A 72,089-nucleotide genomic window follows, 5' to 3' on the forward strand; every position below is an offset into this window, starting at 1 on the left:
TCGGTTTAACCGAAATCTTGCTCACCCCTACGCCCAAATTCCATAAAAAAATGTGCAAACTGGTACATTGTCTCCCATTTTCATAGAAGCTCTTAATATCTTGTACAACATAAATCAAACACGAGTAAATATCGAATTATGTTTTTTTTCCGGATGCCCTAACTCCCAATGAAACTATGGTTCTCCTTGATCATTTCAATAGAGAAACATGCGGCGACCACTCCTGCTGATATTTTCGACAGCAACCGAGTTTGATGATTTCTTTGCATTTTTATAATATCTAATGTTTTGTTGGTTGTTCTAATAAATTAGCAAGTGCGTTTTAGCGATGACTTTGTTTTTGAACTTTTTGTGGGAACATGAATTAAATCTTCCAGATGGAATATTTTATTATTTCACATTGACTTATGTCCTATAAGATTTTACTGCTTGATGTTGATATACTATTTCTATTCACTAGGAAGACACTGAAGTCAGGGACGGATCCATGAATATGAGTTGGGGATGGCTTGAACTCAATATGATAAGTTATATATTATTAATTTTTTTTTTTACATACTACACTAATCTAACTTTTAATTGAAAATTTTAGGAGAAAACTCAACTTTTATTTATCATCATAAATAATAAAATAACCATAATAATTTCAAGTTCTACATAATAATTCAAAATACTCTTTTATCTCTAAGACTGAGAATTGTCGCTTGATCTTTAAAACTTTGCGCGAGAAGAATTTAATGGGCAAATTTAGTAGTTTACTTAATGAATAACGAGTGTTATAAAGAAATGAATGATAAATAACAAGAATTATTAGGAAAAACAAGCAATTATATTAATATATTTATGTGTCGAATCTTAGGAAGAACAATTCTTTACGTTGTGTTGGAAAACTCTCAATTTGGTCTCACCCATGGAAATGGGCTGGGCTGGACTAGGACATTGGTCGGTGGGCTGAAATTTTAACTTAAGTATAAAAAAAAAATTGGGCTGAGCTACAGCTCTATGAGGTGATCCAGATTTAGAAACAAAAAGTTTCTTTGACCAAGAAATACAATGCCCTTCTCGCTTGCCAATAAATTCCAACACCTTTACTATTCGATGATGAAAATAGATTTATCAATACCAGAAAATGTCAGGATAAAGGAGGAAAAATAATTAGAAAAAAAAAGTTTTAGGATTGTAATACTTGGCATGTATATAGTAGTACACTACATTTCAAGATAAATTTTTAGCATTGTAATAGTTGTGATCAGTATCTCTTCTCAAAATTTGCATCATGTTTGAATACTGCATGCATATGCCAAGAATGACAAAATCGGAAAGGAAATCAAAGCCTTTTTTCCCCTTGACTTTTTGGCCATTTCCTTAATCATTTCTTGAACAGCATATCCGTCCTGATTCCTGAAACCCTGCATCACTCTGATTCATTTCCATGTGACGTGTTCTTGATAAAGTTGTTAGCTCTGCTGCAAAATATATGGTCCAATCCTGGAAATACAAATAATCAAATTATATATATATATATATATATATATATATATATATATATATATATATATATATATATATATATAGTGTATATTGTATAAATACTAGAAAAATAATTATATTAATAAAATTTTGTATTGACTGATAAATATTGTACTTATTACATCACAAAAACTTCACCCGTAAATTAATAAATAAAATTAAAAGCACAAAAAAATCATTTTTATCACCCCTTTACTCGGGGAAGGGTCTCTCTTCTCTGTATTTATTTTCTCCCGTGCGTTTCCTTATGCTCTCCTACTTCCACTCGGGATGTCCACTGATCTCCTTGGGGCGTTTGGTCCGGGTCGTCGAGATATCCAGGGTGGTGACCTGGGCTTACCTCGGGGAGAGTAAGATTCTGGTTCAGAACGTCTCCCGACTTCTTTTCTCAGGGTTCGACATTCATTAGTATTATGAGAGCATTCTTTGTGAAGGGTACAAAACCCTTTCTTTTCTGGTCGAGATGGCCGGGTTGTCAAATTAGGAGACGGGACTACGTCCGAGCTGCATTCTTGAATCTCTCGATCCCGAGCATTTCTTAAGGGGACGTGAGAAAGATGCCCGAGACCATTCCTCTTGCTACTTCTTTCTTCAGGCCTGACAACCCGGTCTCCTCTTGCTCTTTTTAAAGCCTCTCTCTTCTGATGCCGGGCTTCTTCCATGTTGATGTACTTTTCTGCTCGGGACAAAAGATCTTCGAAATCCCCGGGCAGTTTCTTTGTGAGGGAACGGAAGAAATCCCCTTCCAACAATCCTTGCGTGAAAGCGGTAGTCTTGGTTTCGGGCGCACAAGCAGGCACATCTAAGGCCACCCGGTTGAATCTTTTGATATAAGCTCTGAGGGTTTCGTCCTGACGTTGCTTTACTTCAAATAAACCGAAAGCAGTCTTTTTGTATTTCTTGCTACTACTGAATTGGTGCAAGAATACTTTCTGAAAATTTTCGAAAGAATGAATACTCTGAGGAGCTAACCCCTCGAACCATCTTTGAGCTGAATCGACCAGAGTGGTCAGGAACACTTTGCACTTGATCCGATCTTCATAGCAGTGTAACATAGCCATGTTTTCAAATCTAGCAAGATGTTCTTCAGGATCGGAGCTACCATCATACTCCTTGACTTTGGCCGATTTCAAATATCCAGGTAATGGTTCTCGGACAATGGCATCATCAAAGGGACAGCCTTTAACAACTCGAGAACTGCTCTTGGAACCAACATGCCTTTCCAACACCTTGACTTTCTTTCTCAACTCTTCCAACTCCTCTGCAACAGTGGGAGATTTAGAACCAGCACAAGACTCCCTCTCTTCTTCTCTCCTCTCCTCCTCTTGGTTTCCTTGTCCCTGTCCTTGTTCATGCTCTGGTTGGGCGGAATGATGGGGATGATCTTTCTTTGCCAAGGCCTCTTCTACTGCCTTGGTCACGATTTTGGCCAGTTCCTCGCTTGTCAAATTAAAAGTAGGTGGAGGGCCATTGGGTGGCGGACCACCTGCACCCGACACATGTGTATTATTTTCTCCCTGGATCCGGGAGGTGTCTTGATTTGCTCTTCTGTTGGGGGCCATATCAACGTCTTAAAACTCAATTTCCCACAGACGGCGCCAATGATGCGATCCGGGAAAAATGGATGAGCTGGGTCCAGTGCTCCACCGGATCTGCTATCAATATAATGAAGGAAATAAGAGCATGGGAGAGTATATCTGTGATGAAGATATATCTCTGTAATATGGCTTCAGCTGTAACCTGCACACAAGGAAATGAACTCGTGAATGGGCGTCGGAGGGGTGTCCGGCGTGGCCACTCCGATGCTTAAATCAGCAGGGAACTCAAGTAAAAAAACCAATGTAATCAAGTGATGATTGTGAGATTGATGTGTAGAGTGATGAGTAATAAATGAGAGTATTTAATGTGTGAATTAATATCTGAATGAATAATTAATCCAAGTAAAGAATCTGGTATTTATAATAGAGGATGCAATGATGACCTCGTTTCTTGTGCTATGCATTAATTACGGTAGGGTGGCTGATTATATCTTATTATTCTGACATGTCAAATCTTATACTAGTCACATCCAGCCCACCTGATTTTAACAACCATTTATGTTATTGTCAGAAATAGGGCGGCCATGCACACTCTATTAAATCGGCGGTTAATGCGACACTTATATCGATACGACCTGAGTGAATGTTTCCCGAGAAGGTGCCTTATCTCATACCCCGGGAAAAAGATGTCCCGGGTGTTCATTGGCTCGGTCTGTGACGAGCCCTCTTTTCCCTGATCCTCCCTGACAAGCTATCCCTCCGGTGCCCCGGGTCGTCCAGGACTCGGGCTTCCTTCGCCGACCCGCCCTATTACCTCGGATCGTCCCTGACACGGGAATGCAATCTGTGTTCCTGACCCGGGCACTATCTATGACCCGGGTCATCCTGGGGCATCATCATTAATATTGTTTTTGGGACGGATTCGGGGATGATAAAGATATCCACATACTTGTTCCGAACTATTTCGATGATTTTTTAAAATCTTTGAACCCGAAAAAATCGAAGATCTCCGCCCTCGTTTCGAGTTTTTCCAACTCGTGTGAAAAATTGTCATCCATGTAAATGACTCAATCGGTACATGAACATATTAACCGGTACATGTACAAATTAGTTAAAATTTTAATCGATTCCAAAAGTTGATTCCAATGATGCAATTGATGTCGTATATATATGATTGTATAAAATCTTACTTATATATAATATATATTTATTGGAAACAACAAATTATAATATAATTTTAATAAAAACATGGTAGAAAATGGTCAAATACACGTTAAATATTTGTGTGGTCAATCTTTAACTCTATGTTTTACGGTCTAACAAAGTAGCACATTTACATAATATAATATACTAATAATATTATTCAAAATTAAATATTTCATTATTTCAGCATGTAAATTAAATTTCCGATTGCGTCTTAACTGATTAATGTAAAAAAAATATTATTTCTCATGAGCATGTCTCATTATTCAGCAATTATTGCAATATTCATTGATTGTTCCTGAAGAAAATTTTCACGAATAGAATATAATTTAATATTCTGTTTCAGCTCAAAGAAAACAAAAGCACTTGTTTCGGGGAAAAAAAAATTAAATACCACGGTTCTTGAGTAGAAAACTGTGGACAAATTTATTTTATTTTAATTAATTTCCCTTCAGATTGGAGCACCGCAAAGTTCAAGGTTGGTGGGACTGGTGGAGGACTGAAGGTGGTTGGGTAGGTAGTACTCCATTTCTGATTCTATGCATCCCCCATTTCGGTAGCGTAATTCCAAAGAGTGTCGCCCATTTTCAGTCACTATTTTTAATTTTTGGTCTGAAGTAAGGTATCTTTCTCCTGGGAAAAAGCCGTTCTCGGGACCTTAATTAATATATAATCACCATTAATTACTATATAATCACCAACCCATTTCATATTTTCTCTGGTTTTTGCTGCTATATATATGCGTTAGGATTTACGTTTCTTGAATGAAGATTATATTCATTGGGTGAATTTTTTACCTGTCTGAAAAATCTAGGTATTCTAATTGTTTGGGGCCATGGATTTCCTGGCAACATCAGAAGGCCAATTATTTGTTGGTGTCGCTGTTGGTCTAGTTGCTGTTGGGGTTGCATATTTCTTGTTATCCCCCAAGAAGCCAAAAGGTTAGGTGATTTAAATGGCGATAGAACATATGTGTATATTTTTGTGTTTTATTTATGAGGTGTCTGGGTTTTTTTAAGTCCGGTAACTTGCTTGGGGATTAAAAGTATTCCTTTTGATTTGTTTGATCTTCTTTGAGCCTAAAGATTCAATTTTTCCAAGTTATGGACACGTTCCTCGTTAAAATATAACATATCTCCCATCATCTGAAACTTTTTTGGTGCTAGCGGTTTTTTGTATCCCTGTACTCGTAGTTGAAATCGAACCTTACATGATATGGTGCTCATTTCTGGAGCACCACGTTTAGATCTTGGATGTTTGTTTAATTGTATAATTTGATTGGTGTCTCCAACATTTAGATATTTGGGACTATTGGCTTCTAAAACTCTGCAAATTCAACGTCTTCTCTATTATTTGGGGTAATGGGGTGTTCTATTATTGATACTTTATATCTACCAATTCAAATATGGTAAAATTTCTTTAGGATGATCGGGGACATATTTGAATGCATATTTGTCTTTATTTTGACTTGGTATCTTTGTGCGTGACAGTGTGCTTGGATCCTGATAATTTCAAGGAGTTTAAGCTTGTCAAGAAAACACAAATCAGCCATAATGTGGCGACATTCAAATTTGCCCTTCCTTCGCCCTCGTCTGTCATGGGCCTTCCCATTGGAAAACACATCAGCTGCAGGTATCTTGTGGCAGAATCTAAATAAATGATCATTTTATTATATTGTTATGTATTTGTGGCGCGTAAGTCCCATCTTTTTTTAGTTAGAACAAGAAGCAAAATTTGATTTGGTTATTTCACGCATTCAAATTTATGTCCTATTTTTGTTTTAGGGGTAAGGATAGTCAAGGTGAAGAGGTCATCAAACCACACACTCCGACTACTTTGGATTCTGATGTTGGATATTTTGAGTTAGTTATAAAGGTGGATTCCCTATTTTTTGCCTGCCCTTCTTTTATTTTCCATTGATGAAGAAATGATAATCTATCGTTGTATTTCTGCTGGCTCACTAGTTTTTTTTTTTATTTGTAAGGATGTATCCTCAAGGAAGAATGTCACACCATTTCCGAGAAATGCGTGAAGGTGATTATCTCTCTGTGAAAGGACCAAAGGTACATTCTTTATCAATATGCTTTCTTTAACCCTAAGAGGTAACATTAAATCTTTGAAGAATGAAATGAAAAATTAAAGAAAAAAGTTTGTTGGTCTCATATCACGCCTGAAAGTCTAAGTTGTTGCAGTAAAGGGATTGCGCAAGGCCTAAGAAATTTCACATCCTTTTCTCCCTCTATTTTTGGTACACATGGTTTTACATTTGTCTTTGACTCATATTTCTCTAGGTTGAATGTTTGACATGCGCGAGATACTGAATTTAGATTCACGACAGCCATTCTAAACAGTCAATAATCAATAAATCATTGATGAATCCGTAGCTAACTTCGAATTGTGGTATTCGACTGGCTTAGTTTTTGTATTCACATGTTTCTTTCTTTCTTTTTTTCTTTTGAATGTGGTATCACATTGTCTTGGTTACTTTTTTTTATACATGCAATTGGTTCCACATATACATGCTTCAAACCTCCTAGTTGAATTGAGAAGCTCTTTTTTATACGGTCGATTCAATTATAAACCAGGCCAGGTGAGAGCGTTTGGAATGCTTGCTGGAGGCTCTGGACTTACACCAATGTTCCAGGTAAACTCCTCAGTATTAAGAATCTTCTTTTTATTTCTTTCTTTAGATATAATGATAAGATGAAATTTTACATTTTTCTTTTCATTTTTTTGGTTTAGGTTACTCGAGCAATTCTTGAAAACCCCACCGACAGAACGAAAGTGCATCTAATTTATGCTAATGTTACCTTAGAGGACATTTTGCTGAAGGTAATTTCTGAATCTCAATGTACTGTCCATTTGAATTCTGCATGCAAGTGAAGTTTGTAAATTTACCGACCCTTTCCAGCAAGGGTGTAAAAGCAATGCTAATTAAACCTTCATGGCATTTTTATTGTAATGCTGACCAAACCTTTAAGGTGTAATTGTAATCCTCAAACCTGATGGTTTGTGTTTGTATCTAGACAAAAACTTGTAGGGAGTTTGTTTGTGTTATAAGTGTTGGAATAAGTATAAGAATTTCAATTTGTGTTTGATAAGGTATTTTTGTGCTTCTTGGTCGCAGGATAAGTTGGATAGCCTTGCTAAAAATTACCCCGACAGTTTCAAAGTTTACTAAATCCTTAATCAGGTAAATAAATTGAATGTTTCTATATGCTATTTATTGAGGAATTTCGAATATTTACTTTCTACTTGGATTTGATTTGCGATTCTCAATGTGACTTCTTTCGTCTTCTTTGTGATTGTAATCGCTAACAAACTAAGCCATTTGTTAACAACTCCACGTTTGGCTGTAGAAAGTTGCAAGAGCTAACTGAATAAAGTGTTGTCAGCACTTTGTTCTTTCATATATAATCCGTTGCAATCCATATTGCGATGATTTCTCCGCTGGAAGCTATTCCTCCAATAGGATTTAAAAGGTTTGCTCGATTGAGTGGTCAAACTGGACAATTCCTCGATCTGTTTTAGCTTCTTGGTTTTTGCTGTTTTTCTGGAAAGTAATTAAAAGAAGCTTCGGATTTGGGAATTTTTGTTACTAACATCACTAACCCCAAATGAAATTCGATTTCTTAAAATTTTGATTTTGTCCTCTAAAACATGAATTGCTATGCTGCTTTTTTACCTACCTAAATAGCTATATTTCTTGGTTGGTGATGCGATCCTGGTGAAATGGGTGAGCCGGGTCGGGAGCTCCACCGGATCTGCTATCAATATAATGATGTGAATAAGAGCAATGAGATATATCTCCGTAATATGGCTTCAGCTGTAACCTGCACACAATGAAAGGAACTCGTGAATGGGCGCCGGAGGGGTGTCCGGCGTGACCACTCCGATGCCTAAGTCAGCAGGGTACTCAAGCAAGAAAACCAATGTAGCCAAGTGATGGCTGTGATATTGGTGTAAATGAATGAATCTAAATGTAAAGAGAGAACCTGATATTTATAGTAGAAAAAGTAATGATGACCTCGTTCTCCGTGCTACCTAGCTACTAATTATAGTAGGACGGCTGAGCACACCCTATATTCTGACATGTCAACTCATCGGCACGGTGTCAGAGATGGGACAGTCGCCCACATCCTATTCTGCTAGTATACTCGAGTGCGGTGCTCATATCGAGGTGGCCGGGTAGAATGCCTCCCTGGAGATTTATACAAGAGCCCGGGCCTATGACTGCCCGGAGAGTCGAGCATGGGCTTGCACCTGCCCGGCTCCAGAAGAATCCACCTGCAGCAAATCGAGGTCATTATTACTTCTCCTACTATAAATACCAGGTTCTCTCTTTACATTTAGATTCATTCATTTACACCAATATCACAGCCATCACTTGGCTACATTGGTTTTCTTGCTTGAGTACCCTGCTGACTTAGGCATCGGAGTGGTCACGCCGGACACCCCTCCGGCGCCCATTCACGAGTTCCTTTCATTGTGTGCAGGTTACAGCTGAAGCCATATTACGGAGATATATCTCATTGCTCTTATTCCCATCATTATATTGATAGCAGATCCGGTGGAGCTCCCGACCCGGCTCACCCATTTCACCAGGATCGCATCATTGGCGCCGTCTGTGGGAAACTTGAGCTCAAGACGTAGATATGGTTTCCATTCGAAGCAAGTCCGACCTTGCTCGGCACCACAGTAAGCCCAACTCTCCTTGGCAAACATAGAAGTCCGACCAGCTCGGCATTCAGATCTTATATGTGGATTTTATATGAGCTCGAAGCTCAGCAGCTATTCTGGATTGGCGTGGAAGAGCATTTGCAATGCACTCAGTAGCATACAGCTGTGAGAAGCAGATTATCTTAAGTCCGGGAGATACGAGGCCCCGGCACATTCTCTTAAGTCCGGGAGATACGAGGCCCCGGCATATTCTCTTAAGTCTCGGAGGTACGAAGGCCAGGGCTCCGCACCCTGGTTATCTATTAAGTCCAGGGATCCGTACCCTGGCTCGGGGCTCCGTACCCCGACCATTCATGAAGGCCCAGGCTCCGCGCCTTGGTTATTTATAAGCCCAGGGTTCTCAAACCTGGCTCGGGGCTTCGTACCTCGACCATTGATGAAGGCCAGGGCTCCGCACCCTGGTTATCTATTAAATCCAGGGATCCATACCCTGGCTCGGGGCTCCGTACCCCGACCATTCATGAAGGCCCAGGCTCCGCGCCTTGGTTATTTATAAGCCCAGGGTTCTCAAACCTGGCTCGGGGCTTCGTACCTCGACCATTGATGAAGGCCAGGGCTCCGCACCCTGGTTATCTATTAAGTCCAGGGATCCGTACCCTGGCTCGGGGCTCCGTACCCCGACCATTCATGAAGGCCCAGGCTCCGCGCCTTGGTTATTTATAAGCCCAGGGTTCTTAAACCTGGCTCGGGGCTTCGTACCTCGACCATTGATGAAGGCCAGGGCTCCGCACCCTGGTTATCTATTAAGTCCAGGGATCCGTACCCTGGCTCGGGGCTCCGTACCTCGACCATTCATGAAGGCCCAGGCTCCGCGCCTTGGTTATTTATAAGCCCAGGGTTCTTAAACCTGGCTCGGGGCTTCGTACCTCGACCATTGATGAAGGCCAGGGCTCCGCACCCTGGTTATCTATTAAGTCCAGGGATCCGTACCCTGGCTCGGGGCTCCGTACCCCGACCATTCATGAAGGCCCAGGCTCCGCGCCTTGGTTATTTATAAGCACAGGGTTCTCAAACCTGGCTCGGGGCTTCGTACCTCGACCATTGATGAAGGCCAGGGCTCCGCACCCTGGTTATCTATTAAGTCCAGGGATCCGTACCCTGGCTCGGGGCTCCGTACCCCGACCATTCATGAAGGCCCAGGCTCCGCGCCTTGGTTATTTATAAGCCCAGGGTTCTCAAACCTGGCTCGGGGCTTCGTACCTCGACCATTGATGAAGGCCAGGGCTCCGCACCCTGGTTATCTATTAAGTCCAGGGATCCGTACCCTGGCTCGGGGCTCCGTACCCCGACCATTCATGAAGGCCCAGGCTCCGCGCCTTGGTTATTTATAAGCCCAGGGTTCTCAAACCTGGCTCGGGGCTTCGTACCTCGACCATTGATGAAGGCCAGGGCACCACACCCTGGTTATCTATTAAGTCCAGGGATCCGTACCCTGGCTCGGGGCTCCGTACCCCGACCATTAATGAAGGCCCAGGCTCCGCGCCTTGGTTATTTATAAGCCCAGGGTTCTCAAACCTGGCTCGGGGCTCCGTACCTCGACCATTTATGAAGGCCAGGGCACCACACCCTGGTTATCTATTAAGCCCAGGGCACTACACCCTGGCTCGGGGCTCCGCACCTCGACCATTCCAAGTCCCGGGACCTGCTCCCCGGCCCAAGGCTCCGCACCTTGGTTATTGATAAGCCCAGGGCACTACACCCTGGCTCGGGGCTCCGCACCTCGACCATTCCAAGTCCCGGGACCTGCTCCCCGGCCCAAGGCTCCGCACCTTGGTTATTGATAAGCCCAGGGCAGCTCGGGGCTCCGCACCTCGACCATTCCAAGTCCCGGGACCTGCTCCCCGGCCCAAGGCTCCGCACCTTGGTTATTGATAAGCCCAGGGCACTACACCCTGGCTCGGGGCTCCGCACCTCGACCATTCCAAGTCCCGGGACCTGCTCCCCGGCCCAAGGCTCCGCACCTTGGTTATTGATAAGCCCAGGGCACTACACCCTGGCTCGGGGCTCTGCACCTCGACCATTCCAAGTCCCGAGACCTGCTCCCCGGCCCAAGGCTCCGCACCTCGACCATTCCAAGTCCCGGGACCTGCTCCCCGGCCCAAGGCTCCGCACCTTGGTTATTCAGTAAGTCCGAGAGACAAAAGGCCCCGGCATCTTATCTCAAGTCCATGAGACACGAGACTCCGGCATTTCATCTCATTTCTGGGAGACATGAAGCCCCCGATGCTTTTATAGAACAAAATCGATTGTCTCTTTGGGAATCCAAGCATGACTGATCGGGACAGCGAGTATGACTCTAGCCCGACTATTTAAGGGATGTGTGATGATACCCTTGTAAGAGCCCGGGTCATGGATGACCCGGAATATCAAATGGATTCCCAAATCCGAGTAAGTCTGCAGGTGGATTCTTCTGGAGCCGGGCAGGTGCAAGCCCATGCTCGACTCTCCGGGCAGTCATAGGCCCGAGCTCTTGTATAAATCTCCAGGGAAGCATTCTACCCGAGCACCTCGATTACAGTGTCGCATTCAAGTGGTTCAGAAGATAAGATCTTGTCTCGAGAAGCGCACCCGACATAATCATATTGATGTGATACGATGGGAAAATAGGACAGCTTGACAGGAAGTCAACATCAAATGCTATGAGTGGTAGGTGTACACGCAAATCGAGGTCATTATTACTTCTCCTACTATAAATACCAGGTTCTCTCTTTACATTTAGATTCATTCATTTACACCAATATCACAGCCATCACTTGGCTACATTGGTTTTCTTGCTTGAGTACCCTGCTGACTTAGGCATCGGAGTGGTCACGCCGGACACCCCTCCGGCGCCCATTCACGAGTTCCTTTCATTGTGTGCAGGTTACAGCTGAAGCCATATTACGGAGATATATCTCATTGCTCTTATTCCCATCATTATATTGATAGCAGATCCGGTGGAGCTCCCGACCCGGCTCACCCATTTCACCAGGATCGCATCAGTTGGTATTGAACTTATGTAGCCTCCAGAAGAATGGAATGGTGGCCTGGGGTTCGTCTCGAAGGAAATGATTCAAGCTCACTGCCCTGCACCAGCCTCTGATATTCAGGTTTGGAATTCAGCCATCTTATATAAATCACCAAACGTGATGGAAGAAAATTCAAGAACTAAGTTTAACGTTCTGATTCTGCAGATTCTTAGATGTGGTCCTCCACCGATGAACAAAGCCATGGCTGGCCATCTCGAAGCTCTTGGATACACCTCCGAGATGCTATTCCAATTCTAACTTCTCCTGACATCTCGCCTTTATTTAGACGTGTTATAGTCTAATTTTTTGGGGGGAGATATACTAAATTTGCACGTTGTGCCGTTGGGATTTTGTCAACTTTTTGGACAAAAATAATTTGCGGATCAAGTAAACTTATTTATGACAATCAGAATGGTTGAATTTTCGGGGGTTATAATGTTATTGTTGAGATTGATTTGTCAACAAAAAATATCTTTACACGTGAAGGCTTCATGTATTCTGAGTTCTCGATAGATACATCTTGGGTTGTTCTCTGAAGCTATTGCTTGTCTGTCGTGTTTGGCTTCTGTCCTCCGTGTGTGTGTAATTGGATACTAACCTTATCACATTTACTTATATCAAGATTATACCTAAACAAGTTTCTTGACTTAGAAATCACACAAAATTATTAGTTTTAACAGTAGCTTAAACAGTTAATTATACCTAAACAAGTTTCTTGACTTAGAAATCACACAAAATTATTAGTTTTAACAGTAGCTTAAACAGTTAATTATTAGTTAATGAAGAAGTTAAGTGTTTGTTAGTTAGTTAGTTAGTTATAGTTAGTGGCTTTATATACATGTACGTACTGTTGTTCATTCATTGATTCAGTGAGAAATACAAGGAAATTTCCCATCTTCTCTCTTTTCTAATTCTCGTTCAATATGGTATCAGAGCAAACCGCTCAATTCTTAATCAAAGATCTCTGATCTAATCGGAGTGATTGCTGCTCGCATACTCCGACGATCTAATTGATTTCATCTCGATTCAGAATCAGAGTTGGATCAATCTGATCGTTCTTTTGCTTGAGTTTCTTCTGCAATGGCACAAGCGATCACTCATTCTGATGATTCACTGAATCCATACTACATACATCATTCCGATAGTCCAGGGCTCGTCCTCGTCTCGCAACTACTGACCGGAGATAACTTTGCCTCCTGGTATCGAGCTATGGTTATAGCTCTTTCTGTGAAGAATAAATTGGGATTTGTGGATGGGTCAGTCCTCAAGCCCGATAATTCTGATCCAAGCTTATTGATTTCATGGAAAAGAAACAACAATATGGTGATCTCGTGGATACTCAATTCTGTTTCAAAGGAAATATCAGCAAGCATTATTTTTGCAGAATTAGCCCTGGAAATTTGGCAAGACCTCAAGGATCGATTCCAGCAAAGCAACGGTCCGAGAATTTTTCAACTAAGGTGTGAGTTAATCAATCATCGCCAGGGTCAATCATTTGTAAGTATATACTTCACAAAACTTAAAACCATTTGGGAAGAACTCAACAATTTCAGGCCCCAATGTGTCTGTGGGAGTTGCTGTGAAGGGATTAGGAAACTAGAATCACATCATCAGATGGATTATGTGCTAGCATTTTTGATGGGACTCAATGAGTCTTTTTCCCAAGTAAGAAGTCAGATCCTATTGATTGATCCCCTGCCTCAGATCAACAAAGTCTTCTCTATGATCATCCAAGAAGAGAGACAACGTCAAATTGGTTCACAAATTACATCCACATATTCGACTGATGGAATGGCATTTGCAATTAAGGGAGAACCATCAAAATTCTCAAGTGCAGAACCAACAAGATTCTCAGCTGATAGCATAGGGTCTGCAGCAAAGGGTAAACCCCGATTTAATTTCAGAAGCTATCCAAAGGAACGCCCTTTCTGCACATCGTGTAACATGCATGGCCACACTCTCGATACTTGTTACAAGATACATGGTTATCCACCGGGGTTTAAGTCAAAGCCTCGACCTCAATTTCCATCCCAAACTCATCAGGTTCATCAAGTTTCAGGCACCTCAGTCTCTGAGGCAGAAACCAATGTCACTAGCCATAACAATGGACAGTTCTTCCAAAGCCTGAACAAGGATCAATATGGTCAACTCATGACCATGTTTGCCAATCACTTGTCCTCTGCCATGACAGGGCCACACGACTCGTCTAATACTTCACACTCTTCAGGTACATGTCTTTCCATTTCTGTACCACATTCTCTAATGTCATCATCCAGCTGGATAATGGATTCGGGAGCCTCAAGACATATCTGCTCAAATCCTAAAGCTTTTATCTCTATGAGACCTATACAGATTCTGTGGTTACTTTACCAAACCATACACAAGTTAGTGTTGCGTCTTGTGGCGATGTCAAGATCAATGATACTCTGATTATTCGAGATGTGTTATTCGTTCCAGAATTCAAATTCAATTTGTTTTCTGTGGGCTCATTCATTGCACATAATGAGGTAATTATAAGTTTCTTCCATGACCAGTTTGTGATCCAGGATCTCAGCCTCAAGAAGATGATTGGCAAGGGTAGAAGAGTGGAGAATCTATATGTCTTAGAAGCAGCCAAGGTCTCTGAGTTTCTCACAAACACGGTCTCAGTTCAAGATTGGCACAATCGGCTAGGACATCCTTCCAACAAGATTTTGCAGTGCTTACAAAGTCGACTTAACTGTTCAAAGGTTACTTTTGACAATATTAAACCATGCTATATCTGTCCTTTAGCTAAACAAAGAAGGTTATCTTTTGTTTCAAACCATCGCATGGCTTCTTCTCCTTTTGATTTGATACATTGTGATATCTGGGGACCTTTTAATGCATCAACCATACATAATCAACGATATTTTCTGACTCTTGTGGATGATTGCACACGATTTACTTGGGTGTTTCTCATGCAAACCAAATCTGATGCATCAATAATTTTCCCACGGTTTTACACTATGGTGGAAACTCAATTTGACAGAAAGATTAAGACCATTAGGACTGACAATGCTAAGGAGTTGGCGTTCACGGATTTAGTTCACACAAAAGGCATGATACACCAATTCTCTTGTGTGCAAAGACCAGAACAGAACTCGGTAGTTGAAAGAAAACATCAACACCTATTGAATGTGGCGAGGTCTTTGTATTTTCAATCAAAAGTTCCCATCAGACTTTGGGGAGAATGTGTTCTCACTGCAACTTTCTTGATTAATCGAACTCCTTCTCCATGGTTACAACACAAGACTCCCTATGAGCTCCTATACAAGCACACATTTGATTACTCAATTCTCAAGGTCTTTGGTTGTCTATGCTTTGCTTCCACGCTCCATGCAGCTCGACACAAGTTCCAGCCACGAGCAAGGACGTGTATCTTTCTGGGCTATCCCCCTGGAATGAAAGGTTATAAGATGTATGATGTCCATACTTCAGAGATTTTTGTATCAAGAGATGTGATGTTTCATGAGACCATCTTCCCTCTTCATTCGAGTAACATATCAGAATCTGTGGTAGATGTATTCCCTGACCTGGTGCTGCCCAAGTCAGTCCTTGAAGATGTTCCTTCTTTTGATAGTCCTCGGATTGCTCCAAGTATGAATATACCTGAGGTTCCTCAGATTTATACAGCTGAAGATCTTTCCACTCCACCCGAACCTCAATCCCCACAAGCTGATCTGCAGGTTCGAACTTCTTCCAGGATATCTCAGCCCCCGTCATACCTTCGAGACTATCACTGCAATTTGTTAACACATACTCCATATTCTGAGTCCTCAGTTGCATACCCTCTAAGCAATCATTTATCATACAATCTTCTCTCACAGCAACATAGAGCCTTTGCACTCAATGTCTCGGCACAATTCGAACCAAAATTCTATCATGAGGCTGTACAATACCCTCAATGGAGAGATGCTATGAAGGATGAAATATCGGCCCTAGAAGACAATTGCACATGGTCCGTTGTACCTTTGCCTCAGGACAAACATACCATTGTATGTCGTTGGGTTTTCAAAACCAAGTATGCATCCAATGTAACAGTTGATCGTTACAAAGCTCGTTTAGTAGCAAAAGGATACACTCAACAAGAGGGTGCTGATTTCTTTGAAACCTTTTCACCCGTTGCAAAACTTGCCACTGTCAAGATTCTTCTTGCCCTTGCTGCTGTCAATGATTGGCACTTGGTACAGCTTGATGTTAATAATGCTTTTCTCAATGGTGATTTATTTGAGGAAGTGTATATGGATTTACCACTCGGCTATGCCAAGGCTTCACAATCCAAGCCTCCCTCCAACAATCCCTTGGTTTGCAAGCTTAATAAGTCTTTATATGGCCTCAAACAAGCCTCTCGACAGTGGTATTCCAAGTTCTCTCATTCTCTCCTTAACTTTGGATTCACTCAATCCAAATCAGATTACACTTTGTTCACCAAAGGAGCAAACTCCTCTTTCATTGCATTGCTAGTATATGTCGATGATATCATCATCGTTGGCCCATCTCAGCATGTTATAAATTCACTCAAATTGTTTCTCAAAACTCAATTTAAATTGAAAGACTTGGGCCCTCTGAAGTACTTCTTAGGCTTGGAGATCGCTCGTTCCAAGGAAGGAATCTCCCTTTGTCAACGACAATACACATTGCAACTCCTAGAAGATACTGGTTTTCTTGCTGGCAAACCTACCAGTACTCCCATGGATCCCACTATGCATCTCTCTGCTGGTCAAGGAGAGTTACTTGCTGATGGTTCGATCTATAGACGTCTCATTGGTCGTCTTTTATATCTCACCATCTCACGGCCTGATATCACATATGCTGTTCATAAGTTGAGTCAATTTGTTGCTCAATCCCGTTCCGCACATTTAACTGCAGCTCATCACTTACTCAGATATCTCAAGTCATCTCCTGGCCAAGGAATCTTCTTCTCTTCCTCTTCATCAATTCAGATTAAGGCCTTTTCGGACGCTGATTGGGCATCTTGTCCTGATACTCGCCGCTCTGTCACGGGTTTTTGCGTGTTTCTTGGTGATTCTCTCGTATCTTGGAAGGCTAAAAAGCAGACCACCACTTCTCGATCTTCAGCTGAAGCCGAATATCGAGCTCTAGCAGGAACCACCAGTGAACTGGTTTGGATAATGCAGCTATTAAAGGACTTTCATGTTACCTTAACCTCTCCAGCAACTATATTTTGTGACAATCTTGCCGCCATCCACATTGCTAATAACCCCATATTCCATGAACGCACCAAACATATTGAAATCGATTGTCATTTTGTGCGGGAAAAGATAGGTGCCGGGGTAATCAAACTTTTGCCCGTTCGATCGCATCTCCAGCTCGCCGAATTGTTCACGAAGCCACTTCCTTTCTCTTCATTATCTGCTCTCATGTCCAAGATGGCTATCAAAGACATATATCGTCCATCTTGAGGGGGCGTATTAGTTTTAACAGTAGCTTAAACAGTTAATTATTAGTTAATGAAGAAGTTAAGTGTTTGTTAGTTAGTTAGTTATAGTTAGTGGCTTTATATACATGTACGTACTGTTGTTCATTCATTGATTCAGTGAGAAATACAAGGAAATTTCCCATCTTCTCTCTTTTCTAATTCTCGTTCAATAAAAATACCCTTCAAATTATATAGAGATGTGTTGTGATTGATCATTTTTCGGTTCAAAATTGGATGTTCACAACTTAAATGTGAGCTTGTAGATCCCTCGTCCATAGCCCCCCCTCCCTATAGTAAGTGTTCGAAAACTATCATTCTTCAAGTATATCTGAGTGTTTTCAAATACATACGAGAATATTAGTTTTTCACAAAAAAAAAAAAAAATTTGATGAAAGTTATCTTTAACAATCTAAAAAAGAAGTAAAAAAGAAAATTGATCTATCCCTAGATCCATAACACATCTCTCGCAATTCCCTTATTTATACCATTTTTGTAAGCAAATACATTTTTTTTACTCAAAATATTTTCGTAGATTCAAGGCACAAAAGTGTTTACAAAAATCTTATCGTTAGTAGTTACAAAAAGAACTTAATTATATGGGACAAAAATCTGTACAATCTAGCTTATGCCATTGGTGAATGCCCTGGATGGCAAGGAAATGAGCAAACAAAATTTCCGCATAAAGTTGATTAAAGGAGTCTCCAGTGAGAACTGATGGTCTCCAAAATCCAGGCAGACCACTGGAAGTGTAATGCAGTTAGAACAACAATATGAACGACATATACTTCAGCAAGGAGGGGAAGGGAACTTACCCAGAAATTGACGAGCTTTTGCACGCACAACTTCACTAAAAATAAAGGTATGCGTTTTCCAGTTGCTTTGTGAAGAGTTGAACTCCCGCCGATGACATGACACGGCTATCTTGCCGCTGGATCACCTGAGGAAAGGCTGTTAATCACAAACATGACCATTTGAAAAGGGGTCGGAGGTGAGCTCCAGTGCATCTCAAGTTAGGTACTTGTAAAAGGTGCATCCCACTAAGAACTGCAAAAAAAAAAAAAAAAACTAAATGTAATAGAAAACGAGACGATGAAACAGAAAAAAAAAAGTTACCTAAAAAGTTAAAAGGTGTATAAGTTGGCAAACCCTTCATTATGTACATTAGGTCCGAAGCCAAAAAACCGAATCGAATTGAACGGTTCGGTTAACAAAACAATTTTATTTTATTTTTGGTTTTTGGGTTGACCGAATTTTTTTTTAAAATTAATATTTTTTATTTATAGTTATTAAATAGCTTTTTTTGAGATCAACATATGACTCGTTCAAGTTTTTCCTTGAAAAGTAATCAAGTATTTGTAAGGAAAAATATATTAAAATTTCAAATAAATGAATTAAATTTGTAATTTCAAGTAAATAAGTTTATTTATCTATTTTAAATATATAAATGATTGTTATAATATTTATTATATCAAAATGACATAATTAAAAAAATTTAAAACTACTTAAGTTATTAATTAAGTGAACCTTAGACCGGATTTTTATAACACTGAATTTAAAATATATGTGTAGATATATATCTACTACGACAATAAAAAGTATGGGATTAATTGTCCATTAATTTCACAATCGAGATTTTTTTTTCTTTCTACTGGCGATCCTGTTTGCCCCATATTCTTTACTAAATACTAGTAATTAAGAAGTATAATACAGGAATAATGTGGTTTTTAGAAAAAAAAATAGACGAATGAATAAGATTAAATTTTTTAGCATTAGCAAATTGAAAAATAAAAATAAAAATATAGATTATATGAAATGAAAGTTCATTAATTTTGATGTTAGCGTGGAGTAACACAATAGTCAGGTGAGTAAAATTTGAAAGAATATATATTTTTGACATTTTTATCTATAAATCGTTAGCAATAATTATTTTTAAGGTTATACATGAAATTCGACATCCCTGTAACTAAGTCGGAGCAAAACAGTTTTTACAACATGCTAAACTTTGTAATATAGTAAATATATAAAATAAAAGCTAAAATTTATATTGTTTTGCCTAAATTCATTGACACTAAGCTTAATGCCAGAGAGTCCGCTGGATACACCTCGCCAGGGGAAATCGAAATCACGAAAGAAAGATGCAAATGATTGGAGGTCAATTTCATCAACATTCCCACCCCTCAGTAATGTCATTTTCTGGGTGCTCGACTTTTTACCCCTTCATTGACCTTTTCTCTCTCCATCTCCTTGTCATTATTTCTCCATTTTACCAGATGTAGGTTGCTCTCTAGCTTATTTTCTTGAATGTTTTCGTTGGGTTGACCGTTTGAAACCAAATGCCATCTGGGTTTTGTTGCTTGTTGCTTTTTTCATTCGAGGAACCCTGTTTCTTGCATTGAATATCATCTCTTTTCTTTTCTACTCCGAATTACTGTTTACGCTGGAGAGCGGATTTGCTATATAAGATTCTTTATTGTGTTGGGTTATCTGCGTTGTGTCAGTGCATGCAACCTACTTTAAAATGTGATTCTTGATGAAGTGTTATACATTTGGGCATATTTCTTCCCCTTTTCCATGCGTAGATTTTCTCTGAATTTCCAGTCTTCGTAATCATAGAAATCAAGGGAGCAACGGTGTTTGAAATTTGGTTCGGTCTTGCTCCAACCTTTTTTTAATTATCGAATTTAGACTTATTGGGAATATAATGTCGAAAATGGGGTTCTTTACTCATAGATATTTGTTTCTTTTTTTCTTATTAACAGTAGCAGTGTTCGTATTATCTTGGTTGTTAGTGTTAAGGTCGACTGGCCGAACTTATTCTATAGACTGTTCCAAGTTTCTTTCCATGGCAAAAATTAATAATCTTGACGGAAATCTACCAGCCAAAGCTCCATATAATAAAGAAGCTGTGATCTTTAGTAGAAATTCAAGAAAATGTGGTTCTAGTCAGCAGATTCTCAGGGTTTTCATGTATGACTTGCCATCAGAGTTCCATTTTAATCTGTTGGGTTGGAAAGGCCGGGAAAGGGATGTTGTTTCCGGATATTCGTTCCGAGGTCCCTGACTACCCTGGTGGATTGAATTTGCAGCATAGCATAGAATATTGGCTGACTCTGGACCTCTTGAACTCTGAATTTACCAAAGACTTGGGAGGCCGCAGTGCTATTGGAGTACATAATTCTAGCGAAGCTGATGTTGTATTTGTTCCTTTCTTTTCATCCATTTGCTATAATAGGTACTCAAAGCTGAAGCCAAACCAGAAAAGGAGTACTGATAATTTATTACAGGAAAAATTGGTTACTTTTTTGACGGCTCAGGATGAATGGAAAAGATCTGGTGGAAATGATCATATCATCATTGCCCACCACCCGAATAGCCTTTTAGATGCTAGAACGAAGCTCTGGCCTGCAATATTTGTTCTTTCAGATTTCAGAAGGTATCCTCCAACTATTGCTAATGTTGAGAAAGACGTAATTGCGCCTTACAGGCATGTTGTTGGAAGTTATACAGATGATGCATCCGATTTTGATAGTCGCAAGACGTTGCTCTATTTCCAAGGGGCTATTTATCGAAAAGATGTAAGAAACCTTTGTTCCTTAGATATATGCTTGTATTTCTGAGGCAAAATACTTGTATATTTTACACGCAGCTTTGAGTATTGCAACATGTGCTGGATTTTTAAAAGTTATGTCCCATAAGATTTAGTTCTTACTGATAGGTTAAATTGTGTCTGATTAGAAACTAAAGGATATGTTTTTGTGGGTTCTTCTTGTTTGTCAATTCATACTTGGTATTTAAGTTACTAATTGACCGTGTTCGGAAGATATTTTATCATTTATGTCTTGGCTAATATGCATTATTTGTAGTTATTTTAATCCTCAGTGTTAAAAATGAATGAATCGGTGTGATATTGCCATTGTTTTTTGTTAATAGAAATATGATGATGCTTGTGGCAAATTGCCGAGTTAGTATGCTATTTTACTCATCCTTGGAACAGTTAGCTTCAGGATTTCTTTTATTGAACTACGTCAAACACTTTCTTGGCTATTTCAGGGCGGAATAATTCGTCAAGAACTGTATTACACGCTGAAAAACGAAAAGGGTGTGCACTTTGCATTTGGAAGTGTTCAAAAAGATGGTATCAAACAAGCTTCCACTGGTATGCGCTCATCCAAATTCTGCCTCAACATAGCAGGCGACACTCCGTCATCAAACCGTCTATTTGATGCCATAGCTAGCCACTGTGTACCTGTCATTATCAGCTTTGAAATTGAGCTTCCGTATGAAGATGTTCTTGACTATTCAGAATTCTGTGTGTTTGTCCGTGCATCTGATGCTCTCTAAGAAAAATTCCTACTAAACCTCGTCCGGAACATTACCAAGGCAGACTGGACCCGAATGTGGGGAAGACTAAAAGAAGTTGAAAACTTTTATAAGTTTCAGTATCCATCACAAGCAAATGATGCTGTCCAGATGATATGGCAGGCCGTTTCAAGAAAAATTCCTGCTGTCAAGCTAAAGATTCACAAGGCTGGTCGTTTTTTTTCGAGCAAAGACCCCTAGAGAAGAAGGTATCAAGTCTGTTGCTGTACCTAGAAATCTTGCTTGATTTGTTATCGGGCTTTATGGTGTCAGAGGCATAGCTCCCTCCACTTCTTTGGAGATGAAATAGCGGAGTATTAGATTTTAGTTTTATCTATTTGTTCATTCATTTAGCCAATGGGTTAATTAATTTTGTAGGTTCTAGCCTCTGGGATGACAGAGATTTCTTTGTTAAATTAATTATTGGTAAGAGCCAAGCATATCCTGCATCTTCGTCACGTTTGTCTCAAGCATTTCACTTGGTTAATCTTAACCTGTATATTGTATATTGTTCAACGCCAAAAGTCTCGTTCCAGATGGCTGAAAAATGCATTTAGGCTCTAGTTATGAATATTCATATTTTGATAAAAATTACATTTCAGAATAAAAATATATACATATAACGTATTTATCCTTCTATACATTCCAAATTTAAGCTTCAAGCTTTGAACATTTAAATTGGGTCCAGAGATGAGAATGGAAGCCAAAATCAGACATCGTGAACTACAAAGCCTCGACTCAAAGCAAGCAAATCAAATTCCACACAAAGTGAGGATGAAATAAGGCAAAAAAAATCCTCACTCCATTCGTTTTTCTCAAGTTCAACCAAACGTCTCGACGAGGAAACCTTTGTAGATGCTCATAAACTTGGCTACAAATGCTGCAAGATAAATCAAGCGAAAGAAATGAAATAAATTCAGAAATTGCTTCAGTGGTAAACTGCTAATCTCTATGTTTCTAACGTTGCTGTAGCCTGTAAGATGTTGGGTAAAACAAATAAAAAGAAATAGCGGAGAATTCTGCGGTACGGAGTCGGCTTCAAATCGTGTACGATCTACACTTCCCTTTAGGCTTTTTTGCTCTCTGTTTTGTGTAAATAAATCAGAGCAAATATCCTGTAGGATAAGATGAAGAAACTAGAAAAAACAATACACTTTGAATTTTCTAGACGCAAGATACGTAAGAAAGTTTCTTGTAACAATATTCAATCTTCGTAGAAAGAATTTCTGTAGCAAATCTAACTCAAGTTGACCCCTTTTATAAACTTCAATAATTGTTAAATTAAACATTGCAACTTTACATAAATGGCCTTTCAGAAAATGTGAAAACAATTACTTTTGAAACTGTTTTGTTTCAATACAAATACTATTTTTCATACATACATTTTCAATATATACGAATATATCTAACAATCCCCTGCCATTTCCTATATATTGAAATGCCTTCAAATAATCATTGAATATTCTTGAGAATTCATGCATCAACAAGGGTATATTTCGATTGAACCATTATCTTGGTTAATGTTCTTTATAATTACTCGATACAAATAGGTAGAGAAGCTTTTAATCACCTGTATATAAGAATACCAACATAGACAAATACACACAAATGTAAAACTTTCATTTGTCATAAACGATACATTAGGTCTAGTATCTCTATCGTTTCGTGAGTGTTTGTTGGAATCAGAATTTCAGAGTTTGACAAATTGAGCGTTTGAAGATTTCAGAACTGATCAACTCAACTGAACGTAACTGAACTGGAATGACTTGAACTGAAGTTGCCCGACTGATAATTGATGTGCTAAACAATCAAAAGCAACTGAACTGATTAAAGCTAACTGAAGCTGTGTAGCGAACTGAACTATCAGTTAAGACTGATCAGTTACACAGTCAGTTCATCGAATCAACTATAGAGTCAATTGATAAATCAACTTGACATGTCATTAGTTAAAGAGCGTAGCCAACAATCGAAAATTCGTACGAGATCAGACTGCAACTTGTAGTTTGAGCACCATATATCAGAATGCCACATTGTACGATTGTCAGAAGAATGATGACATGTCTACTCAAGAAAAATCAACGGAGATATGAAATTTAAACGCATTCAATATTACCGTTGGGAGAAAAACCTATAAATAGCCGAGAAGATCAGCTGAGAAGAAAAAAGTGACAATTAGAGAGTGACAGTTACCGAGTTAGCAAGAACAAGAACAAGCAAATCATTCTCAGTTACAAAAAGCTCAGGATTTATCATATATATTCATAGCTTTCAGGCTATATTTCGAGCACTAGCACAAGCACTTATAGTTACTATATTCGATATTTTTAGATCAGTTGTGCTTAGAAAAATATATCAGTTGCGTACTGATAAAATTGTAAAGATACTAAGAGTTTTAGTTTGGCAGTGTTTAAGACCAAACTGAAATGTGTTATTACAACTTCTGTAATTAATCAAAGTCTTTTAATGAAAATCGTATCTTTGATATAGAAGGGGTGACGTAGGAACATTTGAAGTCTCCGAACATCCATTAATCTTTGTGTTCTTTATTTCTCAAGTATTCAATCTGTCTTTCAGTTTATTTCCGCATTTTAAATTAACTGATTGACATTGACAATAAGATTATCGGATTCAGTTTATCACTAAACTAATTCACCACATCGAAAAGATTTGAAAACCGTAAAGTGCTTATTCAACCATCTTCTAAACACTTTAACTCACCCAATCGATCCTAACAAGTGGTATCAGAGCCCTATCAATCTTGTTTCTGAATACTTTCTACCTTTACAATCTGATTACCACATCTTCTTTCAATAAGATTCTCATGTTTTCAAGAGAAGAATTTGATGACTGGAAGATTAGAATGTAGGCTCATTTAGCTGCACATGATGATGACATGTGGTACGTCATAACTGACGGACTAATGAAAATATTGAAGGCAAATACAGCAGTTGCCATAACTGCTGGAGCATCCCATAGTATCGAGAAACCACGAGAAGAGTGGACAACGGAAGATAAGAGGGAAAGTCAACTTGGATAATGTGGCTAAAGATATTCCATACAAAACTTTGGACAATGTTACATCAGTAAGATCAAGATGTGAAGAACAACGAAAGAAATCTGAGAGAAACTGATCCACTTATGAGAAGGAAATGAGCAAACTAAAGAGAACAAACTCTCAGTCGCGGTACATAAATTTGACAACATCAAAATGAAGACTGGAGAGTCAATGAATGTGTACGACGAACGAGTAAGAATCATTATCAATAAACTAAATGCACTTGAGAAAGTGTATTAAAATAAAGAAGTTGTGTTGAAGGTGGTCCGAGGCCTTTCAAAAGAATGAGATGCAAAGACGATGGCTATGAGGGAATCCAAATACCTGAATAAGGTATAACTACATGACCTATTTGCTGATCTCAAAGCTTATGAGTTCGAACTGCAGACAAGAGAAGGAAAATCTTCAACATCAATAGTCACAGCTGCTCTAAGTGCCATCAAACTGGAACCAACTGGTTCAGTTGAGAAGACTGCAGAACAACTGAGTAGTGACGCGGTGTCAAATTTATGAGAAGAAATCAAAGTTCTTTCCAACGACAATATATGAAGAACAATTCAAAGGAATAGTCAAATTCTTGCCACGAATGTGGCAAGAAAACCAAAGAAAGACAGTCGACATTCAACTGAAAAAGGAAAGAAGTCAGTTGAGTTCAGAAGATGAGACAAGAATGATAAAAGATCATTCAAGAAGAAACATGAGGTTCTGCTAGCTGAAGAAAGAAAATCCAAATGACAGAGACTGACAGTGAAGAGTAAGAGTCTGAGAGCTTGAGCAGCTCCAGCGATGAAGATGAAGTAAAATGCTTAATGGCCAATGATGCAGAACAGGAATCAACCAGTGAACATGTATTTGTTCGTGCGTCGCTCGTCGTCGTTCCTTGCTTCGTCGACAGATTTTCGTGCGTTAAATATTCAAAGGCACGTCATAAATCTTATTTTTCTCATCTATCACACCATATTACATGTTTTAATTATATCTACATGAAAAACATGTGGGTTTTGTATTTATTTTCGTATTTTTGCCAACATATGCTTAAAACATGTGTTTTTGAAACCCAAAACTCTTCCTAATGATGAACAAAGGGGCTGCCATATTATGGGTACTTGAGGGGATGTTTTCCCACATGTTTAAGAGTCTTTATAAGCACAACTTAAGGCTGGAAAGTGAGAGGTAACATGCTGAACGAATTTTTGAAGTTTAGGGTAACTAGGCTTGGTTTTTGGGAGGTTCGGGAAAGGATCCGTGCATGGTGATTTCCAGGCAGGGGGCTGGGCTCATGAGGGTCCTAGCATCGAGCCATGGTGGTCCACAAAGGGCTGGAGGCTCAGGAAGGAAGAAACCGCACAGCTAGGACTCTTCCTAGCCGCGACCAAGTGTTTAAGAGGGAACAGGGCGCGTTTATGTGCATGAGCCATGGGGGCTAGTTAAAAAGGGTCCATAGGATTTATCCATGGTCCTAGATGGCTCAAGGGGAGGTTGGAGTGAAGCCTAGGAAAAGCAACGCAAGGGGAGGTCGCGCTAGGCTTCTTGGTGCAGGTGAAGGGCTGGACGGGCTAGGGATGGTTAGGCTCAGTCCAGTAGGGTCCATATGGGTCCTAGGATGGTTGGTCAAGGGCTGGTCCAATTGGTTAAGGTCTGGGTTTGAGAGTTTGAGGATGACATGGAGGGTAGGGTTCGGTCCTTATATGCATAAACTTTAGTAGCTGAGTTAGGCTTGATAATGGGTCTTGAGTGGCCTAATTTGGGTTGAATATGGGTTATTTAGGTGTTATGAAGCTTGGGTTCAAGTTTGGTGAGATTTGTTTAAGTTTCGAGTCCATACGAGTCAAAATCGGGTTGTACGTCTAAGTTTAAAAACGAATCAAGTATACACAATTGTTATCATCAAAACCAAGATTGTTTGTATTTCTCAGCCCAACAAATATCTTCTCTTGGCCTAAAAATATGTGGCCCCAATTAATTTGACCAAAATTTCAAGATGAATTTTAGCCCGCAAAATTGCACAAATCAATAATTATTTTGAATTACTTTGAACAAGTCGAACACCGTGCAAAGTGGGAGGAAATAGAGGGAAGATAGATTTTCAATTATTTAAGGTAATATTCATTTCACGTTTCAGCAAGTTTTATTTTAATTTTCATATTTTGTGAATTCCTACTATCTTGTGATACAAGATTATGTTGGGGATTTATTTATTCAATTTTCATATTAGATTCATTAGTTTTAGAGCAATATTTTCTCAGGAGATTAGAACTAACGATCAAGTTTGAGATTCACTTTCATTTGATTTTTAGATGTTAGATTTTTACGTTTTTTTTTACACAAATTGGTGCTTTTAGCGTCTAGCACCCCACATTCCATAAAAAATGTGCAAACTGGTACATTGTCTCCCATTTTCATAGAAGCTCTCAATATCTTGTACAACAGAAATCAAACACGAGTAAATATCTAATTATGTTTTCTTACCAGATGCCCCAACTCCCAATGAAACTATGGTTCTCCTTGATCGTTTCATTAGAGAAACATGCAACGACGACTCCTGCTGATATTTTGGACAGCGACCGAGTTAGATGATTTCTTTGCATTTTTTTATATCCATAATATCTAATGTTTTGTTGGTTGTTCCAATAAACTAGCTAGCGATTACTTTGTTTTTGAACTTTTTGAGGGAACATGAATTAAATCTTCCAGGTGCAATATTTTATCATTTCACATTGACATTATGTCCTATAAAATTTTAGTGCTTGATGTCGATATAATATTTCTATTCATTAGGAAGACACTGAGGTGATCCAGATTTCGAAACAAAAAGTTTCTTTAACAAAAAATAAAATGCCCTTCTCGCTTGCCAGTAAATTCCAACACCTTTACTATTCGATGATAAAAATAGATTTATCAATACCAGAAAATTTCAGGATACAGGAGGAAAAATAATTAGAGGAAATGGAATGTATATAGTACACTACATTTTAAGACAAAGTTTTAGCACTGTAATAGTTGTGATCAGTATCTCTTCTAAAAAATTTGCATCATGTTTGAATACTGCATGCATATGCTAAGAATGACAAAATTGGAAAGGAAATCAAAGCCTTTTTGCCCCTTGACCGAATTTTTGGCCATTTCCTTGATTATTTCTTGAACATCATATCCGTCCTGAAACCCTGCATCACTCTGATTCAGTTCCATGTGATGTGTTCTTGATAAAGTTGCTAGCTCTGCAACAAAATATCTGGTCCAAGCCTGTAGGAAATACAAATAATCAAATTTTTTTGCAGCAGATCAATAGAGATGAAAATGACTAATTTCTTGTGATAAAAACAAAACTTAAACTGATTTTGGGGCACAAAATTCAGCTTTTTCGAAATCCATAATCCCCTTCCTTAATATATATACACACACATATATATATACACTCTATAAATACTAGAAAAATAATTATATTAATAGAATTTTGTCTTGACTGATAAATATTATACTTATTACATCTCAAAAACTTCACCCAAAAATTAATAAATAAAATCAAAAGCACAAAAAAATTCTGATTTTGTAAAAAATCAGAATTTGGATATTAAAAGGTCACTTTGGTCTTCAGTGATTGTGGGTAAGTTGGAGGAAAGAACCACCGATAGGTTTATATCTCCCGCTTCGAGAAAAGCAGTTCTATTTGCTACAAATCCAAAATTTCATAGCTCACTGGTTCCTCATTCGAAGCAGCTAATTTTTTGCAACAAACGGAATTGGAAATTTGATTACACTTTGAAGTACCTTATCAAATCAAGTCCTTCACTACATTGGTAATCAAAGTTTCAGATTTGTTGAAAGTTTTGATGGGTTTTGAAGAAAGACTGTGATTTTAGGGATTCATTTCTGATTGAGATAATTGGAGATAGAAGCTTAAGAAAGGTGGAGCAGAGTAGGAGAGATTGAAGCTAGGAAGTGGTTAAAGCCGGAGTAAGTAACCAACGACTCGACTGCTCAATAAAATTTTCTCCTTATTCATGTCTTCATCATTAGCGATGTGTGTATTCATGATGTTTTACCTTATTTTCCAGGTGACTGTCTTCCAAAGCTTCTTTCATTGTTGATTATACCTACGCAACGGGGATAGTCGGAATCAAGGAACCAACCATTATAAGGTACAAAATTCAAATTCATACCACAATCAAATTTGATAAATCCGTAAATATTTTGGATCTTGGTGATGTGAGAACTCAAATTTTTTGAGATGTGATTTATTATTTGATCACATACATGTATATGATTATAATTCCGAAATCTTGGTATTATGTTAAATAATAAGAAATTCGAACATATTAAATAATACACGATATTCAAAATTTTAAATCAATAAATACATGTAATTCAAAATCTAGTGCAAGACATGTATTAATCTCGAAATCAAGCCTGGAATATCAGTTGCATTATAGGGAGGGAAAATACGTTTTATCTCAACGAGGAAGAATGAAGGAGGGAAACCATCTGATGCAGTGGAATTAGCCCTGAATTGGCCTTTTGTGCTGCAAAGTGATTCATACGGAACTATCTCAATTTGTTGATAAATGTTTTGTGGGTGGAATGGTCTTGGTTTCACATCCTTGACGCAGCGACAAAAACAGCAGTTGACCTTGTCTTCCTCCGTTGAACAAGTGAATACTTCCCTAGATGTTCAACTAAAACAAGTCACATGAAGAAATGCAAAATCAAAACTATGCAAAACAAGACATACCCTTTACGCTTCCCGTGCAGAACGATGGCGTGATACCGGTTAAGACACAAAGGCCGGTTCAGAATCGGAATCAAGAAAACTAGATCCAAAGAAGTACTCCGGTTTTCGCCCGCGCCAGTTGTATAACGAACAGTCAACTCCTTGTTCTGAGGAAATGGAAGTCCTTTCAGTGTATGAGTCTTGCACAATCCGAAACAACAATAAGTATCGTCTTCTTCATCTTGTACTACTAGGCACCCCGAATTCGGACCATCCGGACGTTCCGACACCAATTCTGGACATCTTCGCAATTTAGAAAGAGGCCGCGTGACATACATTTTCACCGTCTTTGGTGCAGAACGTTAATGGGTATTTATGATTGGCTCGAACAAATTTGGAACTTAATTTTATCTCAACAAGGAAGCACAAATTTCAGTGTAGTTTAGGTATATTATTATTAGGATCGATTGGGTGAGTGAAAGTGTTTAGAAGGGGGTAGAATAAACACTTTACGATTTTCGAATCTTTTCGATGGGGCGAATTAATTTAGTGACAAACTCGAGTTTGATAATTTTGTTGTTAATGCCAATCAGTTAAATTAAAGTGCGGAAACATACTGAAAGACAGATTGAATACTTGAGAAATAAAGAACACAGAGGCTCATGGATGTTCGGAGACTTTAAATACTCCTACGTCATCCCTTCTATATCAAGGATAGGATTTTCACTAAAAGAGTTTGATTAATTACAGGAACTGTAATAACCCACTTCAATGTGGTCTTAAACACTGCCAAACTGAAACTCTTAGTGATTGTGGGTAAGTTGGAGGAAAGAACCACCGATAGGTTTATACCTCCCGCTTCGAGAAAAGAAGATCTATTTGCTACAAGTCCAAAATTTCATAGCTCACTGGTTCCTCATTCGAAGCAGCTAATTTTTTTGCAACAAACGGAATTGGAACTTTGATTACACTTAGAAGTACCTTTTCAAATCAAGTCCTTCACTACATTGGTAATCAAAGTTTCAGATTTGTTGAAAGTTTTGATGGGTTTTGAAGGAAGACTGTTATTTAGGGATTCATTTATGATTGAGAGAATTGGAGATAGAAGCTTAAGAAAGGTGGAGCAGAGTAGGAGAGATTGAAGCTAGGAAGTGGTTAAAGCCAGAGTAAGTAACCAACGACTCGACTGCTCAATAAAATTTTCTCCTTATTCATGTCTTCATCATTAGCGATGTGTGTATTCATGATGTTTTACCTTATTTTCCAGGTGACTGTCATCCAAAGCTTCTTTCATTGTTGATTATACCTACGCAACGGGGATAGTCGGAATCAAGGAACCAACCATTATAAGGTACAAAATTCAAATTCATACCACAATCAAATTTGATAAATCCGTAAATATTTTGGATCTTGGTGATGTGAGAACTCAAATTTTTTGAGATGTGATTTATTATTTGATCACATACACGTATATGATTATAATTCCGAAATCTTGGTATTATGTTAAATAATAAGAAATTTGAACATATTAAATAATACACGATATTCAAAATTTTAAATCAATAAATACATGTAATTCAAAATCTAGTGCAAGACATATATTAATCTCGAAATCAAGCCTGGAATATCAGTTGCATTATAGGGAGGGAAAATACGTTTTATCTCAACAAGGAAGAATGAAGGAGGGAAACCATCTGATGCAGTGGAATTAGCCCTGAATTGGCCCTTTGTCCTGCAAAGTGATTCATACGGAACTATCTCAATTTGTTGATAAATGTTTTGTGTGTGGAATGGTCTTGGTTTCACATCCTTGACGCAGCGAAAAAAACAGCAGTTGACCTTGTCTTCCTCCGTTGAACAAGTGAATACTTCCCTAGATGTTCAACTAAAACAAGTCACATGAAGAAATGCAAAATCAAAACTATGCAAAACAAGACATACCCTTTAGGCTTCCCGTGCGGAACGATGGCGTGATACCGGTTAAGATACAAAGGCTGGTTCAGAATCGGAATCAAGAAAACGAGATCCAAAGAAGTACTCCGATTTTCGCCCGCGCCAGTTGTATAACGAACAGGCAACTCCTTGTTCTGAGGAAATGGAAGTCCTTTCAGTGTATGAGTCTTGCACAATCCGAAACAACAATAAGTATCGTCTTCTTCATCTTGTACTACTAGGCACCCCGAATTCGGACCATCCGGACGTTCCGACACCAATTCTGGACATCTTCGCAATTTAGAAAGAGGCCGCGTGACATACATTTTCACCGTCTTTGGTGCAGAACGTTAATGGGTATTTATGATTGGCTCGAACAAATTTGGAACTTAATTTTATCTCAACAAGGAAGCACAAATTTCAGTGTAGTTTAGGTATATTATTATTAGGATCGATTGGGTGAGTGAAAGTGTTTAGAAGGGGGTTGAATAAACACTTTAAATACTTGAAATAAAGAACACAGAGGTTCATGGATGTTCGGAGACTTTAAATACTCCTACGTCATCCCTTCTATATCAAGGATAGGATTTTCACTAAAAGAGTTTGATTAATTACAGGAACTGTAATAACCCACTTCAATGTGGTCTTAAACACTGCCAAACTGAAACTCTTAGTGATTGTGGGTAAGTTGGAGGAAAGAACCCCCGATAGGTTTATACCTCCCGCTTCGAGAAAAGCAGTTCTATTTGCTACATGTCCAAAATTTCATAGCTCACTGGTTCCTCATTCGAAGCAGCTAATTTTTTTGCAGCAAACGGAATTGAAACTTTGATTACACTTAGAAGTACCTATTCAAATCAAGTCCTTCACTACATTGGTAATCAAAGTTTCAGATTTGTGGAAAGTTTTGATGGGTTTTGAAGGAAGACTGTGATTTTAGGGATTCATTCCTGATTGAGAGAATTGGAGATAGAAGCTTAAGAAAGGTGGAGCAGAGTAGGAGAGATTGAAGCTAGGAAGTGGTTAAAGCCGGAGTAAGAAACCAACGACTCGACTCCTCAATAAAATTTTCTCCTTATTCATGTCTTCATCTTTAGCGATGTGTGTATTCATGATGTTTTACCTTATTTTCCAGGTGACTGTCTTCCAAAGCTTCTTTCATTGTTGATTATACCTACACAACGGGGATAGTCGGAATCAAGGAACCAACCATTATAAGGTACAAAATTCAAATTCATACCACAATCAAATTTGATAAATCCGTAAATATTTTGGATCTTGGTGATGTGAGAACTCAAATTTGTTGAGATGTGATTTATTATTTGATCACATACATGTATATGATTATAATTCCGAAATCTTGGTATTATGTTAAATAATAAGAAATTCGAACATATTAAATAATACACGATATTCAAAATTTTAAATCAATAAATACATGTAATTCAAAATCTAGTGCAAGACATGTATTAATCTCGAAATCAAGCCTGGAATATCAGTTGCATTATAGGGAGGGAAAATACGTTTTATCTCAACAAGGAAGAATGAAGGAGGGAAACCATCTGATGCAGTGGAATTAGCCCTGAATTGGCCCTTTGTGCTGCAAAGTGATTCATACGGAACTATCTCAATTTGTTGATAAATGTTTTGTGGGTGGAATGGTCTTGGTTTCACATCCTTGACGCAGCGACAAAAACAGCAGTTGACCTTGTCTTCCTCCGTTGAACAAGTGAATACTTCCCTAGATGTTCAACTAAAACAAGTCACATGAAGAAATGCAAAATCAAAACTATGCAAAACAAGACATACCCTTTACGCTTCCCGTGCAGAACGATGGCGTGATACCGGTTAAGATACAAAGGCCGGTTCAGAATCGGAATCAAGAAAACTAGATCCAAAGAAGTACTCCGGTTTTCGCCCGCGCCAGTTGTATAACGAACAATCAACTCCTTGTTCTGAGGAAATGGAAGTCCTTTCAGTGTATGAGTCGTGCACAATCCGAAACAACAATAAGTATCGGCTTCTTCATCTTGTACTACTAGGTACCCCGAATTCGGACCATCCGGACGTTCCGACACCAATTCTGGACATCTTCGCAATTGAGAAAGAGGCCACGTGACATACATTTTCACCGTCTTTGGTGCAGAACGTTAGTGTGTATTTATGATTGGCTCGACAAATTTGGAACTTAATTTTATCTCAACAAGGAAGCACAAATTTCAGTGTAGTTTAGGTATATTATTATTAGGATCGATTGGGTGAGTGAAAGTGTTTAGAAGGGGGTTGAATAAACACTTTACGATTTTCGAATCTTTTCGATGGGGTGAATTAATTTACTGACAAACTCGAGTTTGATAATTTTGTTGTTAATGTTAATCAGTTAAATTAAAGTGCGGAAACATACTGAAAGACAAATTGAATACTTGAGAAATAAAGAACACAGAGGTTCATGGATGTTCGGAGACTTTAAATACTCCTACGTCATCCCTTCTATATCAAGGATAGGATTTTCACTAAAAGAGTTTGATTGATTAATTACAGGAACTGTAATAACCCACTTCAATGTGGTCTTAAACACTGCCAAACTGAAATTCTTAGTGATTGTGGGTAAGTTGGAGGAAAGAACCACCGATAGGTTTATACCTCCCGCTTCGAGAAAAGCAGTTCTATTTGCTACAAGTCCAAAATTTCATAGCTCACTGGTTCCTCATTCGAAGCAGCTAATTTTTTTGCAGCAAACGGAATTGGAACTTTGATTACATTTAGAAGTACCTTTTCAAATCAAGTCCTTCACTACATTGGTAATCAAAGTTTCAGATTTGTTGAAAGTTTTGATGGGTTTTGAAGGAAGACTGTGATTTTAGGGATTTATTTATGATTGAGAGAATTGGAGATAGAAGCTTAAGAAAGGTGGAGCAGAGTAGGAGAGATTGAAGCTAGGAAGTGGTTAAAGCCGGAGTAAGTAACCAACGACTCGACTGCTCAATAAAATTTTCTCCTTATTCATGTCTTCATCATTAGCGATGTGTGTATTCATGATGTTTTACCTTATTTTCCAGGTGACTGTCTTCCAAAGCTTCTTTCATTGTTGATTATACCTACGCAACGGGGATAGTCGGAATCAAGGAACCAACCATTATAAGGTACAAAATTCAAATTCATACCACAATCAAATTTGATAAATCCGTAAATATTTTGGATCTTGGTGATGTGAGAACTCAAATTTTTTGAGATGTGATTTATTATTTGATCACATACACGTATATGATTATAATTCCGAAATCTTGGTATTATGTTAAATAATAAGAAATTCGAACATATTAAATAATACACGATATTCAAAATTTTAAATCAATAAATACATGTAATTCAAAATCTAGTGCAAGACATATATTAATCTCGAAATCAAGCCTGGAATATCAGTTGCATTATAAGGAGGGAAAATACGTTTTATCTCAACAAGGAAGAATGAAGGAGGGAAACCATCTGATGCAGTGGAATTAGCCCTGAATTGGCCCTTTGTCCTGCAAAGTGATTCATACGGAACTATCTCAATTTGTTGATAAATGTTTTGTGGGTGGAATGGTCTTGGTTTCACATCCTTGACGCAGCGAAAAAAACAGCAGTTGACCTTGTCTTCCTCCGTTGAACAAGTGAATACTTCCCTAGATGTTCAACTAAAACAAGTCACATGAAGAAATGCAAAATCAAAACTATGCAAAACAAGACATACCCTTTAGGCTTCCCGTGCGGAACGATGGCGTGATACCGGTTAAGATACAAAGGCTGGTTCAGAATCGGAATCAAGAAAACGAGATCCAAAGAAGTACTCCGATTTTCGCCCTCGCCAGTTGTATAACGAACAGGCAACTCCTTGTTCTGAGGAAATGGAAGTCCTTTCAGTGTATGAGTCTTGCACAATCCGAAACAACAATAAGTATCGGCTTCTTCATCTTGTACTACTATGTACCCCGAATTCGGACCATCCGGACGTTCCGAAACCAATTCTGGACATCTTCGCAATTTAGAAAGAGGCCGCGTGACATACATTTTCACCGTCTTTGGTGCAGAACGTTAATGGGTATTTATGATTGGCTCGAACAAATTTGGAACTTAATTTTATCTCAACAAGGAAGCACAAATTTCAGTGTAGTTTAGGTATATTATTATTAGGATCGATTGGGTGAGTGAAAGTGTTTAGAAGGGGGTTGAATAAACACTTTAAATACTTGAAATAAAGAACACAGAGGTTCATGGATGTTCGGAGACTTTAAATACTCCTACGTCATCCCTTCTATATCAAGGATAGGATTTTCACTAAAAGAGTTTGATTAATTACAGGAACTGTAATAACCCACTTCAATGTGGTCTTAAACACTGCCAAAATGAAACTCTTAGTGATTGTGGGTAAGTTGGAGGAAAGAACCCCCGATAGGTTTATACCTCCCGCTTCGAGAAAAGCAGTTCTATTTGCTACATGTCCAAAATTTCATAGCTCACTGGTTCTTCATTCGAAGCAGCTAATTTTTTTGCAGCAAACGGAATTGGAAATTTGATTACACTTAGAAGTACCTATTCAAATCAAGTCCTTCACTACATTGGTAATCAAAGTTTCAGATTTGTGGAAAGTTTTGATGGGTTTTGAAGGAAGACTGTGATTTTAGGGATTCATTCCTGATTGAGAGAATTGGAGATGGAAGCTTAAGAAAGGTGGAGCAGAGTAGGAGAGATTGAAGCTAGGAAGTGGTTAAAGCCAGAGTAAGTAACCAACAACTCGACTCCTCAATAAAATTTTCTCCTTATTCATGTCTTCATCTTTAGCGATGTGTGTATTCATGATGTTTTACCTTATTTTCCAGGTGACTGTCTTCCAAAGCTTCTTTCATTGTTGATTATACCTACGCAACGGGGATAGTCGGAATCAAGGAACCAACCATTATAAGGTACAAAATTCAAATTCATACCACAATCAAATTTGATAAATCCGTAAATATTTTGGATCTTGGTGATGTGAGAACTCAAATTTTTTGAGATGTGATTTATTATTTGATCACATACACGTATATGATTATAATTCCGAAATCTTGGTATTATGTTAAATAATAAGAAATTCGAACATATTAAATAATACACGATATTCAAAATTTTAAATCAATAAATACATGTAATTCAAAATCTAGTGCAAGACATATATTAATCTCGAAATCAAGCCTGGAATATCAGTTGCATTATAGGGAGGGAAAATACGTTTTATCTCAACAAGGAAGAATGAAGGAGGGAAACCATCTGATGCAGTGGAATTAGCCCTGAATTGGCCCTTTGTGCTGCAAAGTGATTCATACGGAACTATCTCAATTTGTTGATAAATGTTTTGTGGGTGGAATGGTCTTGGTTTCACATCCTTGACGCAGCGACAAAAACAGCAGTTGACCTTGTCTTCCTCCGTTGAACAAGTGAATACTTCCCTAGATGTTCAACTAAAACAAGTCACATGAAGAAATGCAAAATCAAAACTATGCAAAACAAGACATACCCTTTACGATTCCCGTGCGGAACGATGGCGTGATACCGGTTAAGACACAAAGGCCGGTTCAGAATCGGAATCAAGAAAACTAGATCCAAAGAAGTACTCCGGTTTTCGCCCGCGCCAGTTGTATAACGAACAGTCAACTCCTTGTTCTGAGGAAATGGAAGTCCTTTCAGTGTATGAGTCGTGCACAATCCGAAACAACAATAAGTATCGGCTTCTTCATCTTGTACTACTAGGTACCCCGAATTCGGACCATCCGGACGTTCCGACACCAATTCTGGACATCTTCGCAATTGAGAAAGAGGCCACGTGACATACATTTTCACCGTCTTTGGTGCAGAACGTTAGTGTGTATTTATGATTGGCTCGACAAATTTGGAACTTAATTTTATCTCAACAAGGAAGCACAAATTTCAGTGTAGTTTAGGTATATTATTATTAGGATCGATTGGGTGAGTGAAACTGTTTAGAAGGGTGTTGAATAAACAATTTACGATTTTCGAATCTTTTCGATGGGGTGAATTAATTTACTGACAAACTCGAGTTTGATAATTTTGTTGTTAATGTTAATCAGTTAAATTAAAGTGCGGAAACATACTGAAAGACAGATTGAATACTTGAGAAATAAAGAACACAGAGGTTCATGGATGTTCGGAGACTTTAAATACTCCTACGTCATCCCTTCTATATCAAGGATAGGATTTTCACTAAAAGAGTTTGATTGATTAATTACAGGAACTGTAATAACCCACTTCAATGTGGTCTTAAACACTGCCAAACTGAAATTCTTAGTGATTGTGGGTAAGTTGGAGGAAAGAACCACCGATAGGTTTATACCTCCCGCTTCGAGAAAAGCAGTTCTATTTGCTACAAGTCCAAAATTTCATAGCTCACTGGTTCCTCATTCGAAGCAGCTAATTTTTTTGCAGCAAACGGAATTGGAACTTTGATTACATTTAGAAGTACCTTTTCAAATCAAGTCCTTCACTACATTGGTAATCAAAGTTTCAGATTTGTTGAAAGTTTTGATGGGTTTTGAAGGAAGACTGTGATTTTAGGGATTCATTTATGATTGAGAGAATTGGAGATAGAAGCTTAAGAAAGGTGGAGCAGAGTAGGAGAGATTGAAGCTAAGAAGTGGTTAAAGCCGGAGTAAGTAACCAACGACTCGACTGCTCAATAAAATTTTCTCCTTATTCATGTCTTCATCATTAGCGATGTGTGTATTCATGATGTTTTACCTTATTTTCCAGGTGACTGTCTTCCAAAGCTTCTTTCATTGTTGATTATACCTACGCAACGGGGATAGTCGGAATCAAGGAACCAACCATTATAAGGTACAAAATTCAAATTCATACCACAATCAAATTTGATAAATCCGTAAATATTTTGGATCTTGGTGATGTGAGAACTCAAATTTTTTGAGATGTGATTTATTATTTGATCACATACATGTATATGATTATAATTCCGAAATCTTGGTATTATGTTAAATAATAAGAAATTCGAACATATTAAATAATACACGATATTCAAAATTTTAAATCAATAAATACATGTAATTCAAAATCTAGTGCAAGACATATATTAATCTCGAAATCAAGCCTAGAATATCAGTTGCATTATAGGGAGGGAAAATAAGTTTTATCTCAACAAGGAAGAATGAAGGAGGGAAACCATCTGATGCAGTGGAATTAGCCCTGAATTGGCCCTTTGTGCTGCAAAGTGATTCATACGGAACTATCTCAATTTGTTGATAAATGTTTTGTGGGTGGAATGGTCTTGGTTTCACATCCTTGACGCAGCGACAAAAACAGCAGTTGACCTTGTCTTCCTCCGTTGAACAAGTGAATACTTCCCTAGATGTTCAACTAAAACAAGTCACATGAAGAAATGCAAAATAAAAACTATGCAAAACAAGACATACCCTTTACGCTTCCTGTGCAGAACGATGGAGTGATACCGGTTAAGATACAAAGGCCGGTTCAGAATCGAAATCAAGAAAACTAGATCCAAAGAAGTACTCCGGTTTTCGCCCGCGCCAGTTGTATAACGAACAGTCAACTCCTTGTTCTGAGGAAATGGAAGTCCTTTCAGTGTATGAGTCTTGCACAATCCGAAACAACAATAAGTATCGGCTTCTTCATCTTGTACTACTAGGTACCCCGAATTCGGACCATCCGGACGTTCCGACACCAATTCTGGACATCTTCGCAATTGAGAAAGAGGCCGCGTGACATACATTTTCACCGTCTTTGGTGCAGAACGTTAATGGGTATTTATGATTGGCTCGAACAAATTTGGAACTTAATTTTATCTCAACAAGGAAGCACAAATTTCAGTGTAGTTTAGGTATATTATTATTAGGATCGATTGGGTGAGTGAAAGTGTTTAGAAGGGGGTTGAATAAACACTTTACGATTTTCGAATCTTTTCGATGGGGTGAATTAATTTACTGACAAACTCGAGTTTGATAATTTTGTTGTTAATGTCAATCAGTTAAATTAAAGTGCGGAAACATACTGAAAGACAGATTGAATACTTGAGAAATAAAGAACACAGAGGTTCATGGATGTTCAGAGACTTTAAATACTCCTATGTCATCCCTTCTATATCAAGGATATGATTTTCACTAAAAGAGTTTTATTAATTACAGGAACCGTAATAACCCACTTCAATGTGGTCTTAAACACTACCAAACTGAAACTCTTAGTGATTGTGGGTAAGTTGGAGGAAAGAACCACCGATAGGTTTATACCTCCCGCTTCGAGAAAAGCAGTTCTATTTGCTACAAGTCCAAAATTTCATAGCTCACTGGTTCCTCATTCGAAGCAGCTAATTTTTTTTGCAGCAAACGGAATTGGAACTTTGATTACACTTAGAAGTACCTTTTCAAATCAAGTCCTTCACTACATTGGTAATCAAAGTTTCAGATTTGTTGAAAGTTTTGATGGGTTTTGAAGGAAGACTGTGATTTTAGGGATTCATTTATGATTGAGATAATTGGAGATAGAAGCTTAAGAAAGGTGGAGCAGAGTAGGAGAGATTGAAGCTAGGAAGTGGTTAAAGCCGGAGTAAGTAACCAACGACTCGACTGCTCAATAAAATTTTCTCCTTATTCATGTCTTCATCATTAGCGATGTGTGTATTCATGATGTTTTACCTTATTTTCCAATGACTGTCTTCCAAAGCTTCTTTCATTGTTGATTATACCTACGCAACGGGGATAGTCGGAATCAAGGAACCAACCATTATAAGGTACAAAATTCAAATTCATACCACAATCAAATTTGATAAATCCGTAAATATTTTGGATCTTGGTGATGTGAGAACTCAAATTTTTTGAGATGTGATTTATTATTTGATCACATACATGTATATGATTATAATTCCGAAATCTTGGTATTATGTTAAATAATAAGAAATTCGAACATATTAAATAATACACGATATTCAAAATTTTAAATCAATAAATACATGTAATTCAAAATCTAGTGCAAGACATTTATTAATCTCGAAATCAAGCCTGGAATATCAGTTGCATTATAGGGAGGGAAAATACGTTTTATCTCAACAAGGAAGAATGAAGGAGGGAAACCATCTGATGCAGTGGAATTAGCCCTGAATTGGCCCTTTGTGCTGCAAAGTGATTCATACGGAACTATCTCAATTTGTTGATAAATGTTTTGTGGGTGGAATGGTCTTGGTTTCACATCCTTGACGCAGCGACAAAAACATCAGTTTACCTTGTCTTCCTCCGTTGAACAAGTGAATACTTCCCTAGATGTTCAACTAAAACAAGTCACATGAAGAAATGCAAAATCAAAACTATGCAAAACAAGACATACCCTTTACGCTTCCCGTGCGGAACGATGGCGTGATACCGGTTAAGACACAAAGGCCAGTTCAGAATCGGAATCAAGAAAACTAGATCCAAAGAAGTACTCCGGTTTTCGCCCGCGCCAGTTGTATAACGAACAGTCAACTCCTTGTTCTGAGGAAATGGAAGTCCTTTCAGTGTATGAGTCGTGCACAATCCGAAACAACAATAAGTATCGGCTTCTTCATCTTGTACTACTAGGTACCCCGAATTCGGACCATCCGGACGTTCCGACACCAATTCTGGACATCTTCGCAATTGAGAAAGAGGCCGCGTGACATACATTTTCACCGTCTTTGGTGCAGAACGTTAATGGGTATTTATGATTGGCTCGAACAAATTTGGAACTTAATTTTATCTCAACAAGGGAGCACAAAATTTTATCTCAACAAGGAAGCACAAACTTCAGTGTAGTTTAGGTATATTATTATTAGGATCGATTGGGTGAGTGAAAGTGTTTAGAAGGGGGTTGAATAAACACTTTACGATTTTCGAATCTTTTCGATGGGGTGAATTAATTTAGTGACAAACTCGAGTTTGATAATTTTGTTGTTAATGTCAATCAGTTAACTTAAAGTGCGGAAACATATTGAAAGACAGATTGAATACTTGAGAAATAAAGAACACCGAGGTTCATGGATGTTCGGAGATTTTAAATACTCCTACGTCATCCCTTCTATATCAAGGATAGGATTTTCACTAAAAGAGTTTGATTAATTACAGGAACTGTAATAACCCACTTCAATGTGGTCTTAAACACTGCCAAACTGAAACTCTTAGTGATTGGGGGTAAGTTGGAGGAAAGAACGACCGATAGGTTTATACCTCCCGCTTCGAGAAAAGCAGTTCTATTTGCTACAAGTCCAAAATTTCATAGCTCACTGGTTCCTCATTCGAAGCAGCTAATTTTTTTGCAACAAACGGAATTGGAACTTTGATTACACTTAGAAGTACCTATTCAAATCAAGTCCTTCACTACATTGGTAATCAAAGTTTCAGATTTGTGGAAAGTTTTGATGGGTTTTGAAGGAAGACTGTGATTTTAGGGATTCATTCCTGATTGAGAGAATTGGAGATAGAAGCTTAAGAAAGGTGGAGCAGAGTAGGAGAGATTGAAGCTAGGAAGTGGTTAAAGCCGGAGTAAGTAACCAACGACTCGACTCCTCAAAAAAATTTTCTCCTTATTCATGTCTTCATCTTTAGCGATGTGTGTATTCATGATGTTTTACCTTATTTTCCAGGTGACTGTCTTCCAAAGCTTCTTTCATTGTTGATTATACCTACGCAACGGGGATAGTCGGAATCAAGGAACCAACCAGTATAAGGTACAAAATTCAAATTCATACCACAATCAAATTTGATAAATCCGTAAATATTTTGGATCTTGGTGATGTGAGAACTCAAATTTTTTGAGATGTGATTTATTATTTGATCACATACACGTATATGATTATAATTCCGAAATCTTGGTATTATGTTAAATAATAAGAAATTCGAACATATTAAATAATACACGATATTCAAAATTTTAAATCAATAAATACATGTAATTCAAAATCTAGTGCAAGACATATATTAATCTCGAAATCAAGCCTGGAATATCAGTTGCATTATAGGGAGGGAAAATACGTTTTATCTCAACAAGGAAGAATGAAGGAGGGAAACCATCTGATGCAGTGGAATTAGCCCTGAATTGGCCCTTTGTGCTGCAAAGTGATTCATACGGAACTATCTCAATTTGTTGATAAATGTTTTGTGGGTGGAATGGTCTTGGTTTCACATCCTTGACGCAGCGACAAAAACAGCAGTTGACCTTGTCTTCCTCCGTTGAACAAGTGAATACTTCCCTAGATGTTCAACTAAAACAAGCCACATGAAGAAAGGCAAAATCAAAACTATGCAAAACAAGACATACCCTTTACGATTCCCGTGCGGAACGATGGCGTGATACCAGTTAAGATACAAAGGCTGGTTCAGAATCGGAATCAAGAAAACTAGATCCAAAGAAGTACTCCGGTTTTCGCCCGCGCCAGTTGTATAACGAACAGTCAACTCCTTGTTCTGAGGAAATGGAAGTCCTTTCAGTGTATGAGTCTTGCACAATCCGAAACAACAATAAGTATCGGCTTCTTCATCTTGTACTACTAGGTACCCCGAATTCGGACCATCCGGACGTTCCGACACCAATTCTGGACATCTTCGCAATTGAGAAAGAGGCCACGTGACATACATTTTCACCGTCTTTGGTGCACAACGTTAATGGGTATTTATGATTGGCTCGAACAAATTTGGAACTTAATTTTATATCAACAAGGAAGAAAAAATTTCAGTGTAGTTTAGGTATATTATTATTAGAATCGATTGGGTGAGTGAAAGTGTTTAAAAGGGGGTTGAATAAACACTTTATGATTTTCGAATCTTTTCGATGGGGTGAATTAATTTAGTGACAAACTTAAGTTTGATAATTTTGTTGTTAATGTCAATCAGTTAACTTAAAGTGCGGAAACATACTGAAAGACATATTGAATACTTGAGAAATAAAGAACACAGAGATTCATGGATGTTCGGAGACTTTAAATACTCCTACGTCATCCCTTCTATATCAAAGATAGGATTTTCACTAAAAAAACTTTGATTAATTACAGGAACTGTAATAACCCACTTCAATGTGGTCTTAAACACTGCCAAAGTGAAACTATTAGTGATTGTGGGTAAGTTGGAGGAAAGAACCACCGATAGGTTTATACCTCCCGCTTCGAGAAAAGCAGTTCTATTTGCTACAAATCCAAAATTTCATAGCTCACTGGTTCCTCATTCGAAGCAGCTAATTTTTTGCGGCAAACAGAATTGGAACTTTGATTACACTTAGAAGTACCTTTTCAAATCAAGTCCTTCACTACATTGGTAATCAAAGTTTCAGATTTGTCGAAAGTTTTGATGGGTTTTGAAGGAAGACTGTGATTTTAGGGATTCATTTATGATTGAGAGAATTGGAGATAGAAGCTTAAGAAAGGTGGAGCAGAGTAGGAGAGATTGAAGCTAGGAAGTGGTTAAAGCCGGAGTAAGTAACCAACGACTCGACTGCTCAATAAAATTTTCTCCTTATTCATGTCTTCATCATTAGCGATGTGTGTATTCATGATGTTTTACCTTATTTTCCAGGTGACTGTCTTCCAAAGCTTCTTTCATTGTTGATTATACCTACGCAACGGGGATAGTCGGAATCAAGGAACCAACCATTATAAGGTACAAAATTCAAATTCATACCACAATCAAATTTGATAAATCCGTAAATATTTTGGATCTTGGTGATGTGAGAACTCAAATTTTTTGAGATGTGATTTATTATTTGATCACATACATGTATATGATTATAATTCCGAAATCTTGGTATTATGTTAAATAATAAGAAATTCGAACATATTAAATAATACACGATATTCAAAATTTTAAATCAATAAATACATGTAATTCAAAATCTAGTGCAAAACATATATTAATCTCGAAATAAAGCCTAGAATATCAGTTGCATTATAGGGAGGGAAAATAAGTTTTATCTCAACAAGGAAGAATGAAGGAGGGAAACCATCTGATGCAGTGGAATTAGCCCTGAATTGGCCCTTTGTGCTGCAAAGTGATTCATAGGGAACTATCTCAATTTGTTGATAAATGTTTTGTGGGTGGAATGGTCTTGGTTTCACATCCTTGACGCAGCGACAAAAACAGCAGTTGACCTTGTCTTCCTCCGTTGAACAAGTGAATACTTCCCTAGATGTTCAACTAAAACAAGTCACATGAAGAAATGCAAAATAAAAACTATGCAAAACAAGACATACCCTTTACGCTTCCTGTGCAGAACGATGGAGTGATACCGGTTAAGATACAAAGGCCGGTTCAGAATCGAAATCAAGAAAACTAGATCCAAAGAAGTACTCCGGTTTTCGCCCGCGCCAGTTGTATAACGAACAGTCAACTCCTTGTTCTGAGGAAATGGAAGTCCTTTCAGTGTATGAGTCTTGCACAATCCGAAACAACAATAAGTATCGGCTTCTTCATCTTGTACTACTAGGTACCCCGAATTCGGACCATCCGGACGTTCCGACACCAATTCTGGACATCTTCGCAATTGAGAAAGAGGCCGCGTGACATACATTTTCACCGTCTTTGGTGCAGAACGTTAATGGGTATTTATGATTGGCTCGAACAAATTTGGAACTTAATTTTATCTCAACAAGGAAGCACAAATTTCAGTGTAGTTTAGGTATATTATTATTAGGATCGATTGGGTGAGTGAAAGTGTTTAGAAGGGGGTTGAATAAACACTTTACGATTTTCGAATCTTTTCGATGGGGTGAATTAATTTACTGACAAACTCGAGTTTGATAATTTTGTTGTTAATGTCAATCAGTTAAATTAAAGTGCGGAAACATACTGAAAGACAGATTGAATACTTGAGAAATAAAGAACAAAGAGGTTCATGGATGTTCAGAGACTTTAAATACTCCTATGTCATCCCTTCTATATCAAGGATATGATTTTCACTAAAAGACTTTGATTAATTACAGGAACTGTAATAACCCACTTCAATGTGGTCTTAAACAATGTCAAACTGAAACTCTTAGTGATTGTGGGTAAGTTGGAGGAAAGGACCACCGATAGGTTTATACCTCCCGCTTCGAGAAAAGCAGTTCTATTTGCTACAAATCCAAAATTTCATAGCTCACTGGTTCCTCATTCGAAGCAGCTAATTTTTTGGGCAAACAGAATTGGAACTTTGATTACACTTAGAAGTACCTTTTCAAATCAAGTCCTTCACTACATTGGTAATCAAAGTTTCAGATTTGTTGAAAGTTTTGATGGGTTTTGAAGGAAGACTGTGATTTTAGGGATTCATTTATGATTGAGAGAATTGGAGATAGAAGCTTAAGAAAGGTGGAGCAGAGTAGGAGAGATTGAAGCTAGGAAGTGGTTAAAGCCGGAGTAAGTAACCAACGACTCGACTGCTCAATAAAATTTTCTCCTTATTCATGTCTTCATCATTAGCGATGTGTGTATTCATGATGTTTTACCTTATTTTCCAGGTGACTGTCTTCCAAAGCTTCTTTCATTGTTGATTATACCTACGCAACGGGGATAGTCGGAATCAAGGAACCAACCATTATAAGGTACAAAATTCAAATTCATACCACAATCAAATTTGATAAATCCGTAAATATTTTGGATCTTGGTGATGTGAGAACTCAAATTTTTTGAGATGTGATTTATTATTTGATCATATACATGTATATGATTATAATTCCGAAATCTTGGTATTATGTTAAATAATAAGAAATTCGAACATATTAAATAATACACGATATTCAAAATTTTAAATCAATAAACACATGTAATTCAAAATCTAGTGCAAGACATGTATTAATCTCGAAATCAAGCCTGGAATATCAGTTGCATTATAGCGAGGGAAAATACGTTTTATCTCAACAAGGAAGAATGAAGGAGGGAAACCATCTGATGCAGTGGAATTAGCCCTGAATTGGCCCTTTGTGCTGCAAAGTGATTCATACGGAACTATCTAAATTTGTTGATAAATGTTTTGTGGGTCGAATGGCCTTGGTTTCACATCCTTGACGCAGCGAAAAAAATAGCAGTTGACCTTGTCTTCCTCCGTTGAACACGTGAATACTTTCCTAGATGTTCAACTAAAACAAGTCACATGAAGAAATGCAAAATCAAAACTATGCAAAACAAGACATACCCTTTACGCTTCCCGTGCGGAACGATGGCGTGATACCGGTTAAGATACAAAGACTGGTTCAGAATCGGAATCAAGAAAACTAGATCCAAAGAAGTACTCCGGTTTTCGCCCGCGCCAGTTGTATAACGAACAGGCAACTCCTTGTTCTGAGGAAATGGAAGTCCTTTCAGTGTATGAGTCTTGCACAATCCGAAACAACAATAAGTATCGGCTTCTTCATCTTGTACTACTAGGTACCCCGAATTCGGACCATCGGGACGTTCCGACACCAATTCTGGACATCTTCGCAATTGAGAAAGAGGCTGCGTGACATACATTTTCACCGTCTTTGGTGCACAACGTTAATGGGTATTTATGATTGGCTCGAACAAATTTGGAACTTAATTTTATCTCAACAAGGAAGCACAAATTTCAGTGTAGTTTAGGTATATTATTATTAGGATCGATTGGGTGAGTGAAAGTGTTTAGAAGGGGGTTGAATAAACACTTTACGATTTTCGAATCTTTTCGATGGGGTGAATTAATTTAGTGACAAACTTGAGTTTGATAATTTTGTTGTTAATGTCAATCAGTTAACTTAAAGTGCGGAAACATGCTGAAAGACAGATTGAATACTTGAGAAATAAAGAACACAGAGGTTCATGGATGTTCGAAGACTTAAAATACTCCTACGTCATCCCTTCTATATCAAGGATAGGATTTTCACTAAAAGACTTTGATTAATTACAGAAACTGTAATAACCCACTTCAATGTGGTCTTAAACAATGTCAAACTGAAACTCTTAGTGATTGTGGGTAAGTTGGAGGAAAGGACCACCGATAGGTTTATACCTCCCGCTTCGAGAAAAGCAGTTCTATTTGCTACAAATCCAAAATTTCATAGCTCACTGGTTCCTCATTCGAAGCAGCTAATTTTTTGCAGCAAACGGAATTGGAACTTTGATTACACTTAGAAGTACCTTTTCAAATCAAGTCCTTCACTACATTGGTAATCAAAGTTTCAGATTTGTTGAAAGTTTTGATGGGTTTTGAAGGAAGACTGTGATTTTAGGGATTCATTTATGATTGAGAGAATTGGAGATAGAAGCTTAAGAAAGGTGGAGCAGAGTAGGAGAGATTGAAGCTAGGAAGTGGTTAAAGCCGGAGTAAGTAACCAACGACTCGACTGCTCAATAAAATTTTCTCCTTATTCATGTCTTCATCATTAGCGATGTGTGTATTCATGATGTTTTACCTTATTTTCCAGGTGACTGTCTTCCAAAGCTTCTTTCATTGTTGATTATACCTACGCAACGGGGATAGTCGGAATCAAGGAACCAACCATTATAAGGTACAAAATTCAAATTCATACCACAATCAAATTTGATAAATCCGTAAATATTTTGGATCTTGGTGATGTGAGAACTCAAATTTTTTGAGATGTGATTTATTATTTGATCATATACATGTATATGATTATAATTCCGAAATCTTGGTATTATGTTAAATAATAAGAAATTCGAACATATTAAATAATACACGATATTCAAAATTTTAAATCAATAAACACATGTAATTCAAAATCTAGTGCAAGACATGTATTAATCTCGAAATCAAGCCTGGAATATCAGTTGCATTATAGCGAGGGAAAATACGTTTTATCTCAACAAGGAAGAATGAAGGAGGGAAACCATCTGATGCAGTGGAATTAGCCCTGAATTGGCCCTTTGTGCTGCAAAGTGATTCATACGGAACTATCTAAATTTGTTGATAAATGTTTTGTGGGTCGAATGGCCTTGGTTTCACATCCTTGACGCAGCGAAAAAAATAGCAGTTGACCTTGTCTTCCTCCGTTGAACACGTGAATATTTTCCTAGATGTTCAACTAAAACAAGTCACATGAAGAAATGCAAAATCAAAACTATGCAAAACAAGACATACCCTTTACGCTTCCCGTGCGGAACGATGGCGTGATACCGGTTAAGATACAAAGACTGGTTCAGAATCGGAATCAAGAAAACTAGATCCAAAGAAGTACTCCGGTTTTCGCCCGCGCCAGTTGTATAACGAACAGGCAACTCCTTGTTCTGAGGAAATGGAAGTCCTTTCAGTGTATGAGTCTTGCACAATCCGAAACAACAATAAGTATCGGCTTCTTCATCTTGTACTACTAGGTACCCCGAATTCGGACCATCGGGACGTTCCGACACCAATTCTGGACATCTTCGCAATTGAGAAAGAGGCTGCGTGACATACATTTTCACCGTCTTTGGTGCACAACGTTAATGGGTATTTATGATTGGCTCGAACAAATTTGGAACTTAATTTTATCTCAACAAGGAAGCACAAATTTCAGTGTAGTTTAGGTATATTATTATTAGGATCGATTGGGTGAGTGAAAGTGTTTAGAAGGGGGTTGAATAAACACTTTACGATTTTCGAATCTTTTCGATGGGGTGAATTAATTTAGTGACAAACTTGAGTTTGATAATTTTGTTGTTAATGTCAATCAGTTAACTTAAAGTGCGGAAACATGCTGAAAGACAGATTGAATACTTGAGAAATAAAGAACACAGAGGTTCATGGATGTTCGAAGACTTAAAATACTCCTACGTCATCCCTTCTATATCAAGGATAGGATTTTCACTAAAAGACTTTGATTAATTACAGAAACTGTAATAACCCACTTCAATGTGGTCTTAAACAATGTCAAACTGAAACTCTTAGTGATTGTGGGTAAGTTGGAGGAAAGGACCACCGATAGGTTTATACCTCCCGCTTCGAGAAAAGCAGTTCTATTTGCTACAAATCCAAAATTTCATAGCTCACTGGTTCCTCATTCGAAGCAGCTAATTTTTTGCAGCAAATGGAATTGGAACTTTGATTACACTTAGAAGTACCTTTTCAAATCAAGTCCTTCACTACATTGGTAATCAAAGTTTCAGATTTGTTGAAAGTTTTGATGGGTTTTGAAGGAAGACTGTGATTTTAGGGATTCATTTATGATTGAGAGAATTGGAGATAGAAGCTTAAGAAAGGTGGAGCAGAGTAGGAGAGATTGAAGCTAGGAAGTGGTTAAAGCCGGAGTAAGCAACCAACGACTCGACTGCTCAATAAAATTTTCTCCTTATTCATGTCTTCATCATTAGCGATGTGTGTATTCATGATGTTTTACCTTATTTTCCAGGTGACTGTCTTCCAAAGCTTCTTTCATTGTTGATTATACCTACGCAACGGGGATAGTCGGAATCAAGGAACCAACCATTATAAGGTACAAAATTCAAATTCATACCACAATCAAATTTGATAAATCCGTAAATATTTTGGATCTTGGTGATGTGAGAACTCAAATTTTTTGAGATGTGATTTATTATTTGATCATATACATGTATATGATTATAATTCCGAAATCTTGGTATTATGTTAAATAATAAGAAATTCGAACATATTAAATAATACACGATATTCAAAATTTTAAATCAATAAACACATGTAATTCAAAATCTAGTGCAAGACATGTATTAATATCGAAAATAAAGTCTGAAATATCCATCAAATTTGGATAAAAATATTACATACAATACATTTTGTCTCAACAATGAAGCGGAAATTTCATTGTAGTCAGGGTATATTATTATTAGGATCGATTGGGTCAGTGAAAGTGTTTAGACGGGGGTTGAATAAACACTTTACGATTTTTGAATCTTTTCGATGGGGTGAATTAATTTAGTAATAAACTGAGTTTGATAATTTTGTTGTTAATGTCAATCAGTTAACTTAAAGTGCGGAAACATACTGAAAGACAGATTGAATACTTGAGAAATAAAGAACACAAAGGTTCATGGATGTTCGGAGACTTTAAATACTCCTACGTCATCCCTTCTATCTCAAGGATAGGATTTTTACTAAAAGACTTTGATTAATTACATAAACTGTAATAACCCACTTCAATGTGGTCTTAAACACTGCTAAACTAAAACTCTCAGTATCTTTACAATTTTATCAGTACGCAACTGATATATTTTTCTAAGCACAACTACTTTAAAAAGATCGAATATAGTAACAATAAGTGCTTGTGCTAGTGCTCGAAATATAGCCTGAAAGCTATGAATATATATGAAAAAGCATGAGCTTTTTGTAACTGAGAATGATTTGCTTGTTCGTGTTCTTGCTAACTCAGTAATTGTCGCTCTTCACGATTCTCGACTATTATCCTTCTCAGCTGATCATCTCGGCTATTTATAGGTTTTGCTCTCAATGGTAATATTGATTGTGTTTAAATGTCATATATCCGTTGATTTGTCATGAGTAGACATGTCATCATTCTTCTGATTATCGTATACTGTGAAATTCTGATATACGGTGCTCCCACTACAAGTTGCAGTATGCTTTTGTACAAATTGTCGGTTTTTGGCTACGCCCTTTAACTGATGACGTGTCAAGATGATTTATCAGTTGGCTCTATAGCCGATTCGATGAACTGACTGTGTGACTGATTAGTCTTAACTGATAGTTCAGTTCGCTACATAGCTTCAGTTAGCTTTAATTAGTTCAGTTGCCTTCGATTGTTTAGCGTATTAATTATCAGTCGGGCAACTTCAGTTCAAATCATTTCAGTTATGTTCAGTTGAGTTGATCAGTTCTAGAATATTCAAACACTCTATTTTTCAAACTCCGAAATTCTGATTCCAATAATTTTCTCCTTTTTGGTGTTTGAAAAAATTTAGAATTCAAGAACTGATATGAACTGAACCTTGTAGATAAAATAATCTTTCATTTACATATAATCTTTTCATTGTACAGATTCGTTCAAAGAATGAAAGAATTAAATAAAAGAATGAAAGAATTTTTTCTAACTGATACTCTGCCAAGTCAAAGAAAAAACGAATATACTGTCTTCTAAATGATATTTATTTCTTACTCTTTTATCAGCCGGTTGTTGATCAGTTGGTTGACTAGGTCTCTTCTTTGATTGTTGTTGTTGCTCTTCTTCCCCATCTTTTTCAACACCACCAAATCGTTTGGATAAAATACGGGCTTCTGAAGTGACTTGGGATATAGGATTTAACATTTGTTCCTGCATCAAATCCATTCTCTTTTCATGCTTGTTTATATGAAATCAATCCGATTGATAAGCATGCCTTTAGTTTGGAAAAGAGCTGGTACTGTTACTCTGTCCTTCTTCTATCGATCTACTAGGAGAAATAAAGAAGTAATATCTTTAGTAACCTGGTGAAGGCTCTACATAGTATTCTCTTTCATATAATCAATCTTTAACATATGAAGTAGTTGGGTTGACTTCATATCAGAAACAGTTGAAACTAGATTGTGCAAACTGGACTGAATTTCTTCAATCATATTGTCAGCAGCCATAGGTATTTCAGGAGACTGGGTTTTAGCTGTATCTGGATCTCCGTCCTTGTCTTCTTCATTGAAAATGACCATGACCAACTGTGGTGCTTCAGTCTCCGCTTGAGCTAGTTCAGCAATAGTTTCTTCAATTGGTTTCTGATGAGTGTCTTGAGCATAGGCAGAAGTTTGAGCGGCAGTTGAGCTGGTTGGCTCTCCAGTTGGCACTTGCACATCTTCTATTTTGTTTGAGTGCAACTGAGCCATTTCAGCTTGATTTTTTTGTTCACTCGTGGCAGCCGACTGAACTAGTTCTTCAGCTTCTTGTAACACAGCCTCTGAGGCTATTTGTTCTGTGGTGCTCTGGTTTTCAACTGATTGATCTATTATAAGATTCAGCTGGATATCAGTGGAAATTGATTATAGCTATTCGTCGAAATTTGTCAGTGACAACTCAGCATCTGTATACAACTGAAGACTAACTGGATGAGATTTTGTAGGAGCAGAAGAAGATGATGGTTGAGCATCCTGAGAAGTAGAAACAGTCACTTGCCTAAGTAACTGGTTCCTTAGATGGCTCTGGCTGAGTTGTAGATATTTTAGCCTGTTCCGCTAATTTGGGCTCTGAGAATTAACTGGTATGTACAGTTGTTGATTTAATTCCCAAGCTATGATCCTCATTTGCAACGATAAGATATCATAGTCCAACTGTTTAAAAAACTGCTCTGTCATTGTAGACAGTTGGACTGATCAGATCATAATTCCTTCTCAGCTGAGCTGCTACTTCAGCTAGCTTTTTCACCCGCATCAGATCAAAAAAATAGGTTCTCCTCTCTAGTGCTTGAGCGATTGTGACAACTTTAACTGTCTTCAGGACTACTGTCTCCAGGGCGATGAACTTGTTTAAAACTGATGTCTTTTTCAAATGCCTGACAAACACTTCAGTCCTATATCTAACCCATTCATCATAAGTTTCCAACTTTGGTTCAAAAAACTCATTTATTTCATTCCATATAAGATCGATGTGATTTTGAATCGGGTTGGTAGGTTTGGGCTCTTCAATCAACTTGCCCTTACCTTTTGGATCGGTTAGAGCGTGAGAAATGCTTAGCCTGAGGTGGTGGCATCCACCTTCTCTCGAATTACCACACCCTTAGGTCGAGCAACTGGTAGAGTAATTGGTTTGTTGAGAAATATGGAGGGTGCGCGAAGTCCAACCAATGCCAGTTTTTCACCAGATTCGGTGATAATCTTTTTTGGAGGAGCAGTTGGCTTCGTTTTCTGAGGTTCTTCAGCTGATGATGCAATAGAATTGCTCGAATTAATATAGCAGTTAGCAGTGGTTCAGCTCCAGTTGGCATAAGGCAATCAGCTGGAATAGCTTCAACTTTAGCTGGATTGGTATTTTGGGACCTTGACTTCTTAACAACCTTCGGAGATGGAGTTTTCTCTGAATCAGTTTTGCTGACAATCAAATTCCTTTTGATTTTCTTTGTCTTTGCCAACATTGCAATCTCCTTTTTGATCTTGGTAAACTGCTCAGGAGAGATGTCCAGCTTTGTCTTTGGTTGCTGAACTTTCTTGGCAGTGAAGACCTTGAATTTGGATGACTTTTCAGCTGAGTCATCCACCGAAACAGCTTTTTTCAGTAGGTAGGTGAGTGGCACAAAAAAACATTGGATTGTTTGGAAGACTGAACCATATTTTTCAGTATTTTGAAGATGATGGTCGACTAGTTCAGTCTCCTGTCATTCATGATTTCTGTCATAACCTGAAAATTTTCAAGGGTGAGGACATCAAATGAGCCCAGAGATGAATGGACTGCTGAGGACAAAAGAAAAGCAAATTTGGACAATGTGGCAAATGATATACTGTACAAAACGCTGGATAAAATAACTTTCAGCAGGATCAAAATGTGTAAGACAACTAAAGAAATTTGGGAAAAGCTGATCCAGCTTTGTGAAGGAAATAAACAAACCAAAGAGAATATACTTTATGTTGCTGTTCAGAAGTTTGATAACATCAAGATGAGAGCTGGTGAATCGATGCATGAGTATGATGAAAGAGTCAGCTGTATCATCAATGAGCTAAATGCACTTGGAAAAGTGTATACCAACAAAGAAGTTGCCTTAAAAGTGATCAGAAGTCTTCCCAAGGAGTGGGACGTTAAGACCATGGCAATGAGAGAGTCCAAGGATCTAAACAAGGTTGAGCTTCATGACCTATTTGATGATCTGAAGGCTTATGAGTTTGAGCTGCAAACTTGAGAAGGAGAACCTTCTACTCCAGCTGCCACAACTGCCTTAGCTGCTGTAAGAACAGAACCAACTGGTTCAGTCGAGAAGGTTGCTGATAAACTGAGCAATGATGCTGAAAAGATCGGTTAGAAGGTGATAAGTGTTTAGAAGGGGGTTGAATAAACACTCACGGACTATAAATTCTTTTCGAAGATTGGGTTCAGTTTACTGACAAACTGACACTCGATATTTCGTCAGTCGATAACAATCAGTTTAACTGAAAATCATTTGCGGAAGTAAACTGACTGAAAGATAGAATAACTTATAGTAACTGAAATAAAATGCACACGATTTGTTTCTGGATATTCGGAGAATAGAATAACTCCTACGTCACCCCTTCTATCACGAAGATGATTTTCACTAAAAGACTTTAATCGAATACAAAAGTTGTACTGACCCACTTCAGTTTGGACTTAACACTGCCAAAACCGAACCTCTTAGTTCACAATAACTTTTACATTGCGTGACTGAATTTAACAAACTGAATGAATCTAACAAAGATTTCAAAGTTCTAACAAGCTCGTAAATATATCCTTGATTGCTACTGATATATCTGATAAGAGTGAGCTCTTGATATTTGAATACGAGTGGTGATTTTAGCAGAGTAACATCAAGCTTGAATAGAATAGTTGTTCGTGTTGTATTCTTCTCAGGTGCCCTCTTCACCTATTTATAGGCTTCCCTCTCAATGGTAATATTAAATAATATTTGAATCCATATATCCGTTGATTGCCACGTCAATATTCTCTGTCATTCGTACACTGTAGAATCTGCAATGCGGCGTTCCACTACGAGTTGCAGTCTTTTGTACTATTTGTTAGTTGTCGTTCTCAATTGTTGACATGTACAGCTAAGAGATCAGCTGAAGGATACGCTGCTGGAAAACTCATAACTGATTGTTTCAACTGATCAGTTCCCAACTGATCAGTTAGTTAGATTCTGCTTCAACTGATCAGTTTGACGTAGATAAGATTTAGCTGGTACGCATTAATCTTCAGCTAATGACAACTAACAATTGTAATATTTTAGTCAGTTAAGATCATTTGCCTTTGATCAGTTATTCCAATAAGTTCGATGCTTAGTTTTTCAAATCAATGAAATTTAGTTTCCAACAATTTCCCCCTTTTTGGTGATTGACAAAACTTGGAATTTTAATAAACTGATCAGTTGAAGTAAAAGAATGCTTTGAATCATTGTAGATAAAATAATTTTCTAGTGTACAGATTTGTACAAAGAAAACAAATAATATTCAACTAATAACTGACAATAGTTGTCTCTTCAGTTGTGTCCTCTCTTATTCCTTCATCATTCTAGCTGCTTCCGCTTTTTGTCAAGCACATCGACTTTGAGAGATAAAATCCTAACATCGCTGCAATATCTTTGACAGCAGTCAACATAGTGGTTTGCAGCAAGTCGATTTTCTTTGAGACAGATGTCTCCATAGATTCTACTCGCTTGCTGATTGAGTCTTGAGTAAGGGAGAGACTCTCAGCTAAGCATCTGTTCTTTTTAAGCTCGTCGATTGCAAAGGAGATAGAGGTCACACCAATTTGAATTGATTTCAGTTTCCCTGAACTGAATTCACTAGAGGAGTTCAGCTTCAGAGAGTGATCAAGTTGAGTGCTTTGAATCTCTTTTATTTTTTGCATTATTTTTGACATGTCGAGCTGAATTTCCTGAATCTCTTCAAGTAATAAATCCATGTCTGAGAATGGATGAGGAGATGCAGGTTCAGTCATCCTTGGTTTTCCCTATTAGTTTGATCAAAGACCACCATAGTCCTGTCAGAAATACTGTTTCAGCATGTGTCAGATCTGGAACGTCTTGCATACTGGCTTCTTGTTGAATAGAAGGAGAAGAAAATTGATTCGGAGCAACAGATGAACTGGCCTGCTGATTAAGTTAATGATCAGTGGTAGTTTCAGTTGGAGGGTCAATGACTGGTGATTCTGATTTTTGGTCAACTGAAACTTGTTGCGGTTCGTCAACATGCAACTGAGCCTCGTCAGTGTCAACATTTTCTACATTAGGTTCAACAGGTGAGTGAATGGGCACATCAGTTTGAACATCTTGTTCAGCAGAGACAGAGATATGAACATCTGTAGCTTCTTGATCTGTTGGGAGATCAACTGATTCAGTTGAAGGCACATTTGTCTGAAGTTCTTGGGCTACTGACTGAATTATTTCATCGATATTAGCAAGTGTCAAATTAGTGTCCGAGTATAGTTGAGGATCAGCAGCAGAAGAAGATTGGGGCACACCCTGAATTGGCTCTACACTTGTAGCAGCAGCTAGGTCTGGGGATGGCTCTTTGTGTTGTGATGATGATTCGTCTTCTTCTTGTTCTGAAGTGCCTTCATGATTGACTAATTCCTGATCTAGTTCCCAAAACTTTATCTGCGATTGAAGAGCAATAAGATCTGTGTCCAACTGAGTAAGCACAGCTCGATCATTATAAGTAGTTGGACTTGGAGGAATGTAGTTGCTTTTGAGCTTCTCAATCATTTGACCAAAATTTTTGGCTCTTATTTTATCAAAGAAATAATTCTTTCTTCCCAGTGCCTGAACAATGATAGTAGCTTTGAACATTTTGAGAACAGTTGCTTCCAATTTGATGAATTTATTCAGTTTAGACTTCTTTTTCAACTGTTTGGCAAAAGTGTGAGTTCTAAAACTCGTCCAAGCATTATAAACTTTCAGTTTGGATTCAGAAAATGCGTTGACCTGTTCCCATATAAGGTCAATGTGAGTTTGAATTGCATTTGATGGCCTGGGCTCTTTGATCAACTTGCCCTTGTCCTTCTCATCAGAGAGAATGTGTGGAATGTTCAGTCCAGAATGAGTAGCATCCACTAGTTCCTGAATTTTTATTTCTTTGGGTCAAGCAGGAGCAAGGATGGTAGGTCAATTGATATTGATAAAAGGAGCTGAAACTCTTGCTGATTCCTTCTTTTTACTAGTTGTACTGATAACCTTTTTGAATGGATCAGTTGGTGGAGTTAACTGATCTTTAGCTGAAACATCAGCTGGAATGGCTTTTAAAGGAATAGCTTGAATAGGCTGTTGAGCGTCTGATTTCTTCAATCTATCAGCTGGGAAAGATTCAAACATTGCTACCGGCTTGGTTTTCTGTGTCCTTTGTTTTTTTGTAATCTTCTGAGAAGGTGTCTCCTCAGAATCGGATTCACTGACAATCAGTTTTCTCTTGATTTTTTTCATCTTAGCCAAAGTTCTTCCCTTCTTTACTGACTTGGGAACATCCTGCTGCGTCCCTATCTCATTTTCTATCTTTACAAACTGATCAGGAGAGATGTCCAGTTTAGTCTTGGGTGGCTGAACGTTCTTGGCGTTGAAGACTTGACTGATTTTTCAGCATTATCAGCCACTAGCCCCTTGACCTTCAGAAGATAACTGATCTGAACTGCATACCCCCTTGACTGCTTGGTTGATTTGAGCATGTTGCGCAGAATGGTGAAGATGATATGCCTCCAGTTCACCTTCTTGTCAGCCATAATCACAGTCATCACTTGAAATTTTTCAAGAGTAAGGGCAGCAAAACAACTGGCCTTAGCGAAGATCCCCTTAGCCATAATATTAGCCAGCAGTTGGATTTCTGGCTTCAACTCTTTCTTGGGATCGGAAACTTTGATTTTCCGACAATCTGCTGATAACAACGATTGCATCTCCTCAATATCAGATGTATTAACCTCAGAAACGTTATTGAGCCCTTCAGTAGGCTATAAGAACATTTCTCCAAAAGATTCTTCAGAAATGGTCAACAACTGACCATTGACAGTGGTGATGACGTTTCCATCAGAATTGACGCACCCATTAGAGTAGAAATCATAAAGTTACTTCGGGTGGATCTCCTGTGAAGATTGCCCCAAAAATGTCCTCGGCCCAGCTGATTCTAGCTTCAGAAAGACGTCCTTGACATCGTTCTGTCTGATTGATAGAACTGATTCAAAATTGATAGCCATAACATTCAACATGTGAGCGGGAATTTGATTTGCCATTAGAACTGAATGATTTTCTGCGAAAAAGAAAGCTTGAATTTGCTTTTGCTCAGAGAATCTTAGGTAAGCGTAAGAAAGAAAAACTGAAATGGAGCGGGCAAAGTACTTATGTACGTGACTATTCAAATTATTGGACACGTGTTAGTCCAGGAAATTTTGAAAAGAAAACGTGTGTACGTGTGGTAAAAGCATGTGTTGAAAATACATGGATTATAAGGGTCCACGTTTCAACCTATCATTTGTTGAAAGACAGCATTTAATGCTTTGAAAATCAGTCACGTCACTTGATTTGGAATATAAAATGGTTAATTTGTTAATTTATATGAGAATATTAGTGAAATAATCAGCTGAACGATCAGTTGTGAAACTGTGTCTTTTCAATTGAAGATTTATTAACTCCTGTATTCTCAGTTAACCTTTTAAACCAATATTATCCCTTAATAAATGCATATAAAAATTACAAGAATTTAAGCAAGATGAATTAAATAAAATCTTATGCTTAGTAGGTTAATCGCCTACCGTAATGACTCCGTCCTTTCAACTTCCTTGACCCTAGGCTATAAATAAGAATAGCTCGGTTAGTCTCAATCATATCAGCAAATAATATTAAAAACTATAATGGCCGATGCAAGTAGCTCGAAGACTCCAGATATGGCCGAAGCTTTTAACAACTCAGCTATGGAGAAGAGAAAAACTGCTTTGGAAGATGAAGTCTTCAACAAAATCCTTCGATATTGGGAGGAGCTTCAAGAACTCCAGTTTCTCTAGGAGTGTGGAGTGGCTACCACCCCCAAACTGGTGGCAAAACTGAAGAAATATCGGGAACGCTTGCACGTTGCTGATACGGTGGACATCTTCGCAGGTGATGGTGTCTACCTACAGATGTTCCAGAAGGAAAGGAAGATTCTAGAAAAAATTGCTGAATCAGATAGCTTCCTTAAGACTTCCACCGGAGCTTTAACCAGTTGGTTGGCCAAGTGGAGGTCTGCTGTAGAGGAAGAATATTTCAATGTACTCCGAACTTTTTATTTTTAATGAATAAGAAAGTTTATCTAGTTTGTCTTTGTCTTTTATCTTCCTGTAAAAGTTAATCTCATCAGTTGATAAGTAATTCACGAACTGAACATGATAACTGACAAAAGATTAAATGAAATCAGTTGAAATTCAAGTAGATAAAAGATGAACTGAATGAACAGTAATTGACAATAGAACTGATTAAGATAAATCAATTAATCCAAGCATATTGCGAAAGTGAGAAAACTTAGTCTCGGGCAATGGTTTGGTGAAGATGTCGGCTGCTTGTTGTTCAGTTGAGACATATTCCAGTCTGATGTCTTTCTTCAAAGCATGATCTCTGATAAAGTGATGCCTGACATCTATGTTCTTGGTCCTTGAGTGAAGAATTGGATTGTGCTTGTATTGTCACGGAATATGGGCGATTCTTTTGCAATGACTCCATAGTCTTTCAGTTGTTGCTGAATCCAGAGCAGTTGAGCACAGCAACTCCCAGTAGCAAGATATTCTGCCTCAGTTGTGGAAGTAGCAATGGATATTTGCTTCTTGCTGAACCAAGAGATCAGTCTGTCTCCTAGAATCTGACATTATCCACTTGTACTTTTTCGATCAAGCTTACATCCTGCATAATCTGCATCTGAATATCCAACTAGATTGACAGAGGAGTCTTTAGAATACCATAACCCAACATTATGTATGCCCTTAAGATATTTCAAAATACGTTTGGCAGTTGAATAATGTGATTGCTTAGGGTTTGCCTGAAATCTAGCACACATACAGACAACAAATACAATATCAGGACGAATAGCAGTTAGGTATAATAATGAACCTATTAAACCTCTGTAAAGTGTCGCCTCAACTGATATTCGCCCTTGATCAGTGTCCAGTTTCACTGATGAGCTCATGGGAGTATTTGCAGCTGAACACGATTCCATGCCAAATTTCTTCAGCAACTCCTTCGTGTATTTATTTTGACTTATTAAAATGCCTGTCTCCAGTTGCTTCACTTGTAGTCCAAGAAAAATGTGAGTTCACCCATCATGCTCATTTAAAATTCTCCTGCATCAACTTAACGAATTTCTCGCATAATTTGGGGTTAGTTGACCCAAATATGATGTCATCAACATAAATTTGAACGAGTAAAATGTGAATATTCTTTGAAAATTTGAACAGAGTCTTATCAACTGATCCAACAGAAAAATCGTGACAAGTTAAAAATTTTGAAAGAGTTTCATACCAAGCTCTTGGAGCTTGTTTAAGACCATATAAGGCTTTGTTCAAATGGTAGAAATGATCAGGAAAATGATGATTGATGAAACCTGGAGGTTGTTCAACATAGAATTTTTCTTGCAACTGACCATTCAGGAATGCACTCTTTTACATTCATCTGGTAGACTTTGAAATTCTTGAATGATGCATAGGCAAGGAATATTCTGATAGCTTCCAGTCTTGCAACTGGTGCATATGTTTCATCATAGTCAATTACTTCTTCTTGCATGTATCCTTGTGCTACCAGTCTCGCTTTGTTGCGCACAACTGAACCGTCTTCGTTCAGTTTGTTCCTGTACACCCATTTTGTACCTATAACAGTTATTGAAACTGGTCTTGGAACTAGGTTTCAGACATTGCTATGGGTAAACTGATTCAGCTCCTCTTGCATTGCATTTGTCCAGTTTGGATTAGCAAGAGCTTCATCAGTTTTCTTTGGTTCCAATTGCGATACAAAATTTGAATGAATAAATAAATTGATCATCTGATATCTTGTTCTTACCGGGTCAGATGGATTACCTATCACCAATTCTGGAGGATGCGATTTCTTCCATCTGAGTTCATCGTTTGTTGTATCCAAGTCAACAACTGCTTCAGTTTGAAACTGGGTGTTTTCTTCAGTTTTCAGTTGCTGCATCAGTTGGTAATTGAATATTCTCAAATAGGCTCCTCCAACTGATTATTAGGAACATCTTCCTTTTCAACTGGTTGATCTAACACTTCTGGTTCAGGTGTTTGGAGGTTGTCTCGATTGATATGATTCTCTTCTTCATTTTCATCTTCCAAAATGATATCTGTAAATCAATCAAATAGCTCAACTGGACCAGTTGACTTATCAGTTAGTACAGTTTCATCAAAAACAACATGTATAGACTCTTATATTTAGTGTGCTCTTGTTAAAGACTCTATAAACTTTGCTAACTGAAGAATATCCTAGAAATATTCCCTTTGTAGATTTAGCATCAAAGGCTTTTAAATTATTATTGCAATTGTCAAGAATAAAACATCTGCAGCCAAATATTTTGAAGTAAGAAACCACACTTTTTCGTCCATGCCAGATCTCATAAGGTGTTTTCAAATGATTTTTATTAATCATCGATCTGTTCTGAGTATAACACACAGTGTTTACTGTCTCTGCCCAAACAGAATCAGCAAGCATTGTTCTAGCAGCTTCTTTAAGGGTCCGATTTCTCCTCTCAGCTACACCATTTTGCTGAGGAGTTGTAGCTGGTGAGAGATGATGCCTAATTCCAGCATTTTCTAAAAAAATTGAAAGAATTTGATTGATAAATTCAGTTCCTCGATCGGATCTGATTCTATCAATTCCAACTGATTTCTCATTTAATATTTTTTTAAAAAGCTTGATCAGTTGTGTAGCAGTTTGGTCTTTGGATTTGAGAAAAATGACCCAAGTAAATTTTGAAAAATCATCCACAACTACCAAGGTATATTTCATTATCCCTAAGCTCATGACTGGTATTGGACCAAAAAGATCCATATGTAACAGCTCTAAGAACCAGGAAGAAGATTTACGGCCCTTGTTTTTAAAAGAAGATTTTACTTGTTTACCAAACTGATATTCTGAACAAATTTTATCTTTGGTAAAATCCATTTTGGGCGAACCAGTGACAAGATCGTGTTTACTCAGATATGGAACAGATTTAAATTTCAGGTGGTTTAATCTCTTATGCCACAACCAGTTTTTAGAAGTTTTTGAAGCAATAAAACATATTGGTGCATAAGGTTGATCATTCCAACTGACTTTGTAACTGTTTCTAAACCATTTACCAGTTAGTATGACCTCATCAGTTGCATATTGTTCTATGTTGTAATGATTGAGGTGCGGCTTTCCCTATTCAATTGCTGTCTACTATGTCTTTTTGTCGGTTGTTCTTTCCCGAGAAACATTCAGTTGAGATATGTTTTAACTGAAACTTATGCGGCTGAGTATCTTAACTGATCGGTTTCCAACGGATCAGTTTTCTTCATTAGTTCAGCTGGTTTCAGTTGTTAAGTAATCAGTCGCGTCTTTTGCATATTCAGTTTTCTCATAATTCAGTTAGTTTCTTTAGTTTGTCAAACTCCGAAATTTGGTCCAACAATTTCCCCCTTTTTGGTGTTTGACAAAACTAAGAATATAGTAGCTGAAGGATTGAACTCTTATAGACTGCTTCTCAACAAAAACTGTCTCAAAAAAAAACTGCTAAATTGCTAACTGCTCTTCAATGTTTCTTCTGACTATCTTCCCCCTTTTTGTCAAACTGAGCCATGTGAATAGATAATTGTCGAACTTCAGAAGAAAGATGCCGACATCAGCTGAGATACTGGAGATGGCAGTAAGAACTGAGATTTGCAGTGAGTCTATTTTGTTTGCAACAGATGTTTCTAGTCTTTCAACTCGTTGGTTGATCACATCTTGAGTAACGAAAAGAGCAGCAGTTGTAGCTTTGTTCTGCTTGTGTTCTATGGCAACTGAGAGTTCAGTTATAACTTCTTGAATATTCTTCAGCTTTGCAAAAACAAAATCTTCGGATCCATTGAGCTTTACAGAATGATAGAATTGGGTTGACTGAATGGATTTAATGGCATCCATTATTTGATTCATATTTGTCTTGATGGTGTTGATTTCATCGAACAATGCTTCTGAATTTGAGATTTCAGGAGACATGACTCCTATATCTTCCTGATATGACACTTGTTCTGGTGGAGTGAAAATTATCATAGTGCGATCAACTGTCTCTTCTTGACCTTGAGAGGAAGAAGGTTGATTCTGAGCATCAGAAACACTTTGTTCTAGAATAACAGGGTTATCTGTGGTAACTGCTATTGGAGAATCATGGGCTTGTTCTTCTGTTTGATCAACGGCTGAAACTTGGGGTGGTTCTTCAGTTTGAAGGTTTTCAACATTAGGCAACTGCTCTTCCACGGATTCAGTAAGTGTTTCCTCTTGGTTCTGAGTGAGCACTTTAGTTTGTTCTTCAGTTTCAGATGTCACTCGCTGAACTGTTTCTGGAGCAACAAGAAATTGAGCTTGTTCTGCGTTGTCAGAGAATTTAACATGTTCTTCAGCAACTGGAGATTGAACATGTTTTTCAGCAACAAGAGTTTGAACATGTTCTTCAGCGATAAAAGTTTGAACTGGGTCGTCAGATGTAATCAGAACTTCTTGTTCTGTTTGTTCATTCAGGGGATCAACTGATTCAAAATTTTGTGCTTCAGTTTGAGCTTCCTGAGCAACTGACTGAATGATTTCATCGATATTGGCGAAAGTCAGTTCGGCCTTAGAATACAGATGTTGATCCTCGGCTGTTGTTTGTGGAACCTCTTTGACTGATTTGTCGCAATGAGTTCTTCAGAAGATTCATTCTGCTGAGACGATGAAGGTTTGTATTCCTCTGTTCCTGAATATTTTTCTGGAAGAACAAGTTCTTGATCTTCTTCCCAAAACCTTATTTCCCTCTGTAGGCCACTAAGATCTGCATCCAGTTGAGTGAACACAGCTCTATCTTGATATGCAGTTGGCCCTGTGGGGTTGTAGTTTTCTTTCAACTTTCTAACCATCTTAGTCAGTTGAATAGCCCGTATTTGATCAAAGAAATATTGTCTACTTTCCAGTGCTTGAATAATGGTAGCAGCTTTAACTACTCTCAAAACTATCTTTTCCAGTTTAATAAACGTCTTCAGTTGGGATTTGTACTTCAATTTCTTGGCAAAGATTTCGGTCCTGAAGCTTTTCTAACGATCAAAAGATGTGAGTTTTGATGTGGCAAATGTATTTACCTCTTCCCAAATTAGATCGATATGAGTTTGAATGGCGTGAGATGGCCTTGGCTCCTCCTCAAGCTTGTCTTTTCCCTTCTCCGTGGTTAGAATATGAGGAATTTGTAAGCCAGATTTTGTAGACTCCACTGGTTCCTTCAATGTGACGCCTTTCTGTCTAGCCTGAGGTAAAATAGTGGGTTGATTTACACGAGTGAAGGGAGCTTTTACTCTAGTGGATATCTTTTCAGTTGGAACTGAATCATCAGGAGGGATGACTTGCAATGGGATAGCCTGAATCGGCTTTTCAGCAGCTGACTGAGACAGTTTCTCAGTAATGGTTGGTTCCACTGCTGGTATTGGTTTGGTTCTTTGTGTCCTTGGATTCTTGATAAGTTTGGGAGAGGGAGTTTTCTCAGAATCTGATTCACTGAGAATCAGTTTTCCCTTTGCAGCCTTCAGTTGGGCCAGCGTCTTGGCTTTCTTGACTGATTTAGGAGCAGCTTGCTACATCCCAATCTCCTTCTTGACTTTAACGAATTGTTTAAGCGAGGGATCCAACTTGGTCTTTGGTGGCAAGATATTCTTGGCAGTGAATATCTTAAATTTTGAAGATTTTTCGGCATTGTTAGCTACCAGTCCTTTGAGTTTCAGAATATAACTGATTGGAATGGCAAACACCATGGACTATTTTGTTGATTTAAGCATATTCTTTAGAATGCCGAAAATAATGTACCTCCAGTTGACTTTCTTCTCACCCATGATGACTGTCATCACCTGGAATTTTTCAAGAGTGAGAGCTGCATATAAGCCAGCTTTAGCTAAAATTACCTTCGCTACAATATCAGCCAATAACTGAATTTCTGGTTTCAGTTCTTTCTTTGGGTCGGAGACTTTGATTTTCCGTCCATCAGCAGATAATGAGGATTGCATTTCCTCAATATCGGATGTTTTAACTTCAGAGAAACTGACATATCCATCAGTTAACAAGGAAAACATTTCTCCAAAGTTTTCTTCAGATAAGATCAGCAACTGATCATTAATAGTGACAGAGATATTTCCTTCACTAGTAACATACCCTTTCAGATAGAATTCATTCACTTCCTTCGAGTATATTTCTTGTGAAGATTGTCCCAAAAACATTCGGAGCCCAGCTGATTCAATCTTCAGAAAGACATTTTTGATATCAGCTTCTTGAATTGATAAAACTGAGTCAAAATCGATTGCCATGGCATTCATCATGTGAGCAGGGATCTGATTAGCCATTTCGGAAGGTAAGATGATCTGAAATTCGTAGAAAATAAGCTTTGGAAGTTTGTATGCTCTTAGAACTGATTGTATGCGTGAAGGAGAAGAACTGAATTGAAGCGGGTATAATGCATTTGTACGTGTCAGTCCATGAAAATTTTGAATAAAAAATAAGTGTACGTGTGCTGTAATCGTGTGTATAAAGGTTAGCGTTTTTTAAATAAGCCACATCGTCAATCTGCAGTCACGTCAATTGATTTAGAATATAATAAATTTTAATTAGTTAACGTATGTGAGAAGATTTGTAAACAATCCAACTGAATGATCAGTTGGGAAACTGATTCATTTCAGTTGAGAAGTTACAAACAATTGTCTTCTCAGTTAACCTTTTTAAAATTAATAATCCCCCTAAATTGGTGCATAAAACATTTAAAATGACGATGTAAAAATAAATTTAAAGCTTTAAAAATTTATTATATGATAAATGATCGCGGCCCTTCAGCTTCCATAACTTCTTGGCTATAAATAGAAGTGGCTCAGTCAATTTCAGACATATCATCCAAAGTATTCAAGATAAGAAAAATGTCTGATATGAGTGACTCAATTCTTTCTCCTTTCTCTCTGGAGGCCAGGAAGGCCGAGATAGAAGATGAAGTCTTCTACAAAAGTCTGCATTACTGGGAGCGATTGCAGGAGGTTGAGCTCTTGTACAACTCTAGGGAGGCCACCTCTCCTGAATTGGTGGCAGAACTGAAGCAAGTGCGAAAGCACTTGAATATTGTTGTGTGGGTGGACGTCTTCAAGGACGGTCACATGTATCAGCTGATGCTCCGCAAGGAATTGAAGATCCTAAGGCGCATAGCTCATTCTCACAGCTTTCTCATGACTGCTCCTTCTTCTCTATCTGTTTGGTTGAAATTTTGGATAATTGTTGTGGAGGAGAAGTATGATGATGTAATCCAGACCAATATTTATAAGTAATGAAATATTTATCTGGTTTTAACTCTGTTTTTCTTTTTCCTGCAAATAATGAGTTGATTACTAACTGATCAGATAAACTGATATTAATTGACTTCTGACTAAAATCAGTTAACAATTAATAATTAGTAAAAGATACACTAATATCAGTTGAGGGTAAAAATATAATAATTGTTAAACTAGTATCAACTGATAATAAATAACTGGTGAAGAAAAATCCTGGGTAATTGCGATGACGTTTCGGTTGGCTTTAGTCTTTTCAACTTCTTCACCATTTAATGTCACCTGTCCATTGGTTGAATGAGTGGAAGAATTTTGTTGGATCTGAACTGAGTGGTGTAACTTGGCATCGTTTTTATTCAAATGTAAAATTTGATTGACTCAGTGCTATCTTACTTTATTTTTCTGCATTCAAATTAATGTTAACAGAAGGTTTATAACAAACTGACATATGATAGCTGACATCAGTTGACAGAAAGTAGTCAGTTGTGAGAAATGATTTTATAAACAAGACAGTATTAATAACAAGTTTATGATAGATCAATTAACCCAAGAATATTTCGAAAGTAAGAAAACTTAGCCTCGGGTAATGGTTTTGTGAAGATATCAGCTGCTTGTTGTTCAGTTGAAATGTATTCCAGTCGAATATCCTTCTTTAAAGCATGATCCCTAATGAAGTGATGCCTGACATCTAGATGCTTGGTCCTTGAGTGAAGAACTGGATTGTAAGTGATGGAAATTGTGCTGGTATTATCACAAAATATGGGCGATTCAGTTGACGTTACTCCATAATCCTTCAGTTGTTGCTGAATCCAGATCAGTTGTGCACAATAGCTACCAGCAGCAAGATATTCTGCTTCTGTTGTTGAGGTAGCTATGGATGTCTGCTTCTTGTTGAACCAAGAGATCAGTCTGTCTCCTATGAACTGACAAGATCCACTTGTACTTTTGCGATCAAGCTTACATCCTGCATAATCTGCATCTGAATATCCAACTAAATTGAAGGTGGAGTCTTTTGAATACCATAGCCCAACATTTTGCATGTCCTTAAGATATCTCAGAATTCTTTTAGCAGCTGAGAAATGTGATTGCTTAGGATTTGCTTGAAATCTGGCACACATACAGACAACAAAAACAATATCAGGACGACTGGCTGTTTGGTACAACAATGAACCTATTAACCCTCTATATAATGTCGCATCCACTGATATTACCCCTTCGTCAGTGTCTAGTTTAACTGATGAGCTCATGGGAGTAGTTGCAGCTGCACATGATTCCATACCAAATTTCTTTAGCAACTCTTTTTATATTTTGTTTGACTAATGAATATACCAGTTTCCAGTTGCTTCACTTGCAGTCCAAGAAAGAATGTCAGTTCACTCATCATGCTCATTTCAAACTTGTCCTGCATTAACTTAGCAAACTTTTCGCACAATTTGGGGTTAGTTGACCCAAATATTATATCATCAACATAAATTTGAACTAATAGAATGTGATTATTTTTAGTAAATTTGAACAAGGTCTTATCAACTGATCCGACTGAAAAGTCATGATCAGTTAGGAATTTTGAAAGAGTTTCGTACCAAGCCCTGGGAGCTTGTTTAAGACCATATAATGCTTTGTTCAAATAGTATACATGATCAGGAAGTTTGTGGTTTACAAAACCTGGAGGTTGTTCAACATATACTTCTTCTTGTAACTGACCGTTTAGAAATGCACTCTTCACATCCATCTGGTAAACTTTGAAGTTTTTATGAGATGCATAAGCAAGAAATATTTTGATTGCTTCCAATCTTGCAACTGGAGCATACGTCTCATTGTAGTCAATTCTTTCTTCTTGCCTATATCCTTGTGCTACTAGTCTTGCTTTGTTGCGTATAACTGAACCGTCCTCGTTCAGTTTATTCCTGTACACCCATTTTGTACCTATAATGGTTTTTGAAGTTGGTTTTGGAACTAAGTTCCAGACGTTATTGTGAGTGAACTGATTCATCTCTTCTTGCATAGCATTTACCCAGTTAGGATCAGCAAGAGCTTCATCAGTTTTCTTTGGTTCCAGTTGTGAGACAAAGGCTGAATGAATAAATAAATTTAACATTTGATTGCGAGTTCTTACTGGATCAGATGGATTTTCTATTACCAGTTGTGGTGGATGTGATTTTCTACATCTGTACTCTGCATTTGTTGCATCAGCAACTTCTTCAGTTGGTAACTGAATGGAGTTTTCAGCTTCAGTTGATGCCTCGTCAGCTGGGTATTTGAACGTTATCATTTTTCTTTAATAACTGATTGTCAGCATTGACTTCCTGCTCATTTAATTGATCCAATATCTCTGGTTCTGGTGTTTGAAAGATGTTTTGATTGTTATGACTTTCATCTTTGTCATCATCTTCCAAACTGATATCTGTAAATCGATCAGCTAGCTCAACTTGATCAGTTGGCTTATCAGTTAGTACAGTTTCATCAAAATCAACATGCGCAGATTTTTCAACATTTAAAGTTTTCTTATTAAAGACTCTATAAGCTATACTAACTGATGAATATCCAAGGAATATTCCTTCTGCAGATTTGGCATCAAATGTTTTTAAATAATTTTTTCCATTATCATGAATAAAACATCTACAGCCGAATATTTTGAAATAAGTGATTATACTTTTTCTTCCATGCCAGATCTCATATGGTGTTTTCATATGATTCTTATTAATCATTGATCTGTTCTGAGTATAACACGCAGTGTTTACTGCCTCTGCCCAAAATATTTGAGAAATACCAGAATCAGCAAGCATTGTTCTAGCAGCTTCTTTAAGGGTCCGATTTCTTCTCTCAGCTACACTGTTTTGCTGAGGAGTTCTTGCTGCTGAGAGCTCATGCTTGATTCCAGCATTTTCTAGAAAGCTTGAAAGTGTTTGATTGATGAATTCAGTTCCTCTATCAGATCTGATTCGATCAATCCCAATTGATTTTTCATTTAAAAGTATTTTGAGGAGTTTAATCAGTTGTGCAGCCGTATGGTCTTTGGATTTGAGAAAAATAACCCAAGTAAATCTTGAAAAATCATCTACGACCACCAAGGTGTATTTCATTCCCCCTAAGCTCATGACTGGTATTGGACCGAAGAGATCCATGTGCAATAGTTCTAAGTATCGGGATGAAGATTTACAGCCCTTGTTTTTGAAAGAAGATCGTACTTGTTTTCCATACTGACATGCTGAGCAAAGTTTTTCTTTTGAAAAATCTAATTTTGGGCAAACCAGTTACAAGTTCATGTTTACTCAGATAGGAAATAGATTTAAAGTTTAAATGATTTAACCTTTTATGCCACAACCAGTTTTGAGATGATTTTGAAGCAATGAAGCAAACTGGTGCATAAGGCTGATCATTCCAACTGACTTTATATGTGTTTCCACATCGTTTTCCAGTTAGTATGATTTCATCAGTTGATGTTTTAACTGAGCATGAATTTTTATCAAATTGTACCGAGAATCCATTGTCGCATAACTGACTGATGCTAATCAAGTTATACTTCAGATTCTCTACTAATAAAACATCTTTAATAGTAAAGTTACCATAGATAAGCTTACCCTTACCCACGGTTTTACCTTTGGAATTATCTCTGAAACTGATGTTTGGACCACTAAATTTGGTCAGTTGAGATAGCATACTTGCATCTACTGTCCTATGTCGTGAGCAACCGCTGCCCAAATACCATATTGAATTTTTATCTGTACCTGTTACCTGCAAGCGCACACATAATATGATTTGGTACCCATATCTATTTGGGTCCAAAACTTATTAGTCCCTTTGGAACCCATACTTGGATTAGTCTAACTGACTTTCCAGTAGCCGTGTTCCAAATTATTTTTCTCGGCTTTTGTGTGTTAGGTGTGCGGTGTACAGATGACACAATATTCATTTTAGCTTGGTTCAACTGATTGTTTAGTCTGTATCTTTTCTGGACTGGTTTGCAGTTATAATAATTTGAATAGTTATTTGAATAGTTCTTGCTAAATCTTTTTGATGAATGACTTTCTGAGTCAGTAGAAATTTTTGGACTGTAACCAACTCCATGTCTTCTGGCCTTATACCTACTCTCAATAGGTTGTTCATTCAGTTTGCTAGGCTTAAATTTTTCTTGTTCTACTGTTGATTTGACAAATTTAATGTATTTCCCTTTGTCCATGTTTTGTTCGGGTTGAGTATCTCTTGGAAATGTTTCACCTTGAGTATTGAGTCCTAATCCAGATTTATCAAAAACTGATTTTTGTGAATTTTGCATTTCATTCAATGCAGCTGATGTCTTATTCCAAGATTTAATGAGCTTAGATTGTTCTGAGTTTTCAAGCATTAACTTTTGAATTAATGACTTATCTTTGTTTCTTTCTTCTCTTAGCTCAGAAATCTCCTTTTTAGACTCAACTCATCAACTGATTCAACAGTTTTGATTTTATTGTCCATGGGATCATTTTGCTTTGACTTCATTTCCTAAAATGATGATGCAAGTTTCTGGTACTCATTTACCATTTAATGCAATGTTAAAATGAGTTCTTCTCGTGTAAAGTCAGTTGAACTAAAATCAAATACCTGTTGACTTGTAGATTCTGCTTCAGTATCATTGGCCATTAGGCATTTGACTTCCTCTTCATCACTTGAGCTATATGAACTTTCTGATTCTGCTTCGTCACTATCAGTTTCTGCCCATTTGGATTTGTTCTCTTCAGCTAATAGAACCTCATGTTTCTTTCTGTAGGTTTTCTTATCATCTCTGGGTCTTCTCTTATGCTCATGTGATTTCTTTCTTCTGTCAGTTAATCCTTGACTGTCCTTTTTAGGTTTAGGACAGTCAGCAATGTAATGACATGTTTTGCCACAATTGTAGCAAGCATTTGTTTCTTCTCTGGAATTATTTCTCTAGTATTGCTTCTGAAAGTTTCCTTGGTTCTTTCTCATGAACCTCCGAAACTTTTTGATGAATAATGACATAGCATCATTGCTTAACTGATCAGCAGATTTCTCGGCTGAACTAGTTGGTTCAGTTCTGACAGCTGCTAGAGCAGTTGTAGCTGTAGGAGTAGATGGTTCTCCTTCTCTGTTCTGCAATTCAAATTCATAAGCTTTTAAATAAGCAAATAGATCATTAAGTTCGATCCGGTTCAAGTCTTTAGACTCTCTCATAGCCATAGTTTTGACATCTCATTCCTTTGGAAGGCCTCTCATCAACCTCTTTGTTAGTATACACTTTTCCAAGTGCATTTAATTCATTGACAATAATGCTCACCCTTTCATCATACTCATTCATTGATTCTCCAACCTTCATTCTGATATTGTCAAATTTTTGAATAGCAACAGAGAGTTTATTTTCTTTTGTTTGGTCATTTCCTTCATATAACTGAATCAACTTTTCCCAAATTTCTTTTGCTGTTTTGCACATCTTTATTTTGTTGAAGGTTGCTTTGTCCAGTGTTTTGTATAGAGTGTCTTTGG

General features: G+C 37.7%; 2 protein-coding genes and 2 pseudogenes across 2 annotated transcripts; 2 read left to right on the plus strand and 2 right to left on the minus strand.

Annotated features, from left to right (window-relative positions):
• Positions 1 to 4,772: 4,772 nt before the first annotated feature.
• Positions 4,773 to 12,455, plus strand: LOC140839433 (NADH--cytochrome b5 reductase 1-like; annotated as a pseudogene).
• Positions 12,456 to 19,582: 7,127 nt separating this feature from the next.
• LOC140839431 (probable arabinosyltransferase ARAD1) lies at positions 19,583 to 22,332 on the plus strand (annotated as a pseudogene).
• A 6,934-nt stretch (positions 22,333 to 29,266) lies between these two features.
• Positions 29,267 to 30,002, minus strand: LOC140839193 (uncharacterized). The gene is made up of 2 exons (XM_073205824.1): positions 29,624 to 30,002; positions 29,267 to 29,555 (listed from the first exon to the last, which is right to left on the minus strand). Exons 1-2 carry the CDS (start codon positions 29,938 to 29,940, stop codon positions 29,267 to 29,269), a joined length of 606 nt encoding a protein of 201 aa, XP_073061925.1. The 5' UTR covers positions 29,941 to 30,002.
• Positions 30,003 to 32,986: 2,984 nt separating this feature from the next.
• LOC140839194 (uncharacterized) lies at positions 32,987 to 33,675 on the minus strand. The gene is made up of 2 exons (XM_073205825.1): positions 33,344 to 33,675; positions 32,987 to 33,275 (listed from the first exon to the last, which is right to left on the minus strand). Exons 1-2 carry the CDS (start codon positions 33,658 to 33,660, stop codon positions 32,987 to 32,989), a joined length of 606 nt encoding a protein of 201 aa, XP_073061926.1. The 5' UTR covers positions 33,661 to 33,675.
• Positions 33,676 to 72,089: the final 38,414 nt, after the last annotated feature.

Source organism: Primulina eburnea, chromosome 8 (genome assembly GCF_022965805.1).
Source record: "Primulina eburnea isolate SZY01 chromosome 8, ASM2296580v1, whole genome shotgun sequence".
Classification (NCBI taxonomy): Eukaryota; Viridiplantae; Streptophyta; class Magnoliopsida; order Lamiales; family Gesneriaceae; genus Primulina; species Primulina eburnea.

Bases quoted from the DNA above. Each gene is read 5' to 3' on its own strand.
- LOC140839193 (XM_073205824.1), bottom strand. From the start codon at position 29,940: ATGTATGTCACGCGGCCTCTTTCTAAATTGCGAAGATGTCCAGAATTG. The intron at 29,556-29,623 runs GTATGTCTTGTT...TTGAACATCTAG, and splicing joins CTGCACGGGAAGCGTAAAGG to GGAAGTATTCACTTGTTCAA.
- LOC140839194 (XM_073205825.1), bottom strand. From the start codon at position 33,660: ATGTATGTCACGTGGCCTCTTTCTCAATTGCGAAGATGTCCAGAATTG. The intron at 33,276-33,343 runs GTATGTCTTGTT...TTGAACATCTAG, and splicing joins CTGCACGGGAAGCGTAAAGG to GGAAGTATTCACTTGTTCAA.